At 39.1% G+C, this 72,089-nt stretch overlaps 1 protein-coding gene across 2 annotated transcripts; it reads right to left on the bottom strand.

Annotated features, from left to right (window-relative positions):
- Positions 1–22,980: 22,980 nt before the first annotated feature.
- Positions 22,981–70,341, bottom strand: LOC126295170 (zinc finger protein ZFP2-like). Of its 2 annotated transcripts, XM_049987467.1 has the most exons (6): positions 69,888–70,341; positions 69,483–69,661; positions 67,785–67,868; positions 48,392–48,484; positions 38,861–38,898; positions 22,981–24,805 (listed from the first exon to the last, which is right to left on the bottom strand). In XM_049987467.1, exons 2-6 carry the CDS (start codon positions 69,537–69,539, stop codon positions 23,266–23,268), a joined length of 1,812 nt encoding a protein of 603 aa, XP_049843424.1. In that variant the 5' UTR covers positions 69,540–69,661; positions 69,888–70,341; the 3' UTR covers positions 22,981–23,265. The 2 variants fall into 2 exon arrangements, with proteins under 2 accessions (XP_049843424.1, XP_049843423.1); XM_049987466.1 differs by having other exon boundaries at positions 69,483–70,341.
- Between the last annotated feature and the right edge of the window lie 1,748 nt (positions 70,342–72,089).

Here is a 72,089-nt window from a genome sequence, read left to right as displayed (position 1 = left end):
TTTATTTTTAAGCTAATATCACTTTGTAGTTGTTTTTCTCTACTAGTATTCATATTAATAATTTGCCACATGCTTTTGCTCTTATTTGATGACAATTTGAGGTAGTTATCGTTCTGTAGCTTTTTGGCTGCATTTACTACGTTCCTTAATATCTTTTTATATAGAGTAAAGTATGACTTAAATGCTTCACTACTGCCTAGTTTGGATTTGCTAATGTAAAAAAAGTTCTCTTTTTCTTTGTGATGATCTAATGATTCCTGATGTGATCCAGCTGGAGAGTTTCCTATCTTTGTTGATACATTTTGTTTGTAAGGGAAAAAACACACAAATACATTTGAAGCTTGCACAGCTGATATGTAAATACATAACCAAGTATGTACATTAACTGCTTTTATTACATTTTACAGGAATACAGATGTCAGTATCACATGGATTGTCGACCACTGATAGGCAGGAGAAGCTTTTGCGAGCAGAACCTTGATCGAGCTCACCTCACTACAGCATATTTGACTGTCTGGTGTAGTTAATCACTGGATTGGTGGCATATTCCATATTTTTTGCTGCATATTTTTAACATTTGTCTATTCACGATTTTCTGTAGTCATGACTGACAATCTGAGCCACTAAGCAGCTCTCCCATTACAAATACATTACCTTGGGAGTCACCGTTCTTAAAAATGCTGTAACATTTATTTGTGCATTTTAAATGTTATTCTGCATGACTTATTACGTGATTCACAATCAGTGCCAGTCTGTAGTACTTTAAAGCAGATGTGGGACTAGACTTTCAGGACAAAAGAACATAGGTGACAGTTTTGATGCACATGATATTCTGTATCCTGTATTGTGTTTCAAATTTCCACATGCCTATGTAAATTGTTGATATTCAATAAAGAAGTTATTATGGACAATGTAGGAAAAGACAGATTGCTACGTACTGTAAATAAGACACATTAAGTTGCAGACAGGCACGATTAAAAGACACTTACATAAAGCTTTTGACAACGGCCTTCATCAGTAAACGAGAGACACACAAACCATTCATATTCACAAGCGAGCACACATCTTGCACACATGACCATCATCTGCAGCATCTCAGGCTGGAATGCCAATGCTGGAGTTGGCAGTCATTTGTGCATGAGGTGAACTTGCTTGTCTATATGAATACTTTATGTGTCTCTTGTTTACTGATGAAGGCTGTCCCCAAAAGCTTTATGTAAGTGACTTGTAATTGTGCCTGTCTGCAACATAATGTGTCTTCTTTATAATAAGTAGTAATCTGTCTTTTCCGACATTTATGATATTTCTAATGGGCCTTCCATTGTCAGAAGTTGTTACGGAGTTCACATAAAAGAGGCAGTTACAGCTGACACCTCCCTTCAAACACACCTCAGTAAGACAAACGGAAATAGTTATTTCATTGCATTCATCAATACCTGATTATAGTCAGTGCATGCCTTCTCTCATCTTAGAGATTTAATGTTTGCACATTTGTTCCACTTTCACATGGTGAGCCATCAAGTAAGGTCCTTTATAGTCCATTAAATTTTGGGCATGCAGCCGCCCAAATAAAATTTCCTCCACTGATATTTAAGCCACATATCATCCAGTCATCCTCAGAGTGCGTCACAAGACTGGCAACAAGATGCCAAGCATGGCCTTATGTGCTCCACCATGGCAGCACTGCACATGCGGGTCACAGATGCTGGGCAGCAGCAAAGAAATACGCTTACACATGCGCCGCCTGTGGCGGAGGTGCACATACATTTGATTCGCTTATCAATGTATGTTTGGAGGCCGTGATACCATGATGACTTCTCTGCAGTTTAATTACCCTAAGAGCCAGATTCCATGCTTTGTCCAAATTAGAACCATTATCTCTATTTATTAAATTATTAGCTAATCTAATCTCATAGCTTCCTTGAAGACAGACTCCCAAAAGGAAGAGGTGGATGTTAAAATCTTCACATCACTGTAATTCATGGAATGCCCTGTATCAGTACAATGTTTAGCCACAGCTGACTTGTCTGGCTGTGATAAGCATGTGTGTCTTCAATGCTCCACACAGCTCTCATGAACAGTGTGTGTTGTTTGATCTGTGTATGACTTCTCACAATTTCCGCAAGGAATCTGATCCACACCCACTTTATGAAGCAGTAAATTGTCCTTTACAGAGCCAAGTGAAGCTGCAGTTATCGTGGGTAGCCAGAAGATCACCTTAACACAGCGTTTCTCAAGAATATGGGCTATCTTTGAGGAAAGAGCACCCCCATTGTGCAAAAACGCACTTGATATCCATCACATACTTACATTCTAGGTTTTGCATTAAATGCTCTATGAATTTGTTGTGGAGAAAATCCATTCACTTTAAAAATGCTCCTGAGGTATGTGAGCTCTTCTTGCAAATTATCTTTATCGGATATACAGAGCACCCCATGTGCTAAGGTCTTAAGGACACCTAAGGTCTGTGAAGGGTGATGGCAGTTACTGGCATGTAGATATAGATTTGTGTGTGTTGGTTTCTGATATACGCCATATCGTAATGTGCCATCAACTTTACTGTGAACGACAACATCCAGAAAGGGGAGCCAGCTGTCTTTTTCTATTTCCATGGTAAATTTGATACTAGCATGGATAGAATTCAAATGCTCAAGAGATCAATGTAATTCATCCATCCCATGTGGCCATACCACAAATGTGGCATCCACGTACCTCCAAGAGATGGTTGGTTTAAAACTTGCTGAGTCCAGTGCCTTGTCCTTTGAAGTTTTCCAAGAATAAATTAGCTACCAGAAGGGAGAGGGGGCTTCCCATAGCAACACCATCAATCTGCTCATAAAATTCACCATTAAACTGAATACAAGATGATAAAAGCACATGTTCAAATAAGGCCGTAATGTTCTTATCAAATGGTGGCCAATAAGAGATAAAGAGTCCTTTAAAGGTACTCATTATAGGCCTCATAGACAAGTGATCTAGGCGCTCATCCTTATCCATCTTGTGAACTTTAGGAAGCCCATAAAATCTCGGTGGTACTGCACCTCGCACTTTTAAACTTGTTACGACTTCCTTTGGTAGTGATGAAGTGTTAAGCAAGGCAGCATTTCTTATTGTCACCTTGTTGGTAGGGTCTTTGTTAATCTTTTGGTATGCAACAGAACTAAGTAGACCACCTATCTTTTCCTTGTAGACTTCCTGAGGCAAAAGGATGGTAGCATTACCTTTATCAGCATGCAGAACGACTGTGTCAGTATCTTCATGCAGCTTTCATATCACACATCTTTCTTCTTTGGAAACATTACTTCTTTGTGGACAATGTTTCGTAATTGCTTGATAGGTTTCATGTCTGATTTCTTCAGCAGAATCCTCTGATACCAGTCGGACTGTTTCTTCAATGGCGCTGATGAAAGATAATGTCGGCAAAGTCTTTGGAATAGGGGCAAAGTTTAGCCTTTTACTTAAGACAGATAACGTAGCTTCATCCAGAGCCTTACTGATCAAATTTATGAGAGGACATCGAATGACAGAGTCCACCTGTGAAAGGTGGTCCAAACGGCTGTACTTCGCAATCTGTCTTTTTGTAGCCACTTCACGAACCCATTGAGACTTAGCCCATGTTATGCTATCAATCCAGCCCCATGAGTCAGGAGATAAAACAGCTGCTACCTTCAAATGCTGATGATATAGGTATTAAGAAACAATGAGCAACTTCCAATGAGTAAAACGAATTCTTTCTCTGACAATAGCAGAACTATCCAATGTAAAATATCAGTGGAGGAAATTTTACTTGCATGGCTGCAGGCCCGAAATTTAACAGACTATCCATTATGCTGTGAAGTTGGAAATGCACAAGGACCTTTATGCTTTTTTCTAGTATACTTATTCACTACAATTACCTGTAAGTGATTAAATACAGCACGGGTTAGTTGCAGTTGGAAGACAGGGGTTTATTCAACTTCCTGCTATGAATATTCAATATCAGGAAACTCACTGTGTGCTTTAATGGAAAACCAAGAGGCTGTCTCAGTGACATAGTTTTAATTAATGAGTCAGATAATAGCAGGCAGAAGACTTTCTTCACAGTCATGACCTGAGGGTAACCTTCAATATCATGACTGATGTACATATTTCGAATATGCAATATATTCTGAAAGATGCAAGGAGCATAGTAAAGTAAACTCTTACCTCTGAGCATAGTCACTCTGTGGACTGCACTGTATATTCCAAGAAATTACAGAAAGCAATGAGCAGTGTATAATAAATACTAGACTTCATCTGCAAAAAACTCATTTTATTGCATCCTGCACAAGTACAAGGGTTGCCCAGAAAGTAATTCACTGCATTTTTCTTCAGCAATTCTTTATTGAACATAATGAGAATTACACACACAAAAGAATTGTTTTTTATCTACACACCCTGTTTTTCCACGTAATCTCCATCCTGTTATATGCATTATGTTTTACAGGTTCCAGATGTCAGTTTGTAGGATGGAGTTCCATGCCTGTTCCATTTGGTCAGTCAATGCAGGGATAGTCATTTCTATTTGTGGGTGGTGATGGGGTTGTGCTCTGATTATGTCCCACATGCAGTCAATTGGAGGTAGATCTGGTGATTGAGTGGCCCAAGGCAACATGTCGACTTCTGTAGACCATTGGGGTTGAGTTACAGCAGCAGTATGAGGGTGAGTGTTATCCTGTTGGAAAATACCCCATGGAGTGCTGTTCATGAACGGCAGGACAACTAGTCGAATCACCAGACTGATGCATAGTTTTGCAGTCATGGTGTTTGTGATAACCACGCAAGTGCTCCTGATGTCATAAGAAATCAAACCCCAAACTATAACTCTAGAGATTGATCCAGTGTGTCTAACATGCAGACAGGTTGGTTGCAGTACCTCAACTGGCCTCACTTGCCTCGAGATGACTGGATGTCTGTGTTGTCCTCATCATTTCATCATCATTAATGAAAGTCGTGAAATCGGACTGAGTGAAGGTTGGGAATTTGTACGGGCACTGATAACCGCGCAGTTGAGCACCCCACAAACCAATCATCATCATCAACTGGCCTCATTCTAGTCAACACACAGCCATCACTGGCACTGAGACAGAACCAAAATTTTATCAGCAAACACAACATCCAGTCTTCCATTGAGCACTCTCTCGACTCCAATGGAGTTCCAAATGGCGATGGTTTGTGGACAGGGCATCTGGCTTGGAACTGTCCTTGAAGTAACTGATTTGTAACAATTCCTTGCGTCACTGTGGTGCCAACTGCTGCTCAAATTGTTGCTACAGGTGTAGCACGATGTGACAGAGCCATATGTTTCACATGATGGCCTTCTCTCTCAGTAGTCCCACGTGACTCTCCATAGCATGATCTTCTTGCGACCGTACATTCTCATGACAGCTGCTGGCAGCAATTGTGTACATTGGCTGCATTCCTGCCAGGTCTTTCTGCACTACTGCAGGAGGCACGTCCAGATTCTCGTATCCCCTCGGTGAAGTATTGACAACTGTGTCTTTGTCACCTTCAAGGCCTTTTTAACTAACCTGAACTCATGACGTCCTATTTCAAAGGTAGACTTCCTGGGGCAAAAGGACAGTAGCATTACCTTTATCAGCACACAGAACGACTGTGTCAATATATTCATGCAGCTTTTGTATCACACATCTTTCTTTCTTGGAAACATTACTTCTTTGTGGACAATGTTTCATAATTGTTCGATAGGTTTCACGTCTGATTTCTTCAGCAGAATCCTCTGATAGCAGTCGGACTGCTTGATCAATGGCGCTGATGAAAAATGAATGCTCATGACCATTACAGCTTGTATTTCAAGCAAACCTGATACTTATATTCGTAGTGGTACTACTAACACTGCTCTTGTGTGTCTGGCACTAAATTTGAATAGACATCATGTCTCGGATGTAGAAACACACCTAACCACCTACGTTTATGTCGCACAACTCCTTCTTGGTGTTGCAATTTTTTTCCCCCATCAGTGTACTTGAGGTATTTATTTTCACTGAATTATGATAACCAACCGTTTGTGATTGTGAGATGTCCATCCCCTGGTAGCTGAGTGGTCAGCATGACAGAATGTCAATCCTACGTGCCTGGGTTCGATTCCCGACTGGGTCAGAGATTTTCTCCGCTCAGGGACTGGCTGTTGTGTCGTATTAATCATCATCATATCATCCCCATTGACGTTCAAGTCGCAGAAGTGGCATCAAATCGAAATACTTGCACCCGGCGAACGGTCTACCTGACGGGAGGCCCTAGTCACACGTTGTTTACATTTTACATTGTGCGATTGATCCCGAAGTGAATAAATAAACATTTCACTGCAATGTAAAAGATTCAGTCTGAAACAACCCCTAGGCTATGGACAAGACATTTCTCTGTGGTAACCTCCATCCAGGAGTGCTAGACTAGCAAGCAAGTGTGCATCACAGGAGGGAAGTTCTGAGTAGTGAATCTGTGAGGGCGGTCTGTCAGTCACAGTTGTGCACATTTGTCACAATTGTAAGGCTCTGGGTTTGTGTCCTGGTATGGCACATGGATTTAATCCATCATCAAATTTTAAAAAAGTGCACATCTTGCTCCAGAGTGTGACATTCACTCTGCTCTCTTCCTCTCACAGAAAGGATTTCCCCAGATGACCACTAGCTCTAAACTCCATGTTGCTACTGCCTCCTCACACTCTTCTTTTGATAGCTATTTACCACCTCCATCCAGACAATAGCTAATCTGTGAGCAAACAGGGCACTTCAGTCTTACTACAGTTGCTCAAATTTGTGAGAACCTATACTTCACAATCAATAAAACACATTCAGTAATTACAGTTTCAGTGGAAAAAAGACTAGACCAAATGTCAGACAGACTGCTCTTCCTCCAGTGCACATGTGTGGCAACGCACCAGCTCCTCCTAGCTGAGGGTTGCCCAGAATGTAATGCACCAGGTTTTGTTTGTCAGCCAAAAACAATGCTATGAATATGAAACATTACTTATGTATTATTTGAAGTTTCCTGAATGAGTGAGTGTACCAAGCCTCCATGACTTCCAAGAGGTAGTGTAGCTGAAGGACAGTTTCAAAATGGCATCTGTAGGTGATGTATGTTACAAGTAATGTGCTGTCATTGAATTTCTCACTGCAGAGAAAGAAACCATGGGGAATATTCACAAACACTTGTGCAAAGTCTATGGAGCATCTGCTGTCAACGGAAATACAGTTAGTGGCTGGGCACAGAGGGCAAGGCCATCAGAAGGTGATTTGGCAAAGCTTCGCGATTTGCTGAGGCCAGGGAGACCATCCATGGATGCCGATGTTGTCATTGCATGCTTGCAATGAACATCTGGTAGTTACAATGGTTATTAATGTACTGCATTTTATATGTTCAGTGGCTTATCACACATCTTAAATTAACCTGTGATCTTGCAATGTTACATAGACAAATGTATGTTGAAATTTTCATTACTCTACATTAATTATTTTTTTGGTGTTGCAATTTCTTTTCCATTAGTGTGTCCATATAAGTAGAATACTGGTGTATAAGGATTTTTTTTTTTTTTTTTTAAGTGCAGCGTAACATTTCATTGTTTGGAATGATATGTTCAACTTTTACCCTCTTAGGCTAACGAAGGATGTTCATGAGAGTTGGAAACATAATTTAAGTTAGTGTTGAGTGAAAAACATCCCACTGTGCATGCTCTCTCATCCTGTATGTGCAGATGAAATGTCAGGCACATCAGTTCCAGATATCAGCAAGGCGTGATAGTGAATAAACCTCTCCACCTGCTGGGGTGGAGCATTTGTTCTTTGGAAATCATCGCTTGGTAGTGCGTCTGAGCTCAAGGAGCAAAAAGGGCATGCACAAGAATATAAACAATCAAAACGACTAAGGAATCATTATAATATATGTCTTTCATTCAATTGCCATTGTCAAAGCAAAACAGACATATATTTTAATCTGTCATGGCTATAAAGTAGGATAGACCTATTCACCCATCAGTGTAACTGAAGCTGTACAACACATCATTTAGTGGCTTGGACAGATTGTAGCTCTATTCTGGTACCCACACATCACAAGGTGAAGTCCAAAGGCATGGCCCCGAGGCACTGCATAACAAGACAATGATAGTAATTAACCTCGAGAATGGCAGCCAAAAGTTATTCATGAAAAACTATTGATATACACATGTTGGGATGACAGATAGTACATGGAGTGTATCCACATTCCTAAAGCAACTGCAAAACACTCCACAGGAGAGGAGAGGAGAGGAGAAGAGAGGCTTAAGGTAGGAACCATGCTGGCATCTACCTGAAATAATTTACGAAAGAGATATAAAATATAGAGCATGATGTCTCCTCACATTTCTTCATTATCACTGAACACACTAGGGGAGACAGTTACTGATCTCTGGCTCACGAATATGCTGAGTTTCTTGCACGTTTCACTGATTCAACAGTTGAAGTGCACAGTCAAGACTTCCAGTCAGAATCAAACAATGGAAAGTACAGGATGGAAAGATGACAATGTCATGAAAAGGACAGATTACCACTCACTATATAGAGGTGATGTTGAGTCGCAGACAGGAACAATAAAAACGCTGCTAATCTTGAGCTTTTTGGACAAATGCTTTCTTCTAAAATAGGCAAACACACATGACCAGTGACTCTAGCCAGAGAGGCCAGACTTTTAGGCACTTTGACTGAGTCGGTTTTTTTGCCTCTGCATGCAGTATTCTAGTGTTGAATTATCATTTTCATTGCAACATTGCTTTTTGTTATTGTGTACAGTTATTTTGTTTTGGTCAGATTAGATACAGGAAACATGTACGTGTAAGCATTATTATGTTGTAATGTACTTGCATAGTCACGTATATGTTCTTCGAGTCACAGTGATTATAGTGGAAATTACAGCACTAAACATTTCCAAAATCTGGCATGAAGTGCATTTATTTAGATGAAAGTAACTTAATTTTGCATAGGCAGGCCTGAATTTGCAATGCATTTGCATTATAGCAAATGTGTATGTGTAACCAGTTTACTAGTACCAGTGCTGGAATACATATCTAAGTTATCCAGCAAAATTGTCCACAATGGAGCAGTGGCAGTATTAATTAGTAATAATTATTTTTAGCAAACAGTGAGCACTCTGAGCATTTCTGTCATATCAGGCACACATTAATTTATACATATGTATACATAAATTACAACATATGTTACCTGAAGCCTGATGGGAGAGGAGACAGTTGTGGTGCCTATGAAATAGACACCAACATCTTTGGACTTTAAGCATTATCTTTGGCTCTTCAGCCATGTTCAAGTCAGTTCTTTGTGATCCTTGTATGTGTTAAGGTTAATAAATGAACTGTTGCTAAATGGGTGTGCTTATTGGTGCAACCAACCTGGTAATCCTCCTCACTGGTGACCCCGAGTTGTGACGTCGTCTGTTTTCGCCATTTTACTGTGTTCGCGACCTCCACATTGGTTATTTTTGCGTGTATTACATCAACACATCATTCAAGCAATGACTTCAACCTAACGCCGGATTTTGTGATCGACATGCATCATGTTGCGGGTGATGTATGCCCGGCAGGACTGCAACACGATGCCTCTCACTCCATGATTCTGCCGATTTCGCCAGACGTTTTCGAGCCTGCAACAATAAGTGAGGTTAGGAGTGCGCATTTCTCTGGCTATCAAACGTCTTTGTTCCTGCCACATGTGCCCTCCCTCATCGACTGTGGAATTACCTCTTACGGATCTCCACGCAGTGCGGGACCAATGCCGATTTCTGCAAATGCTTCGTCAGACAACCTAGTACCGCCAGGACAACGATTTGCCACGCTGCAATCCATGCAGTACCACACAGATACCTGCCACATGGCTGGAACTGCTTCGTTCACAGGTCTACCTACATCCGACCATGCCCAAGCCTGCCTCAGTTCCGCATCAGCACATGCCTTCCTACTTCGATACTTTGGCCTGCAACAGGAACAATAACTTGTTATCTGTGCCTGACCTCCACCTCCGTTCCACTGCTGCGCCTCAGTGTTTTGTGCCATGACATTCACCTTATCCGCACACCGTTTTGAGTGGAGTGGCTATGAACAGTGAACATTCACACATTCTGTCCCACGTTCGACATCATTTCCCACACTGCGCTTCTGGACAGCCTGCACCTCTGCAGCCTCCCTGCAACAAAGGTGGCTCCGGCTCTGATCATACGTCAAGCTTTCCACAGACTAACACGCACCTGTCACCCCGTCCTGGCTCCAGTCGAGCTTCCATTACCGTTCTCGGCACATCTCTGTGTCTCATCCGCATCAGTCTTCCGCAAATGTGTTAATCTGAACACGCCCGCAACATGTTCAGCTTCCGCATCTGCAATTGACACATTACAGTATCTCACCCACATCGGTCTTCTGCAACGCAATGGATTGCACTCAACCACAACGTGTCACCTTCACGCTGCCACCCGAACAGCCATCGTTGCCACATCCCCTAGAGGCACACTATTTTGGAATACTACAGTAAGAACATCTCGATTCAGGCAGTGCCCCAATGAACTCAACTCAACCTGTTCTTCCGAACATTCTACAATACTTACCGATGCTGCCGCCGTTTAATCCCGAGACAGCAACAAAATTGAGAACAAATTGTTCGACCATTACAAACTCGACGAGTCAACCATATTTCTGTGCCTCATCACCCACCTGCATGACCAGGAGGACTTGATTGCTGACCTGGTCGACAGCCCGGACTCATCTACCTGGCACACTCTAGCCAAAAAGACACTTCTACATTGGCTTGCACACTCAGCTGAGGCAGCAAAAGGGCAAGTGCTCCACATCAGGCAACTAGGCAATGACAAAACTTCCCAACTCTGGAGTCGGCTATGTGCCCTGGTCAGCACTGATCCACTCTGACACAGCTCCCCTCGCCGTCTGGTCAGATAAACTATCTCCTCACATCTGCTTTGCTCTGACTCAAAGGTCTCCTGAACCCATCGAGCAAATAATGACAATTGCTGACAAGCTACACGATGCATCACTGCTCTATTTCGCCAGCCACTGCCTACCTGACCAATCTCAACCAACGCTTCGGGCCAGCGGCCATCTTCTCGTGTTGACTCCTGGCACACTTTGCAGCCTTGGCTCCTGTTGGATCCACCGAGTGGCTCCGATTACCACGACCATGCCTCGCCTGCCCTGCGCGCCACACACTGTAAACAAACCGCCTCCCGTGTCGCCGGCAACATTTCCGTCGTCACCAACGGCACGGTTCACAAACTTCGCATCGCGCCAGGTCCTCCAGTCTAGAGTGAACCACGTCGACTTTGTCCCAGGTGCCTTTCCAAACTTAAAAATCAGATTTCTGAACTACTAAGCTCCGGCATCATTGAACCCTCTGCCAGTAGCTGGTCTATGCCCATACATGACACCCAAGAAAGACAGATCCTGGCGCATGTGCGGAGACTACCGTCAACTAAACGGACAATTATGGACACCTACCCCATACCCAACATTGCCGACTTTAGCAGTTCCCTCGCAGTTGTGACGACATTCTCTGTTACTGATTGCAAATGGGCCTACCACCAGATCCCCATGGCACCTGAAGACATCAAGGAGACAGCAATTCCCCACCCCGATTGGGTTATTTCAGTTTCAATTCATGCCCTTCGGACTGAAAAACGCAACACAGACCTGGCAACGCTTAATCAACGAAGTGCTATTCGACCTAAAATTCTGCGTTGCGTATCTTGATGACATTCTTGTGTTCAGCTCCTCCTTCGAGGACAACATTTGACATGTGCAAACTGTTATGAACTCTCTCGAGGCAGCAGGAATTGAGACTAACCAGGACAAATAGAAGCTACATCAACCTGCTGTCACTTTTCTTGGTTTTCGGGTCTCTGCCGACAGCATTTCACCGCCCCCTGAGAAAGTACAAACAATACTAAACCTACCCAGACCTTCGTCATTCAAAGAGCTCCAGTGCTTTCTGGGGATGGTTAATTATTATCACCGTCATCTACCTTGGGCTGCAGAGATTCAAGCTCCACTGACAGATGCCTTGACAGACACCAACACTTCTGGATCTCGGCCTATTCCATGCACCCCTGCTATGACTGACTCTTTCGCTGCCCTCAAAAATCTTCTTGCCGAGGCCTGCACCATCTCGCATCCTCATCCCAATGCGCAGCTTTTCATCATGACAGACGCAAGCAATGCTGCCATTGGCGCTGTCCTTAGCCAGACAATCGATGGCCAAACTTCGCCTCTGCAGTTTTTCTCGCACAAGCTCACCAATGCACAACGGAAATATTGCACGTTTGACAGGGAGTTGCTCATGGTCTACAAAGCGATCAAGCATTTTAAGACTGACGTTGAGGGACGCCCTTTCTATGTTTTAACGGACCGTAAACCCCTGGCTGCGGCCATTAAAAACCTGCCAGCTGAACCGCCTCCTTGCCGCTTCAGATACATGGACTTCATATCTCGGTTCACCACTGATGTCAGACACATAAGGGCTGCTGACAATATAGTAACTGATTTCCTTTCACAAGTCCACGCTGTTCATTCGCTTTCAGACACTTTTGAACTGTCTAACCTCCAACCAGCCGACGAGGAAACACACAACCTGATTTCAGACTCTACTTCTTCACTACACTTCATCTGCACCACCTTCCCTGGCATTTCTGGTGAGATCTGGTGTGACGACAGTACGGGCACGTTATGCCCTCTCATCCCAACCACGCTCCATCAAGCTGTCTTCAACGCATTGCATAATTTAGCCCACCCCAATGTTCGTGCGTCCGTCGCCTTGTAGCAGAGCACTTTGGTTGGAGAAATGTCAACAAGGACTGCCAGCAATTGGCACGCTCCTGCATCGCGTGCCAACACTGCAACGTACATAAACACACTTCACCCACCCCCCCCCCCCCGCCCCAGCGTCTTTTCGATCCCTCCTGGGAGTTTCCAGCATATTCACATTGACATTGTCAGCCCTCTCTCCCCTGTAAAACCTTTCATTATATTCTCTCATCTATCGACTGAACAACTCACTGGGATTGAGGCTGTCCCGTCCCCAATACTGTGGCAGAAACCGTTGCTTGAGCTTTCATCAAGTCATGGGTATTGCATTTTGTATGTCCAGCTATCATCACCACTGACCCGGGCAGACAATTTGAGTCGGCCCTCTTCAATGGGATTTTTAACATTTGTGGCATCCGGTGCATCCGTACCACAGCATATCACCCGCAAAGTAACGGGCTAGTCGAGTGTTGGCACTGCACTTTCAAGGCAGCTCTTCGATGCCATGACTCTCTATGGACAGAGGTCCTTCCCTTTGTCCTACTCGGCATTCGGCCGATCTATAAGGAAGACCTCAAAGACACACTAGCCGAGTTCATATACAGCCAGAACATTGTTGTCCCTCGTGAACTTGTGAGCCCTTTCGCTTCTCTCCCTCAGCATGACTTACCTTCCTTCGTGGACCACGTCAGATGCCACTTCATATCCCTCCACCCGCCAGCCATTCCCGCCCTAAGGTTCACATCCTGAAATCTCTAGACAATTGCGAGTGCATCATGCTCCGAGATGACACTGTCCGTGCTCCCCTCCAACGTCCATATACTGGCCCGTACCACGTTCTCTGGCTCTCAGCCAACACCTGTGACAACCAGATGAAAAATTCAGCTGTTACAGTCTCTCTCAACAGACTTAAGCCTGCTCATGTCGAGCTTTCTTCTACCCCTCTTCAGGCCATGATCACGCCACGCCCTCTACTCTGGTCTCACGCATCCCGTCGAGTGACCTACGATCCTGCCCTCACTGCAGGGCCCTTCGCTGGTCCCTTCGACCTCTCCACCATCACCTGCTTCACCCTGTCGAGGGTTCTCACCCCCCCCCCCCCCTCCTTTTTGAACGTGCCCTCGCTGGAGGTGTTTGTGCCTGTCCCCCCAAACATAATCCACGACATCTCAATAATACTGCACGATTATACACTGTTCGTCGTGTGTTTCTCTTCATCCAGTGCTCATGACACAATCTCCGCCATTCCCTGCCACGTGGTGAATGGTGAAATGTGTTCCCTCCCGCCCGAAGTCAACCTGGACATGCTTTGTGTGTTCGCCACGCCCACTGGTGACATCACCGTCGTTGCTCCATTCCACCAGCAAACCGCCGGCCTACCTGTCGCCGCATGACCAGCACACCCAGTATGACGCCCAGCTCGCTTCAACGACTTCCAGGTTTGGTGGCCGAAACTTCCTTCATGACATCTACCCACACAGCTCCCTGACAATGCTGTTGAGGTGACCATGGTCCAGCTGCTGCGGACCACCCCTGCCGACACCATAGTCACTTTGTATCCTAGCATCTTGTGTTGTTTTTAGCAAATTCTTCATCAATTTTGAGGAGAGTTTTGTTTTTATGTGTCTTCTTAACCCTTTTTATATTTTCATCTACTAGTTTTCTAACTGTAATGAAATTCAATCTGCTTTCTTCTGTTTTCTGTGATTGCCAGTTCTGCCATGCCTGTTATCTTGTTTCAATGACGACATCACATTCCAGCGACCACCAGGTGTGTTTTTTACTTTTTATGTTAGGTACTATCCATTCGGCTGTAGTAATGAGGCTTTGTGTCTGAATGGTTTCTGTGGATTTTGTGAATTCATTTAATTTTAATATCTTTTCCGTGCTGTACTTCTGACCCTTAATTTGTTTCATGCTGCCATTCCTGTTTTAGATGACTGTGAACTTAATTTTAGTAAGGTAGTGGTCTGAATCCAAGTTTGCATCCCTGAGTACCCTAACATTCAGGATATCCTTGCAAGAAATCTTCTTGATTGCTACATGATCTAGTTAAAATTCCCCAAGGCTAGGATTTGGGGATATCCATGTCTTTTGTCTTTGTGGTAGTTTCTTGAAAGCTGTGGATTTAAGAATTAAATTGTGTGCTTGGCGAGGTTCTATTAGCCTCACACCATTTCTGTTTGTTCTCTTGTGTGCAGGATAGTATCCAACTATTTTCTTATATCTTTTCTCTTTACCAATCTGTGCATTAAAGTCTCCAAGAAGAATGATGATTTTTATCTGGAATTTTCTGAATAATGCCATCTAGGTGATTTCAAAAGGCCTCCACTTTTTCTTTGTTTTTCCTCTTACGTGCATTTATAATTGTGTAGATTTTGTTTGTGCTTATGAATGTAAGACTTGAGGTTGTTTCTGATTGGGAATCAAAGTCAACTATTGAGTTCAAGATTTGTTTGTTGATTATAAAGGCTGTTCCAATGTGTGGTATGTTTTTCATCACTCTCGGTCACACTTTCCTTTTTTATATCCTAAAACTTTCAGAATCAAAGATATCTGTATCCACGTATCATGTTTTGTGAATGGCTGTTATGAGTATGTTGTGGTTCTTTAGCATATCTGTTAGATGTTTTAGTTTTTTGGTTTTCAACGATGAGTTCCCACTGAAAGTAGCTAGTTCTCGATGGAGGTGGGAGCATTAGGGGTGTTTGAGGAAATGCTGCGGGAAATATGTCTGCCAACTAGATTTGGGGGATTTTACCTGCCTGTGTAGATCTTGATGAGTCCAAGAGGAAATGCCACAGAGGAAGAACAGAGAATGTGCATTATGCATTTATCTGTAGTCAAGCATTTTTGCTTGTGTTATCATTCATTAAAACTGTGCGTGATGAATGTGTGTTCAGTTTAGACTGAGAGGAGTAAGAACAGTAGAGAACGCTGTTTGAAAATGTTCTTTCATTTTCAGTGTCTTCCAGTATTTGGCCATGTCTGCGCTGCGTTAGATTAGATTACATTTGAGTTTGTGAAGATAGACAGTACTAATTCAGGAAATGTTTTCATAATGGACTGTTATGTAGTATTTTTCCAAGAATGCAGAAACTTCACAATTTGCTAAGAAGTGGCAAACGACTAAAAAGCCTCTACACAAGAAGTTAAAGATGGAAACCTGGTTGCTAATTGCTAGCAATAAGGCAACAAAATAAAATCCCACTTTCCTTCACAACCCATCATTATTTCTACCCTTCACTTGATTGCTGAGGAAGTTGAAATAAAAGGAAGAAAACATGTATGTCCAAACTAACAATTACATAGTGAAATACTTTGTTAAATGGAATGGACTGCACCAAAACCACTCAATAACTGGTCATGTGTGTGTGTGTGTGTGTGTGTGTGTGTGTGTGTGTGTGTGTGTGTGTGTGTGTGTGTGTGTGTGTGTGCAGCAGGTTAGATTATGCCTATGTTTGTGTAGATAGAAAGTAATTCCCTGCACTTAAAACAAAGTAAACAGTCTCTAAAAGATTTAGTAACTCAAGAAATATTGTTTTCATCTAAAAAACAATTACCATAGCTGAAGAAGTGGAGAAACAGGAGGCGAGTCTGCTGCAGGTAATTGAACGGACAAGTGACAGCATCATGGAACTGCAGGCAGCAGTACCTCCTACAAGATATGGGTGATCAGAGAAGGAAATAGACCAGATGAAGAAAAGGAACTCAAAGGAAGAAATATATGAATTAGGGATGCTTAAATGTTATTGAAAAAAACAGGTGACACTGTCAAGTGGCATCAAAAGTAAATGAAAACAACAGTGATGTACAAAGTGTCAGCCTGTTCAAGGTGCAGTTAGTAGTGCACAATATGAAGTTGTATTTTCAACCAGTTGAAATACTTCAGGTACAAAGTCTCCCGCACACCATCCATTTCAGACTATTTGCGTAAAGTAATATGCTTTTGCACCACGGTTTTCACTTCAGAGTTTGGTTATTCTTAGTTTACTTTGTATTTCCATTTTTAAGTAACAGCATTACAATTTGCCTCACATATAATCAAATAACGCCACAAATAGGCATCTATTATCTTATAATGTAAAACGAAGAAATAATAAACCTTATTCTCATAGGATATACCAAATAATAAATATTCACTCCCATTATCATGAAGTTCTGATGTAACTACTAAATAAATTTTTCTTGATCACACTAATGAATCAATTTTCATTCAAGCTGACAAGTAAAATTGTACTAAATGTTGAAAAATTGAAGCCTAACATACTGCAGACACCATGATCATTCTGTGATGTAGTGGCTGTCGAACAGCAATATAAATATTGAAGATTAGTATAACGAGGCAGAGTACAAATGCATTCTTTACTACATATAACAATACTTGTTTGTAGTTAGTGTCCTACATTGCATCTTTACCCTCAGTCACTGTAAGCACCTAGTAAAAGGGATCTACCAACATATGTGTAAGAATCTGAAATCAGACTGAAGAAGGCTATTTCATGAATTTTCAGAACTTTACAGCTTGTGTAAGAATCACTCCAAGTAATGAAATCCCTATTTTACTCGTGTAATTGACCTGTTTCCAATACTCATGATAATGAACTGTACCATAGAGAAGTCTATTCAACAGTAGATCATGATATTTTCTGTTTATTATCACTTCATTTTTTTAACTATATTTCTTCAAAAATTGCATATCTTACATTTATGAAGAGAGCTTTTGAGATCAGTATGCTGTTGGAGACATTTTTTTGAATTTTCTTTCATTTTTTATATTTTTTCTGAAATATTTTGGAAACCGATTTCATTCATCTTTTTACTAGTTTTCTGAAATTTAATAACTCAGAAATTTTAATACATTTTGGAATGAGACTTCAATCAAATAATTAGTATAGTGTGACCCCTCTGTTCAGAAATTAAAAACTGTGAATACATAGTGGAATGAATACTGGTATTTATCTTTTGTACTGAATTAGAAGTAATTTTTATTTTAGGTACACTGTACTGCCACACTATTCAAAATAAATGATTGAAACATATTTTATTCTTTTAATCATTGATTATTTGTTGTGTGTGATTTAAAAAAAAGTTTTTAGAAGTAAATCCTTTTCTCCTAATAATTTAAGAAAATGTGACATGCTGCAGCTTAGAATATTTAATTTGTTTCTGAATGATGTGGGTTACTGTGTAGACAAGCACTATATTACTATTCATGCAAAATTTTGTTTTTGTTACTTTAGTATTAGATGAGATAGTTACACCTAAATATGCAAAAATGTTTATATGGGAAACTGAAACGAAAGATTTATATGTTGTTTTCTTCTCAATTATAACATTTAAAAACATTCTAGCTCAATAATCTTGTTGATTCTGGATGTTCTTTTCATGTTCCCTAGTTTCTTTCTTTTCTTTTTATTCTGGCCTCCTTTGTCATGCTTCCAGCAACTTTTTCAGGTTCAGTGACACATTGCCTCACTTCGCTGCACCTTACTCACTTGACTGCAATGTAGCAATTTCTTCATTTTTACGATTTCCAACAATATGCATGTGCTGATTACCATAACATATATGATTGCTATTAAACTCAGTTTTTGGAATTTTACAATGTAATATGGTTGAAATACACAGTCACAAGAACAAGCTTTCAAAACACACATGAAAAACATAAGTAAACTTGTATCGATAGAGAGATCAATTTCAATAAATCCATGCTCTTGGTACAGTCCTTATGTTCTTTGAGGATATTACACACAAAAATTGCACACACACACATCACTGACTCTTTGGTGAATAGTAGTGAATTGTTGATTACATTGAACGTGGAAATATCCTACTATAATTTATTTTTTACAAATTAATACCTATCTGGAAATGTGCAAAACCTGAAGCTATTGAAGTACGATATTCTTGCAAAATTTAGGACAAAGAGCTGAGGCACAAATTCTGCAAGATGATTAAGATGAGTATTTTCATTGTTTTCTAGTTTGTGCAACAACTAACTTTGAAACAATTATTCTAGATTGCCATTTCCCAACATCTACCAATTTAAATTTATAGTCTGGTAGTCCAGGTGAAGAAATGTTCCTTTTAAAATTAAATAAAACAACAATCACTCTTTGATAGAACAGTGAGGGTGGACTGTTACATCATGCAACACTGAACAAGTAAGAACTTAATTAAATAAGGTATCTGTCCGTCACCAAAACAACTTATCAGAATATTATTGAGCAAAAGTTATTTAATTACATAGTTTCTGCAGTACATCTACTATGACATCATTAGACCTCATACTGAATGAAAGTACAAACATACTTCTTGCATATGATAAGTTAATATCTTGATAACATCTCAAATTCTTTCTACTAGTTCTAGCAACAATTTTACATGAAAACAAAAACAGGTCAAATTCCCCAAACTGATCAGCAGAAAGCTAAGGCTTTTTGCAGGAATGATAGTAATGAGGGGAAGTCAAATGAAAACCGAACACTCACCACAGTGAGACCATGGAATTATTCCATCGAAAATTAATCACCATGTGCATTAAAACATTTACCCCACTTGGAGGCGAGATAATCAATTCCTGTTGCATAGAATGCAGTTGACCAGTGACAGATCGAGGATCACATTCACTTTTGTACTTCCTTGCCCAACTGAAAACAATGTCCATGCATTTCTTTCTTCAGACTGCCAAACGCCATTTTTATCAAAGTGTAAGACAACCCTGAATATAAGAAGACCCCCTCCTCCCCTTTTTAAGAGGCTCCTTGAGAAAAATGTATTTTTAATATATCCTGACTAATCAGAAATACAAACTTTTGTGCATGTGAAACATCTGCCTAAAAAGTTAACTATGGATCTATTTTAAACGTACGCCATTTATTCACTGTCTACATTTTGATAATATAAGGATAAATAAAATAGCCTAAACAAAAAAAAAATTACATTAATTTTTATCTTCACTGCCTTTTTTGTTTACGGACACCTGTGTTATCACTATTTTTAATCATCATCATCATCATAATCTAAATAGGGAAGCTATGAAACTTATATCTTCATTATCATAAATATTTGGATATTTATTCAGTATATGTTGCAAGTTCTATGGTTGTGGTTATGGTGGTACCTGAGAACAACGCTGTTTTTACAATTTAAAGAAAAACAGCCCTCGGTCATTATTTTTAACAAATTAACCCGGTTTCAACACTGCCAGGAGTGTCTTCTTCAGAATTTAAAATAAAGAATGGTCTATATTCTACAACATGGTCACAGAATAATGACTAAAAACATAAGATAGGGTAGAACTACAGAATCGTAAAAGACTGACAGTAATTATATGTCATTTATAAAATAATAAATATGCCAAACGGGCATTAGTCACAAAGATATTTAAGATAAAGAAACCTGTGATGGCGAGCCACTAAGGGCTGCTCATTACTTGCGTGGTGCTGGTTGCAAAAGCTGTTTTTTACTGAACATACAGCAGATTTTGCTTCTATCCTGACTTGATAATTTTACAATTTTTCTTGCTTCCAAATATACTGTCTGCCCACAGCTCTCTCATTGGTTGTGTAGAACCAGAAGCTGACATGTCTTATCGTTCCTTCATACCTGATGGTGAGTGTTGACAACATTGCTAAACAAAACTCATAAGTACGTCGATGGCTCCAGTCTACACTTTTGCTGCCTGCTTGCAACTCCTTTGCCCACACTTAAGGTAGTTATCATCGAAGATGTCACTGTTCACCTTCCAAACCTTCCGTACTGCTGTGCTTGAAGAACAGTGAAATACGTACAGCAATATCCCCTATGGAGCAGCTCATATGCAACAGCAGCAGCTCAGGCCAATTGTCTAACTTTTGATTGTCCTGTGATTTAGTGAGGTATATTTATACTATCTCCACAATGATCTTACCACTATTCTTGCAATAACAATTGGTGTCAGTTTAATCCGATTTCTTTCTTATTTCATCTGAATGTTACCATCTTGTTCTAAAACCAGTTAACACGCTAGTGACAATATTCACCGGTATTCTAATATGTGAACAATCATCAAATTACTGACTTGCAACCCCCTTGGGAAATCGTTACAATTTCTCATAACCAAATAAAATATTGACTTTCATTCAGAATCAAATAAAGGTTTTTTGAAGGAAAGATTTTCACTCTTTAATGTTACTTTTATTTAAAAATCAATAAAAATCCATATGCTAATGAGAAAGTTTACTGCAAACCTGTTCAAATCCAACAGAAATTTTTAAGTTGATAGCATTAAATTCTACTTCCTCCTGAGTTTCACAAAACTGACAATTTTTAAACAGAGTGTTAGACTGTTGTAGAGGCTATCATAGTGCCTGCTTCATAGTTTCTCATTTATCCCTTGCACTACAGTCATGATTAAATTGTCACACAATTGTCGAGAAAGGTCAATACTGTATTGAGTGCTTCAGAATATTGGGAAACCTTGAGCTTATTCAAATGAAGTCATCACTACATCCAATCCTTCTGAATTCTTCAAAATAAGTTTGTGCGAAACCTTAATAACCAAAGTGTCATTTGTAAATGGATGACGAGCTCTATATTAATCTATCAAGTAATCTAGAAAAGTTGATCTCAGCAACAATAGTTTAGTCTGAGAATATAAACTGACCCCATGTTTTTTGAATTACAAATTTGGGAAAAAAATTTGTCTTATAGTCAGTTAAATATGGTACATGAAAATCAGATGGTGAAGCATCTGGGCTGTACAGAGGATGTTGCAGTGTTCCCAATCAAATTGCTGGAGCACAGTTTTCATCCCATTGGCAGTGTGTGTGTGTATGGGGGGAGGGGGGAGCATTACCAACAAAAAGGATGATTCCATCTGACAGCATCCTGGATGTTTTGACTTTACAGCACGTCACAGTGTCTGCAAAATGTCTCTGCAGCATTGAGCATTGATAGTGGTTCCACGCTCAAGGAACTCAATGAGCACAGGGCCCCTGTATTCGAAGGGGGATGCGATTGTATCTTACCTGAATTTGTGCCTTCCTTGGCAGGGGAGAAGTGGAATGTTTCCACTGTTGGCTTTACCATTTGCCCTCAGGCTTGAAATGGTGCCATCGCCTTTTGTCCCCTGTGACAATGTGGGTGCCCTTTCTTGTGGTACCACAGTAAATGACCTAAGACGTGACACGATTCTGTGGATATTTGTTCCTCATTCAGTGGATGTAACACCTGATGTGCCAAAAATTTTTGGTAATGCAAACGATCTTTGAGGACAGCATGCATGTAGCCATGACTAAAGCTTGCCTGAACACAAATTTCATCCTCTGTTGTTCATCAGCGTACTCAGATATGACCATCAATCTGCCCCCTCACATCAGGGTTAATAGCTCAATTGGTCTCTCCTGGACATGGATCTTGCAGTGATATGTGCCCTTCCTGGAATCTCCTCTGTCACTTGTGCACACACACCAGGGATGCAGTGTTCACCATACACAGCTGATATACGATGATGAATTTTGTGTACTCTAGCACCCTCAGCCACCAGAAAATGAACGACACCTCCCTGCTCTTCTTCACTTGCCTCCAAGTCAACAGCTGCACGAACATATCCCACCCGTACACCAACAACCAAGGCCATTAGCCAACGCCTATGTGCTCCTCTTATGTGGCACTATGCCGTTACCATTCCACAGTGGTGACAGTACCGAAACAAGAATAATGGAGCCACCTGTCACTGGGACAGGTATTATGGTGGGTCTTTGGTTTTCATTTGACTGGCTTTTATAGTTAGTCACTTTTGTATTTTATGCAATATGAGAAGCACTGAACATCATAGAAGTAATTCCTGGAACTATTTTTACACAGTCTAATGTATATCTTAACTCGCTTAACATTCCAGTATAACTGTTCCACTACACATTTTTCTCTACTCTGATATGAATAAAAGAGCTGAAATATTCATTTTAAGGATTGCTGGTAGTGTTGTCCAACGACTTACCAAGCGGGAAAGCGCTGGTAGATAGGCACAATGAATATTTTTCTCTACTCTGATATGAATAAAATAGCTGAAATATTCATTTTAAGGATTGCTGGTAGTGTTGTCCAACGACTTACCAAGCGGGAAAGCGCTGGTAGATAGGCACAACACGCGATCTAGTGTGGTGCCTATCTACCGGCGCTTTCCCGCTTGGTAAGTCTTGGAATCTTTGTTTTTGATTATATATATACATAGAACACTCTGAAACAGCAACAACAGAAATTACACTTTTTACATCCACTTTGCTTGTTTGCAATACACTTACAAAACAAAGCTAACAAAATGAAATACATATCACAAAATGAATTTTTCAGAATAAAAATATGAACTGCAGCCAATTCATTATTCACAGTAAAGCACTTCATTACCAATCTTGCACTGAAGTTCAAACACTGAATTAAGTGCAAGATTTACTGTATATCTAACTAGGATGGGAGCTTTCAATGTGTGAAGCTACATGCCCTTTCCTCTTAAAATGTGCTTGCATATGCCTCCTGAGATCAACAGCCCGTACAAAAGATTTGCTACAGCAATTGCATTTGTGTGGCTTCAAATCAGAATGCACTAACAAATGAACTTTGAGCTCACTACGTCTAGCAAACAATTTGCCACACACATCACACTGGTGTGACTTTAACCCAGAATGTACTACAGAATGGTACTTGACCTCACGAAATGTAGCAAACAATTTGCCACAAACATCACATTTGTGTGCCTTCACCCCCAAATGCAATAATGCATGGGATTTGAGATTACTGACTAAAGCAAACGATTTTTCACACACAACACATTTGTGTGCCTTCACCCCAGAATGCACTAATTCATGATTCTTGAGCTGCCCAAGCCTAGAAAAACATTTACCACAAACATTACATTTGTGCGATTTCACTGCAGAATGTAGTAGGGTATGGGCTTTGAGATTACTAGGTCTAGCAAACAATTTTCCGCAAATATCACACTCATGTGACTTCACTGCAGAATGAACTAGGCCATGAACTTTGAGTTCACCAAATCTAGCAAACAATTTGCCACAAACATCACATTTGTGTTTCTTCACACCAGAATGAACTATTGCATGGGATTTGAGCTGAGCAAGTGTAGCAAACAATTTGCCACATATAGCACATTCATGTGCCTTCACTGGAGAATGCACTAATGTATGAGCTTTGAGGTTATGAACTGTAGTATACAGTTTGCCACAGACATCACATTTGTGTTTCTCAGCTGCAGAATGCACTGATTTGTGATTTTTAAGATGATCAACGCTAACAAACATTTTTCCACAAACATCACATTTGTGCGACATTACTCCTGAATGTACTAAGGAATGGGTTCTGAGAAGAGATGCATAAGCAAAAGATTTGCTACATACATCACACTTGTGTGGCTTGGTGTGTATAGGGCATGAGGAAACTGTTTTGCCATTTTTTTGACAGAGAGACCAGCTACTGGGATCACAGTAATATCCCTGTGAAGCATAATAAATGTTTGCAAACTGTCCACATGAATCACTAACAGTGGGTGCAGTTAGAGCAACAGGCATGTGATCTTTTGCAGTGAATATATTCTCACACACATCTCTACAGCTGTGCACCTCCCTGGTATCAGGAAATGGTTGTGCAATCAAAGTCCTGCCATCCTCCTTCATACTGACATGCTTATTCAGGGCATCATTGTCAAGAAACACTTCACCACAACATTTGCAAACATGTAACGGTGGCTGTGCAATGTCAATGTGAGTGAATACATGCATTATGAGGCTGTATTTTGATGAAAATCTTTGCAGGCATGTATCACAGGTGAAGTCACAGAATTCATTGTCCATCTCACTCATGTTATCTGCATTGCAGAAGGAATTACTGTGCGTGACAGTTTCTTGTGTCACCTCATCACAGGTCACAGCTGGAGAAACAGTTTCTTTAAACGAAGAGCCATAGTTTTCATTGGACAGATGAGATGATCTGCAACATTGAGATAATCAAATAAAAATGAATAAGACAACTCAGAGTTAAGATATATAATTACTTCTAGATTACTTGTTATGAACATAAAAACAATGACTCAGTTACTTTATAAAATTTGAAACATACAACTGAAACCATGGCTGTTAAGCACAGTAAGACCTGCAGGAGAAGCACTGTAAGGAAACACACTTGAATTTACCTCAGAACATCAGAATCATAACAAAAAATCTAAATCACATCAGCTCCCCCTGAGAGAGATGGAAACTATGGTTTTACTTTCACAGTGAACATATACCAGCAACAGCTGAAATATATATCTGAACATCTTATGCTGATCATGCAGAAACAAATTGCTGGACAAAAAAGTATGTAAGAATTCACCACCAGTTCTCACTCAATAATTAAACCAGAGCTAGTTGCATAGAATAATTAATATTTATGATACTAGTGATTGTGGATAACTTAGAACAATCAACAACCAATAATTAGTTAATTTATTAGTTTCCTTACATTTCAGTCTGAAAACAATATCATCAGGGTGTGTAAAAGTCAATTTACATAAGTAATGAGAGAACACTGACCAAATCTAGTACTGTGCACCATATTAACAATTAACAATCACTAAAATACTAAATTTTATATATACTTACACAAGGCAGTGTGAATACAATGTTAGAAAAAAAGACTCTTAGTCATCATATATTAATATTGGCTACTTCTCACATTAAATCACAGATTACTTGGGGTATGGCATGAAATCTTCTGGCACACAAACACAATTCAATCAGGGCTCAACGTTCCATCTGTGTATGTCAGAATGAGTGTGTCAAATTATCAATGCACATAACAAGTAAATTTGGAGTTCATATGTTCATCACTGACCTTTTCCTGTGTCTGTAGTACATACATTTCTTTAAAAAATGTATAATGTGGTCATAACAGCAATCAAACTGTTATAAAATTTAAGATTTTGAAAAATAGTTTCTGTAAAACTAGTGTCTCATATAATCTGGCTATCATGTCTTCTAGCCACTGGGATTCTTATACAAAATCCTATTCAAGAAAACAAACTGTACAACATTACACTGATCAGCAGAACGTTACAGTCACCTATCTAATAACCAGTATGTTCACCTTCCACATGGATAAAAGTGTCAACACATCATGGCATGGAAGCAATGAGGCCTTGTTAGGTTGCTGGAAGGAGTTGGCACCAAATCTGCACACCAAAGCCACCCAATTCCCACATATTCCAGGGAAAGGGGTGATGAGCTCTGATGCAATGCTCAATCATATCTGAGATATGTTCGATCAGGTTCAGATTTGACAAGTTGGGGAGCCAGCACATCAAACAGAAATCACCACTGTGTTCTTTGAACCATTTCATCATACTCCTGGCCTTGTGACATGGCATATTATCTTATTGAAAAATGCCACTGCTGTCGGGAAATGTGATTGTCATGAAGGGATATACGTGGTCTGTAAGAATGAATGTGGTCTGCAACCAGTGTACGATAATTCCTGGCCATCATGCTGCCTTCACAAGCTGCACTGTACTTGCAGATGCCCACACGAATGTTCCCCAGAGCATAATGAAGCCATCGCCAGTTCATCTCTGTCCCACAGTGCACATATCAAGGAGCTGTTCCCCTGGAAAATGAAGGGTTTGCACCATCCCATCAGCACGATGAAGAAGGTGTCGGGGATTCATCAGACTGTGCAGTGCTCTAACACTGTGCCAGTGTCCAGTGCTAATGATAATGTGCCCAGTATAGTCGTGCCGATGTCGTGGTGTTAACATTGGCACATGCACGTGTCATAAGCTGCAGAGGCCCATCGTTAAGCATTTGGTGCACTGTGTGTCCAGATGCACTTGTAATCTGTCTAGCATTAAAGTCTGATGTTACCTCTCCCACAGCTTGCCACGTGTCCTGTTTTGCCGATCTGCCCAGCCTATTACATCCAACATCTGCAATGGGGGGTATCCACCCAACCCCACAATGTCTGGACATGGTTTCACATCACTAACCACCAGCACTCCTCAAATACCTGACAAGTCGTACAGTTTCTGAAATATTTGCGCCAAGCCTCTGGGCCATCACAACCTGCTCTGAGTCAAACTCAGATAGATTGTGCACCTTTCCCATTCTATGCAAGGATGGCACGCTCACTGATTCTACATGCACCACATGTGTGTCTGACTAGCAGTCATTTCTCAGCAGGTGTTGTTGCTATCACCTGGATGAGTTTATGTCGATAGCAGGTCAGTGGCCATTTTCACTGATCAGCAAATAGGAATAATATGGCGTCGTCTCTGAATGAAATTACCCGAAACCTTTGACAACGTGTCTGGCGGAATGGCTTCACATGCAGATGAGATGTACTGCTTCAGCTGTTCAATTGTTTCTGGATTCTGGCGGTACACCTGGTCTTTCAAGTGTCCCCACAGAAAGAAGTCACAGGGGTTCATGTCTGGCGAATAGGGAGGCCAATCCACGCTGCCTCCTGCATGTTTCGGATAGCCCAAAGCAATCACATGATCATCGAAATATTCATTCAGGAAATTAAAGTTGTCGGCCGTGTGATGTCGCCGGGCACCATCTTGCATAAACCATGAGGTGTTCGCAGTGTCGTATAAGGCAGTTTGTACCGCCACAAATTCACAAAGAATGTCCAGATAGGGTGATGCAGTAATCGTTTCAGATATGAAAAATGGGCCAATGATTCCTTTGGAAGAAATAGCGGCCCAGACCAGTACTTTTTGAGGATGCAGGGACGATGGGACTGCGACATGGGGCTTTTCGGTTCCCCATATGCACCAGTTCTGTTTATTGACGAAGCCATCCAGGTAAAAATAAGCTTCGTCAGTAAACCAAATGCTGCCCACATGCATATCACCGTCATCAATCCTGTGCACTATATCGTTAGCGAATGTCTCTCATGCAGCAATGGTAGCGGCACTGAGGGGTTGCTGCGTTTGAATTTTGTATGGATAGAGGTGTAAACTCTGGCGCATGAGACGATACGTGGACATTGGTGTCATTTGGACTGCAGCTGCAACACAGTGAACAGAAACCCGAGGCCGCTGTTGGATCACCTGCTGCACTAGCTGCGCGTTGCCCTCTGTGGTTGCCGTACGTGGTCGCCCTACCTTTCCAGCACATTCATCCGTCACGTTCCCAGTCCGTTGAAATTTTAACAGATCCTTTATTGTATCGCTTTTCGGTCCTTTGGTTACATTAAACCTCCGTTGAAAACTTCGTCTTGTTGCAACAACACTGTGTTCTAGGCGGTGGAATTCCAACACCAGAAAAATCCTCTGTTCTAAGGAATAAAGCATGTTGTCCACAGCACACTTGCACGTTGTGAACAGCACACGCTTTCAGCAGAAAGACGACGTACAGAACGGCGCACCCACAGACTGCGTTGTCTTCTATATCTTTCACATCACTTGCAGCGCCATATGTTGAAAATTGTAACTACTGTAATTTTGAAAGTTTGTGCGCCTGAAAATGTACTGTTGTCCCAAGCATATTGCAACAAACGGTGTATTTCTATCGCTGCTCGTTTAGTTTTTATTGCCGTTTCAAATATACCGGTCATTTTTGAAACACCCTGTATAAGCGAGTTGAACGGCATAGAGGTTTCCAGTGATAATAAATTTGTTTTAACTTAAATTTACCGATGATAGTGTTAAATTGGGTATTTAAATTGTTTATGCACTTATCATTTTATCTACTGCACAAGAGCCGTGCGGTCTGAGGCACCATGTCACGCCCCCTCCTGCCGGAGGTTCAAGTCCTCCCTTGGGCGTGGGTGTATGAGTTGTTCTTAGCATATGTTAGTTTTAGTAGTGTCTAAGTCTAGGGACTGGTGACCTCAGCAGTTTGCTCCCGTAGGACTTCACACACATTTGACATATTTTATGTACAATAAAATTAAGGTCAGTAATCATAAAATGGAAACAATGACAAAGAAGAAAGCAATAAGTACTCAATTAATGTCTGACAAAATACTTGAAAGAAGAAGTATCTATAAGGGGAAAAAAAGGAGCAGAAATAGAAAAAATATATAAAGATTGTAACAGGGCTTGCAGGAGAGACTTACTGAAAGGAAAGCCATGTTATGCATGTAAGTTATATGCCAGGAAAAGGCTTTTAAAGCATGGAATGAGAAAAAATTGAAACATGATGAGGAAAATGAGAGTGGACTGGAATGAAGGAAGACTCATTAAGTCATTTTAAAGTAAATGATTATGATCACAGTGAAAGGGCAAGAGTTCTGATTCACAGAACTGGGATAATATGTAACACAACACTGCTGCTAGTCAGACAGAATGATGTTAAGGATTTGCAGACACTATAGTCATCTTAACAAACAATGAAAATGAACTTTTAAGAAATGTTGAAAACATTACAGTCTTCTGTAAATGAGTTGGTGTGATAAAAGGTAAAGTACAATTAAATAATAGAAACATGTACCAAAGAGAACGTAAAATGGAGGTATGCAGCAGAAATAAAAATATAAATATCAGTGGCAAAGTTGGTATTTGCAAATAACAGGATATTTGAAACTCCCTGACAAATTAAATTTATTTGCCAGACTGGTCTCGAACCTGGGACCTCCACTTTTCACAGGCAGGCATTCTACCACTTGCCGATCAAAGGCAAAGATCCTTGGTTTGCATTCAGGTCTGGCACACAGTTTTAACCTCTCAGCAAGTTTCATATCAGTGCACACCCCGCTGCAGTGAAAATTCATCAAGGATAGAATCCCCCAGGCTGTGATTAAACCATGCCTCTGCAGTATCCTTTATTCGAGGAGTACTAGTCTGGCAAGGTATTCAGGTGAGCTTCTGTGAAGTTGGAAAGGTTAGAAATGAAGTACTTGCAGAAATAAAACTGTGAAGACGAGTCAACAGTCATGCTTGGACAGCTCAGTCAGTAGACCGCTTACCTTCAAAAGTCAAATGACCCAGGTTCGAGGCCCAGTGTGGCACACAGGTTTAATCTGCCAGGCAGTTCCTTATCAGCACACACTCCATTGCGGACTGAAAACTCATTCTTGTAGGATATTTGGCAGCAATACTGATTTCACATCAAGAGCCTATCAGTGATGTCTATTGTGTGGATCATTCTGTTATAAAGAACTCAGATTCTATGGAAAGAAAAGAGAATCCAGGGTATTTGAGAAATACGGGTGTGAAGATGAATGGGGAAGATAACATAAAAAGTTGCATGTGAATGTACTGACCACTTAGCAAAAACTTTATAAAATAGTCTGGCTGTTGATTTTTTTTCTTGGGGGAGGGGAGTGGTCTCTGTAGACAACTGGGGAACATTGTAGAGGGGGAGTTGAGATCCATCCTTTGAATCTAATAATGGATCTCTGTATTCATATCTTCAAAATGACAATGTAAAAAAATCAAGACAATTTCATAGAATGTAATGGGATAAATAAAAAATCTACTCACAAAGTGGTAGCAGGAGAACACACATACAAAAAGTATTACAGTTAACAGTTCAGAACCAGTGGTGCCTTCTTCTGGTGGAACAGTTGAAGGGGGAAGGAAGGAGCATGAAAAGATAAGGACTCGTGAGGCATATGAAAAGGGGTAGAGTTTCGAAAAGTCAACCAGAACCCCAGATCAGGGGAGACTTACCAGATGGAATGATAAGGAAAGAAAATGACTGGTGAGGTTTGGGAAAAGTGGTAGAATTAGGAAAAGTTTCACAGAAATCTGGGTCAAGGGAGACTTACCAGATGGGTCTGGGTGACAATTCCAAACACTATCCCTTTTCCTAAACCATACCAGTCCTTTTCCTTCACACCTCTTCCTTTGCCTTCAACCCTTCTGCCAGGAGGAGGAACTGGCTTTGAAAGCTTGCAAACTGTAATACTTTTTATATGTGTGTTCTCCTGCCACTGCTTGGTGAGCAGACCTTTTTAATCTATCCAATTACATTATATTTTCAATACAGTTTCATAGGAAATCTTGACCCAGAAAAAGTTTCATCAATGTAAAATAGTTCAAGGTGTATGAAAGTCTCAGAAAAATAACTCTACTCACCAACAGGAGACCACACACATAAAAGAGGTTTTCCTTCTGCATGCTCTGGGAGACAGTGGCTCCTTCTTTTTCCAGAAGAGTTGAAGGAGAAGGCAGAGGGGTGAAGGAAAAGAACCGGAGAGGTTTAGGATAAGGTGTACAGGTCAGAAAAGTCACCTAGAACCCCAGCTCATAGAAGACTTACTGGATGGGATGAGGAGGAAAAACTCATTGTTGGGGACTGTACCAGATGAGATTTGTAAACCTGAGAGCTTGAAGGTGGAAGATGGTGTAATATGCAAGACAGAGATTACTGCTGAAACATCAAGCACAAGCTAATAAGAGTGAAAAGCTAAGTGCATTTTATGTAACAAAGGTAGGAGGGGGGAAGGGAGGATAGTGAAAAATATACAGGTCAGAAAATAAAACACGTCGAAGACTAAAATGGAGTGAAGCAAGGAGTAATTACTGTGAAGAAATGCTGAGATCAAAGAAATTTTTGCAAATAAAGGCCAGGTGAGTGGCAAGAAGGTTGGACGTGTTGTAGTGCCAGTTCCCACCAGTGGGGTTCTGAGCAACCGGTGTCTGGTGGAAGAATCCAGACAGCACCTGTGGTGGAGCAGGCACCGAGGTCACAACTGTCACGTCGTAGAGCACGCTCTGCAAGAGGACGTTGCCTGTTGCCGGTATACACCCTCTGCCTGTGCCCAGTCATGCTAACTGACAATATGGTGGTAGTCGTGCTGGTGTAAAAGGCCAAACGATGATTGTATAAATAGCTGGTATATGGTATGTGTTGTTTCACAAAGGACTTGCCAGTTATAGGGCTGGTATAGGTGGTGGTAGGAGAGTGCGCAGGGCAAGTCTTGCACCAGGGACGGTCACAGGAGTGAGAGCCACAGGATAAAGAGATGGGTGCAGAAGGAGCACAGAGTGTGACAAGGATATTGCAGAGATGGGAGCATGATGAAAAGCTATTCTAGGTGTGGTAGGCAAAAACTCAGACAGAATAGATCTCATTTCAGAAGTACACTGGCACAGGAAAAGTGATCATTCCTAGCTAAAATAACTCTATTAGTGTCAGAAAACAGGACTCAATCTGAAGGAGACAGTTCTAAAAATATAAATTTTGTGCACACCGTTGTATAGTAGTGAATAAGACCATGGGAAAACCACAAGGGGATAAAAAAGTGTTTGAGGTTTGGTGTGACAGAATGATGCTTAAAATTAATAGATCAGTAAGATAAGAGAACTGAAGAAGTTCTCCGCAGAATTTGTATGGAAAGGAATTTCTGGAAAAGGCTTGCAGTAGGAAAGAACGGGATATGTTTTAAGACACCAGGGCATAACTTCTGTGGTACTAGAGGAAGCTGTAGAGGGTAAAAACTGTAGGGGAAGACAGAAATTGAAACACTTCCAATATACAATTTTGCAGTTACTCATATGTCCTCTAAAGGATTACATCTGTGTGTGTCACACTCTCAGTGAATAGATAGAGCATCTTGTTATCACCTTACCACACTGAATATGTTTTGCTGGGTGATAACTGTTTCATTAACTGATAGCCATGAAGCTGAATATGAATATTATTTAACTTGTTTTTAGTGGTATGGCATTGCACTAACAGTGATTTCAACACTAACTAATCTGATGTTAGATGAAAGGTTAAATACTGAGAACATATTTACAATGAAGTAATTAACCACAACTAGTCTCATATGGAAAATATCAATCCTTGCACCTGGAGAGAATTTAAAAAGAGCTAAGATTAGAGAAGACAACCAATTACTGGCAGTGTTGAAAGCAAAAGGACAAAATTCTGACTGGATATATTTAAAGGGGAAATGATATAATAATGGCCATTATTAAAGGATATACAGTGTGGCCCATATAAGCTTATGTTTTTTTTTTTTAATGGACACCCCGCCTATTCTGAGACATCGAGGGATCACCAATTTAGTATTGGAGGGCATCGTGGAGCGTAAAAATCGTAGAGGAAGACCAAGAGATGAATACACTAAGCATATTCAGAAGGATGTAGGCTGCAGTAGGTACTGGGAGATGAAGAAGCTTGCACAGGATAGAGTAGCATGGAGAGCTGCATCAAACCAGTCTCTGGACTGAAGACCACAACAACAACAACCCCGCATTATTTCTTACACAATCAATAACATGAAAAATTGCAAAAAGAATGGCATTTGTTACATTGCAAAATCTCAATTACATCCCAAGAAATTGCAAGGTGAAGTTTACACTTGAGATAAATTAAAGATGCCACTATTGCGCATCCTGAGATGTGAGCATGAACTTCATGTTTCTCATAATTGTAATGTGATTGATGTACTACACTGCAACAGACACTGTACTTACTGCTATTTACACTGTTATTAAAGTGGACTGGAAACAATACATATGTCCAATCACACACAATGAAAAATAAGGAAAGGGGTTACTTGTTTGTGCTTTACTGATCTTTATTACAGTACTAGAGTGGACATAATGCTAACAAAAATCTCCAAGTGTCACTGGCCAGGGTAAACATAATCAATGGCTGACTAAGCATATAACAGACAAGTAAATCCGAGTCGTATGAATTTCTGTGACCAGACATCTGTGTTGTTTCCAGTCCAGTTATTAAGTGTGTAAATAGCAGTAAGTATAGCATTTGTTGCAATGTAGGACATTAATCAAACCGCAATTACGAGCAACATGAGGTTCACACTTGCATCTCATGATGTGCAACGGTGGTGTGTTCCATTTGTTTCAAGTGTCAACTTGACTTTGAAAATTCTTGGGATGTAATTGTTATATTGTGATGCACCATACACCACTCTTTTTGCGATTTTTCATGTTATTGACTATGTATGAAATAATATGGGGTATCCACTTAAAAAAACACACATTTGCACCAGAAATAATACTAGTTAAAATTTTAGAATGTCTTATAGTATTCACTTCCAAGAAACAGCAGCACTACATTCATACCCATGAAATTAATTGTTGTTCCAAAGATATTTGAGCTGAAAAATTTGAATGGACCAACCTGTATACACTGATAGAAAAAAATCACAACACAAAAAATAATTAATGTAGACTAAAGAAATTTTGGCAGTACATTTGTCTACGTGTTGTTGTTGTTGTTGTTGTTGTGGTCTTCAGTCCTGAGACTGGTTTGATGCAGCTCTCCATGCTACTCTATCCTGTGCAAGCTCCTTCGTCTCCCAGTACCTACTGCAACCTACATCCTTCTGAATCTGCTTAGTGTATTCATCTCTTGGTCTCACTCTACGATTTTTACCCTCCACGCAGTCCTCCAATACTAATTTGGTGATCCCTTCATGCCTCAGAACATGTCCTACCAACCGATTCCTTCTTCTTGTCAAGTTGTGCCACAAACTTCTCTTCTCCCCAATTCTATTCAATACCTCCTCACTAGTTACGTGATCTACCCACCTAATCGTCAACATTCTTCTGTAGCACCACATTTCGAAATCTTCTATTCTCTTCTTGTCCAAACTATTTATTGTCCAAGTTTCACTTCCATACATAGCTACACTCCATACAAATACTTTCAGAAACGACTTCCTGACACTTAAATCTATACTCAATGTTAACAAATTTCTCTTCTTCAGAAACGCTTTCCTTGCCATTGCCAGTCTACATTTTATATCCTCTCTACTTCGACCATCATCAGTTATTTTGCTACCCAAATAGCAAAACTCCTTTACTACTTTAAGTGTCTCATTTCCTAATCTAATTCCCTCAGCATCACCCGACTTAAATTTGGCTACATTCCATTATCCTCGTTTTGCTTTTGTTGATGTTCATCTTATATCCTCCTTTCAAGACACTGTCAATTCCATTCAACTGCTCTTCCAAGTCTTTTGCTGTCTCTGACAGAATCACAATGTCATCGGCAAACCTCAAAGTTTTTATTTCTTCTCCCTGGATTTTAATACCTACTCCAAACTTTTCTTTCGTTTCCTTTAGTGCTTGCTCAATATACAGATTGAATAACATCGGGGAGAGGCTACAACCCTGTCTCACTCCATTCCCAACCACTGATTCCCTTCATGCCCCTTGACTCTTACAACTGCCATCTGGTTTCTGTACAAATTGTAAATAGCCTTTTGCTCCCTATATTTTACCCCTGCCACCTTTAGAATTTGAAAGAGAGTATTCCAGTAAACATTGTCAAAAGCTTTCTCTAAGGCTACAAATGCTAGAAAGGTAGGTTTGCCTTTCCTTAATCTTTCTTCTAAGATAAGTCGTAAGGTCATAATTGCCTCACGTGTTCCAACATATCTATGGAATCCAAACTGATCTTGCTCGAGGTCGGCTTCTACCAGTTTTTCCATTCGTCTGTAAATAATTTGCGTTTGCAGCTGTGATTTATTAAACTGATAGTTCGTTAATTTTCACATCTGTAAACACCTGCTTTCTTTGGGATTGGAATTATTATATTCTTCTTGAAGTCTGAGTGTATTTCGCCTGTCTCATACATCTTGCTCACTAGATGGTAGAATTTTGTCATGACTGGCTCTCCCAAAGCCGTCAGTAGTTCTAATGGAATGTTGTCTACTCCCGGGGCCTTTTTTCGACTCAGGTCTTTCAGTGCTCTGTCAAACTCTTCACGCAGTATCGTATCTCCCATTTCATTCAGATCCTGTCGATCTCATTCTTGAGACATTTGTATTCCTTTTTGCCTGCTCATTTACTGCATTTTTATATTTTCTCCTTTCATCAATTAAATTCAATATTTCTTCTGTTACCCAAGGATTTCTACTAGCCCTCGTCTTTTTACCTACTTGATCCTCTGCTGCCTTCACTACTTCATCCCCCAGAGCTACCCATTCATCTTCTACTGTATTTCTTTCTCCCATTCCTGTCAGTTGTTCCCTTATGGTCTCCCTGAAACTCTGTACAACCTCTGGTTTAGTCAGTTTATCCAGGTCCCATCTCCTTAAATTCCCACCTTTTTGCAATTTCTTCAGTTTTAATCTACAGCTCATAACCAATAGATTGTGGTCAGAGTCCACATCTGCCCGTGGAAATGTCCTACAATTTAAAACCTGGTTCCTAAATCTCTGTCTTACCATTATATAATCTATCTGATACCTTTTAGTATCTCCAGGATTCTTCCTTGTATACAACCTTCTTTTATGATTCTTGAGCCAAGTGTTAGCTATGATTAAGTTATGCTCTGTGCAAAATTGTACCAGACAACTTCCTCTTTCATTTCTTAGCCCCAATCCATATTCACCTACTATGTTTCCTTCTCTCCCTTTTCCTACTGTCGAATTCCAGTCACCCATGAGTATTAAATTTTCATCTCCCTTCACTACCTGAATAATTTCTTTTATCTCATCATACATTTCTTTAATTTCTTCTTCATCTGCAGAGCCGATTGGCATATAAACTTGTACTACTGTAGTAGGTGTGGGCATATCTATCTTGACCACTATAATATGTTCACTTTGCTGTTTGTAGTAGCTTACTCGCACTCCTATTTTTTTATTCATTATTAAACCTACTCCTGCATTACCCCTATTTCATTTTGTATTTATAACCCTGTATTCACCTGACCAAACGTCTTGTTCCTCCTGCCACCGAACTTCACTAATTCCCACTATATCTAACTGTAACATATCCATTTCCCTTTTTAAATTATCTAACCTACCTGCCCGATTAAGCGATCTGACATTCCACACTCCGATCTGTAGAATGCCAGTTTTCTTTCTCCTGATAACGACGTCCTCTTGAGTAGTCCCTGCCTGGAGATCCAAATGGGGGACTATTTTACCTCCGGAATATTTTACCCAAGAGGACGCCATCATCATTTAACCATACGGTAAAGCTGCAAGCTCTCGGGAAAAATTACAGCTGTAGTTTCCCCTTGCTTTCAGCCGTTCGCAGTACCACAACAGCAAGGCCGTTTTGGTTAGTGTTAGAAGGCCAGATCAGTCAATCATCCAGACTGTTGCCCCTGCAACTACTGAAAAGGCTGCTGCCCCTCTTCAGGAACCACACGTTTGTCTGGCCTCTCAACAGATACCCCACCATTGTGGTTGCACCTACGGTACGGCTATCTATATCATTGAGGCACGCAAGCCTCCCCACCAACAGCAAGGTCCATGGTTCTTGGGGGGAACATGGGGTATCCATTAAAAAAAAAAAAACATAAATTTGCACCAAAAATAATATTTGTTAACATTTTAGAATGTCTTATAGTATTTACTTTCAAGAAACACCAGCCTTACATTCATACCCACGAAAGTCATTGTTGTTCCAAAGATATGTGAGCTGAAAAATTTGATTGGAACACCCTATAAACTGATAGAAAAAAATCACAACACAAAAATAATTAATGTAGAGTAATGAAATTTTGGGAGTACATTTGTCTAGGTAACATACTTAAGTGGTTAACATTACAAGATCATAGGTTAATGTAAGTGCAAGACAAGTCATCGAAAATGTGAAATGCCGGTACATTAATAACCAGTTTAACCACCAGAATTCTGACTGCAAACGTGCAAACATGCATGCTTTGTGTTGCACAGGTGCCGGATTTCAGTTCGTGGGATATAGTTCGACACCTGTTGCACTTGGTCAGTCAATACTGGAGCAGTTAATGCTGTTTGTGGATAACACTGGAATTGCCATCCCATGATGTTCCATATGTGCTCAACTGTAAACAGACCTGGTGATCAACAAAGGCCAAGGAAACGTATCAACTCTCTTTACAGCACGTTGGGTTATAACAGTGATATGTGGGTGAGCATTATCCTGTTGAAAAACACCCCGTGGGATGCTGTTCATGAATTACTGCATAACAGGTCAAATTGCCACCAGGCTGGTGTACAAATTTGCACTCAGGGTACTTGGGGTAGCTACAAGGCTGCTCCCACTGTTATTCAAAATCACGCCCCAGACCATAATTCCATGCAGACGGGTTGGGTGCAGGTCCTCGACTGGGCTCCTCCTAACCAGCACCAAGGCAGAACCATCATCAGAAAACACAACTGACCTCCACCCTACCCTCCAACAAGCTGTCATTTGACACAACTGAAGAAAGAAATGGTGGTGGTTTGGGGTCAGTGGAATGAATGCTACAGGGCATCTGGCTCCAAGCTGCTTCAAAGTACTCAATCTGTCACTGTGGTACCAAATGCTGCTGAAATTGCTGCTTCAGATGCAGTTTGATGGGCAAGAGCCATACACCAAACACGATGGTCTTCTCTCTCTGTACTGCCACGTGGCTGTCCAGAACCTGGTCTTGCTGTGACTGTATATTCTTGTAACCACTGCTGCCAGCAATCATACACAGTGGTTGCATTCCTGTCAAGTCTACCTGCAATATCGTGGAAGGAACATCCAGTTTCTAGTAGCCCTATTGCACGACCTCGTTCAAAGTGAGGTGTTGATAATGATGTCGTTGTCGCCTTAAAGGCATTCCTGCATAGCATCAGCTCACCTTGTCCATTCTCAGAGGTAACTAATGCTCAAAACTGTTTGAAGTAAACCTTATTTGCATCCCCATAGTGACACTAATAGCACCTCTTCTGTGTGACTGGAGCAAAACTTGAATTGATATCATCTTTCACAAACACGCCTACCAACTTTTGTTTATGTCACGCTTCTTTGTGGTGTTATGACCTTTTTTTTTCACATCTGTTTATAATGGGGAGGGGAAAAGCAGAAGGAAGAGAATGTGGATCCTAATGATTGAAAGGTAAGCTTTAAACACTGAGGAGGAAATAATGGGTCACATGCTTTCCAAGTACAAAACTTTCCTTAGTTTTGATATTGACACCAACGTGAACACGAGCTATGACAGTGGAAGGATGGCCAATATAATTTTGCATGTCCTCCTCCATTCAAGTGTTTATTCCATTGTGGCACCTGGTTCAAAGATCATTTCCAAAGCAACACCTGAACAGATTTGGAAGAAAACCTGGCAGGCAGGTGAAACAAATGTGTGAAAAAAATAATGAAGGTCTTACCGTTCACTGTGCGATGCAAGTCCTCTTGTGGATGCCTCCTGGAACAGTTGGCAGCAGTATCAAATCACAAATTCAGCGAAATAAAACAATAAAGAAAGGAAACTACACTAAATCTTGTAGAAACCAAATACCCCTGCAAGATTTCTTTCAGACAACATGTAGCAAAAATTGCAGACTTCGCATTCTGAAGACTAAAGATTATTTACACTACTCAGAACATAACACATCACTTCTACTTTATTTTAAATGTCTACAACATATTTTTACTTACTTTAAACATTCTGTAAATCAGCACTACTACAAATTTTGTCAGGTGGTGAAAATTCCTTGTTACACGCATACACTACTTCATTTTATTACAGAATCATTTGGTGTTTTTAATTCATTTTGTGACACTTTTTTAACACTACATACATACTACCATACAAATGTGTGTTGCTAGTACAATACATAATTCAGTTTAGATGCACAACAAGATAAGTGAGAAGATGTCACTCCCCGCCCCCAGTCGGGTAACATCTGTTATTGCAACATGTGAGTTGTCGCCACAGGCATTCAAGTGATCTTATGATGCAATAAGTGAGATTGTTTACACTGTCTCTTACAACGAAGGCTTCAAAAATGCAGTGGACAGGTTTCAAGCAGGGATATAATATTTCACACATCCTAGGTCACACATCCAGTGTCTTGAAAGGAGGATATTAACATGAACATCAACAAAAGCAAAATGAGGATAATGGAATGTAGCCGAATTAAGTCGGGTGATGCTGAGGGAATTAGATTAGGAAATGAGACACTTAAAGTAGTAAAGGAGTTTTGCTATTTGGGGAGCAAAATAACTGATGATGGTCGAAGTAGAGAGGATATAAAATGTAGACTGGCAATGGCAAGGAAAGCGTTTCTGAAGAAGAGAAATTTGTTAACATCGAGTATAGATTTAAGTGTCAGGAAGTGATTTCTGAAAGTATTTGTATGGAGTGTAGCCATGTATGGAAGTGAAACGTGGACAATAAATAGATGGACAAGAAGAGAATAGAAGCTTTCAAAATGTGGTGCTACAGAAGAATGCTGAAGATTAGATGGGTAGATCACATAACTAATGAGGAAGTATTGAATAGGGTTGGAGAGAAGAGAAGTTTGTGGCACAACTTGACCAGAAGAAGGGATCGGTTTATAGGACATGTTCTGAGGCATCAAGGGACCACCAATTTAGTATTGGAGGGCAGTGTGGAGGGTAAAAATCGTAGAGGGAGACCAAGAGATTAATACACTAAGCAGATTCAGAAGGATGTAGGTTGCAGTAGGTACTGGGAGATGAAGAAGCTTGCACAGGATAGAGTAGCATGGAGAGCTGCATCAAACCAGTCTCTGGAGTGAAGACCACAACAACAACAACATCCTAGGAGGACATGTTTTCATTGCACACTGGTTATTGCAAAGTTCCATCATTAAATTACACCTAACATTAGCCATTAAAATTGATAAATAATCAGGATTATTAAAGGTGGTGGTTGTGGTTAGTGTTTAACGTCCCGTCGACAATGAGGTCATTACAGACAGAGCGCAAACTCGGGTTAGGGAAGGAGTCGGAAGGAAATCGGCCGTGCCCTTTCAAAGGAACCATCCCAGCATTTGCCTGAAACGATTTAGGGAAATCGCGGAAAACCTAAATCAGGATGGCCAGAGACGGGATTGAACCGCCGTCCTCCCAAATGTGAGTCCAGTGGATTATTAAAACACATCAACAATGATGGTATAGCAATAATGGCCAAAGCCAAACAAACATGAACAGGGGTATCGAATATACTTAAGCAATTAAAATTATATCTGAACCCCAACTATGAGGAATATGGAATGAAGATAAAAGTGGAGAACACTAGTACAACGACTTTTACAAGGAATTCCAGGACCATAAAAATGAAAATCAGTGAGGAGGTGGTGAAACAAGATGGCAACTTGAGGTATCTAGGATCCAAATAACCAGCAATGTGACACATAATCAAGAAATCAAAACAAAAATACCTATTTAAAAAGAAATGTTTTACACAAGTAGTGTTATCTGTGGCCCATTAAATAAACAACTAAGGAAAATATTAGTGAAGTTCTTTGTGTTTTCATGTATGGTGCCAAAATATGGACAGTAGGATGCAGAGAGGAGAAATGCTTAGAAAGCCTGTGAGACATGTGTTTGGAAAACAAGGGAAAGTGTGAAAGAGACAGACAAAATAAGATTGTTGTGATACAAAGAGTGAATGAGAAAAAAATATTGGAAACAATTGTTACTGTTGTTGTGGTCTTCAGTCCAGAAACTGGTTCAATGCAGCTCTCCATGCTACTCTATCCTGTGCAAGCTTCTTCATCTGCCAGTACCTACTGCAGCCTACATCCTTCTGAATCTGCTTAGTGTAGTCATCTCTTGGTCTTCCTCTATGATTTTTACCCTCCACGCTTCCCTCCAGTACTAAATTGGTTGATCCCTTGATGCCTCAGAATGTGTCCGAGCAACTGATCCCTTCTTCTAGTCAAGTTCTGCCACAAATTCCTCTTCTCCCCAATTCTGTTAGACCTCTTCATTAGTTACGTGCTCTACCAATCTAATCTTCAGCATTCTTCTGTAGCACCACATTTCAAAAGCTTCTATTCTCTTCTTGTCTAAACTATTTATCATCCATGTTTCACTTCCATACATGGGTACACTCCATACAAATACTTTCAGAAAAGACTTCCTAACACTTAATCAATATTCAATGTTAACAAAGTTCTATTCTCCACAAATTCTTTTCTTGCCATAGCCAGTTTGCATTTTATATCTTCTCTACTTCAAACATGATCAGTTATTTTGCTCTCCAAATAGTATTTCCTTATCTAATTCTCTCAGCATCACCTAATTTAATTTGACTACATTCCATTACCCTCATTTTGCTTTTATTGATGTTCATCTTATAACATCCTTTCAAGACACTGTCCATTCCATTCAACTGCTCTTCCAAGTCCTTTGCTATCTCTGACAGAATTACAATGTCATCGGCAACCCTCAAAGTTTTTATTCTTCTCCACGGATTTTAATTCCTACTCAAAATTTGTTTTGTTTCCTTTACTGCTCGCTCAATATACATATTAAATAATATCAGGGATAGGCTACAACCCTGTCTCACTCCCTACTCAACCACTGCTTCCCTTTCATGCCCCTTGACTCATGGCTGCCATCTGGTTTCTGTGCAAATTGTAAACAGCCATTCGCTCCCTGTATTTGATCGCTGCCACCTTCAGAATTTGAAAGCGAGTATTCCAGTCAACACTGTCAAAAGCTTTCTCTAAGTCTACAAATGCTAGAAATGTAAGTTTGCCTTTACTTAACCTCTCTTCTAAGCTAAGCCACAGCATCAGTATTGCCTCACATGTTCCAACATTTCAACAGAATCCAAACTGATCTACCTTGAGGTTGGCTTCTACCAGTTTTTCCATTCATCTGTAAAGAATTTGAGTATTTTGCAACTGGGACTTATTAAACTGATAGTTCGGTAATTTTCACACCTGACAGCACCTGATTTCTGTGGAATTGAAATTATTATACTAATCTTGAAGTCTGATGGTATTTCGCCTGTATCATACATCTTGCTCACCAGATGGAATAGTTTCGTCATGGCTGGCTCTTTCAAGGCTACCAGCAGTTCTAATGGAATATTGTCTACTACCGGGGCCATGTTTTGCTTAGACCTTTTAGTGCTCTGTCAAATTACTCATGCAGTATCATATCTTCAATTTCATCTACATCTACATCCTCTTCCATTTCCATAATATTGATCTCAAGTACATCGCCCTTGTATAGACCCTCTATATACTACTTCCACCTTCCTGCTTTCCTTTCTTTGCTTAGGATGGGTTTTCCGTCTAAGCTCTTGATATTCAAACAGGTGGTTCTCTTTTCTTCAAAGGTCTCTTAATTTTCTTGTAGACAGTATCTGTCTTACCCCTAGTGATACATACTTGTACATTCTTATATTTGTCCTCTAACTATCACTGCTTAGCCATTTTCAACTTTCTGCCAATCTCATTTTTGAGACATTTGCATTCCTTTTTGCCTGCTTCATTTACTGCAATTTTATATTTTCTCCTTTCATCAGTTAAATTCAATATCTCTTCTGGTACCCAAGGATTTCTATGAGCCCTCGTATTTTTACCTACTTGATCTTCTGCTGCCTTCACTATTTCATCTCTCAAAGCTACCCATTCTTCTGCTACTGTATTTCTTTCCCCTTTTCTTGTCAATCATTTCCAGATGCTGTCTCTGAAACTCTCTACAATCTCTGGTTCTTCAGTTTAGCCAGCTCCCATCTCCTTGAATTCCTACCTTTTTGCAATTTCCTCAGTTTTAATCTACAGCTCATAACCAATAAATTGTGGTCAGAGTCCACATCTGCCCCTGGAAATGTCTTATAATTTAAAACCTGGTTCCTAAATCTCTCTCTTACCATTATATAATCCATCTGAAACCTTCCAGTGTCTCCAGGCATTTTAAACCACCTGTTAGCAATGATTAAGTTATGCTCTGTGCAAAATTCTACCAAATGGCTTCCTCTTTCATTCCTTACCCCCATTCCATATTCACCTACTACTTTTCCTTCTATTCTTATTCCTACAATCGAATTCCAATCCCCCATGATTACTGAATTTTTTTTCCCCTTCACTGTCTGAATAATTTATTTTATCTCATCATACATTTCTTCAGTCTCTTCATCTGTCTATCTTAGCTACAATAATGTGTTCACTACGCTGTTTGTAGCAACTTATCCAGATTTCTATTTGTTTTATTCATTATTGAACCTACTCATGCATTACCATTATTTGATTTTATATTTATAGCCTTGAATTCACCTGACCAAAAGTCTTGTTCCTCCTGTCACCAAACTTCACTAATTCCCACTATATTTAATTTTAACCTATCCATCTCCCTTCTTAAATTTTGTAACCTACCTGCCCAATTAAGAGATCTGACATTCCATGCACCAATCCATAGAATGCCAATTTTGTTTCTTCTGATAATGATGTCCTTCTGAGTAGTCCCCGCCTGGAGATCTGAATGAGGGACTATTTTACCTCCAGAATATTTTACCCAAGAGGATGCCATCATCATTTCGCCATATAGTAAAGCTGCATGCCCTTGGGAAAAATTATGGCTGTAGTTTCCCCTTGCTTTCAGCCATTCACAGTACCACAACAGCAAGGCCGTTTTGGTTGATGTGACAAGGCGAGATCAGTTAATCATCTGGACGGTTGCCCCTGCAACTACTGAAAAGGCTGCTGCCCCTCTTCAGGAACCACACATTTGTCTGGCCTCTGAAAAGATACCCCTTCATTGTGGTTGCACCTACAGTACAGCTGTCTGTATCACTCAGGCACACAAGCCTCCCCAGCAATGGGGCAATGTCTATGGTTCATCGGAGGGGGGATGGGGCAGGGACAATTCAGAGGAAGAAAATAAGTAGGGTCCAATACTGTATGAGAGGAAATTGCCTACTAAAAGATGCAGCATAGAGAATGAAGACTGGAACAATGAGATGAGGGGGGGAAAAAACTAGTTAACTGACATCATCAGGATAAATGAATCACTTGCAGCTACAAAAAGGATGGCAGAAAACCAGCAGGGCTGAAGAATACTAAATGTGCAGTGCTAGACCTGCCTATTAGGCAGAACAATACATCACCACCATCTGTTAGAAGTCAGTAATTCTCACATGGCTGTGTAATGGAATGTCATTCTTTGTTCTGCATTATGAGTTAAACTTGTGTTTTCCAAGGTTACCACCTCAGCATGTACAGTGGCCCTTACTTGGAGATAAGAGTGCATTTTACTTTATTTCCAGTTTTGCTATTTCACACATATGAAGTGAGTGCATCAGTGCTGCAGTTACGTACAGAGCAAGGAGGAAGTGGTAGGTTCCCACACTGGCTGGCAGAGGCGGTTGCCTATCTGGCAGTTTCAGAGGTAGTGGGATGGTGTTCCCAATGCAGAAATCCCTCATGATCAGCAAAGAGAGATAAGTAGGAAAAGCACATTTATTCTGGCACAAATAAAGTAACTGTTACTAATAAATATTTGCTAACAAAAGTTACCTTTTACCACTCAGACATTAGAACGAGTCTATGGATTATAAATACTATCTTTCAGAAATTTTACAATGTCAGGAAACATTGATGCTAATAAATAAATGAATAACTCTGGCATAACCAAAGATGTATGATCTTACAGAAACTGTTCGGATTGTATGCTCAAGTTACAGATGACACACCATAGTCGGCAGTTGTCAATAGGATGCCATTCGATGTGTTATGTGGTAGACCGCGCTCTCTTACCATTAATAGTTAGCTTATAACCTGTGTGAACAAGTTCATTTTACAGTGTTTCTTAAACATACACACCATAATGGCATCCCATGTAAAAATTATTGGCACAACAGGTAGGTTGTATTCCTATGTGGTAGTTCACTATGTCAGTTCAAGGATGAACTGGCTTAATTATCGCAAAACTCAGGGGGACTTTGGCCAATTGCAGGAAATCAGCATCAAGATCCACTTTGATGGAAACTTTCATCAGTCCCAACATTAATCGGCATTTGCAACAGAATGCAGAATGATTCTACTGACACCAACACAAATCTCAGTTAAGGACCACAAAGACTAGATAAGAGAAATTGGGACTCACAAGGAGGCATATAAATAGCCATTTTTGCCTCACTCAATTTACGAGTCAAGAGGAAAGAGAATGATCAGAAGTGGTGCGACATACCACTTGCTGTACACCATATGGTGGTTTGGCAAATATGTATGTGGAGTTACAGACCTATACAACATGTTACGCAGAACCATAGTCATGGACACAGGTCCCAACAGGTGACCCCTTCATAATGAGAAAATTGTTGCCACAATTTTGACTCTCTGTAAACCTGTTTTCGTGGAACAGATGTGTTTTTTTTTTTTTTGTGTGTGTGTGTGTGTGTGTGTGTGTGTGTGTGTGTGTGTGTGTGTGTGTGTGTGTAGGAACTGATACATCAAGAGAAACAAATACTGTAGAGGTGGTCAAACTTTGTTAGTGATGATAAATGTATCAAAGAAGAACAAGAGAATGGCAGATATGAGTTCAGCATGCTTAAACGCACAGGAAATTTTTGTGGCTGGTGTAGACATAGGTACGGCCCCAATGCAGATAGTTAGAATCGGGACACATGGTCATTTCAGTCAAGCAGCAATGACCTCTTAGCACCAGAAGTAGACAATATTTGTCATGCACTAAATGAAGCACAGTGTGTGAAATTCCTCGCGATTTATCTGCATTCCAAGTTAAAATGGAGTCATCATGTAGCCCGCCAGTCCAAAACGCACTCAGAGATAGCGGTTTTAATGCTTTAGGCATTCTGAAGAGTCTCCTCTGCCTTGAGTACAATGCACACAACACACAAACAAATGAATGAGTGAATGAATGGCCTCCCCACCAATGGCAAGATCCATGGTTCATGGGGGGGCAGTGTACATATTGTATTAATTTAAAATAAATAACTCTGCAGGGATAAAAATTAAATATCAATTTCAGTAACTAGTTACTTTCTGCCCGCTATGTACATCCGCTCAGCACGATGGGAAATACATGTTTCCACCAAAAGCATCCCATTTCTCAATGGCATAACGGGCTGTAATATTTCTGTATTTCAAAGCAGCCCTTTATGTTGACTGGTCACACCCTCTTAATTGATCCATACTCTTGCTCATTAACTAAAATACATTTTGAAGAAAAAGAGGTGTCTCTTGCCACTACATGGCAGTGCCTTTTCTGTGGATGCTCTTAAGGGGCTATCCGACATTCTCTTCTCTGAGACAGTGTTTACTGTTGTCGGCTGGTGCAGCTATCCCATCATGCACCATACAAACTTATGGGCTAGAAAGATCTTGCCACCACCAGCCACTAAGGAAACAAGTTGTCTCAGGTGCAGTCCCCCTCATATGACTGAGCCACATACAGCTGAGGTGAGGCAGGTGTCAAATAGGTCGCGCACAAGAGTCATGCTGCCCATCTTCATGTAGAAGTCCAAATCACTTTGGACCTTAAGACAAAATCCCCACTTATTGGACACAAATTGTTCCACAGCTCTGTAGGGTTGCCACTGGAGTATGCCCAAAGCTTATCATTATAAAGGACTTTTGACTCTCTCCTGTACCCTGCTCAGCCTATTTGCATGTCTGGCATACTTCAAACTTTAAATTACCCTGTGGCATGTTTAATTGATCCAGTAGTATGCAAATGGTAAACATTACCTCCCATAACTGCAATTCTTGAAGAATTCTGACACATATGAAGGGGTGTCAAAAATAACCGGAATTATTTCTTCAACGGAAAATACTGCTCACCTTTATTTAAATTCCACTACAGACTATTAAAGTGATCTCCCTCTAACACAATACAATGATTCCAATGTTCAGAACACCCCCTGAACCCCCATTTTCATAGTCTGTTGGGTGCACCTGAAATTTAATGGTTTAGCTCTCGATCACTCAGAAAACAACAACGCCAAAGCTCTTTTTTCACTACAGGAAATGGGTGGGAGTCACACAACACTAGGTCCATTGAATAAGGTGGCTGCAGCATCATCTCAATGCCTATTCAGTGATTGTTTCTCAAGTCTTAATGGCATGATGAACCAGTACATTATCCTGATGAAGGATCCATCCCATTTTAGCAACATGTGGCGGTTTTGTTGCAATTTTCCTCCCTAACGGCGCATTCAATATGTCACAATATTAATACGCAGTAACAGTACATTCCTGATCCACCATGCAATCATACATAATGCCATGCTGATCAAAGGAAACAAGATGAACGACTTTTCCTGCACTTTGTTGCACTTTGGCCTCCTTGGGTCTTGGACTTGAAGGATGTTCCCACTGGAGGCTGTCCTGTTTTGTCTCTGGGTCATAATGATGAAACCAGCAGCCAGAGACAGAGATCATGTGTGTGAAAGTTGCATTCATTCATAATTTCTGACATCTCTGTAAATGACAAATGATGGTCTTCCTGCAACACGACACCACTTGTGTTGGCAGTGGTTTCAGTCTTCAAAGTTGAGGGCCTTCCAGGACATTGAGCAACCGCAAGGTCATTTTCACCCCCTAAAATCATTTTTGACACTCCAAAATGTGTTTTCCCCATGGCTTGCTCTCTGTAGGCTTGCTGCAACATTTCCAGTGTTTGTGACAGAGTTTTCTCAAGAAGAGCACAAAATCTAAATGTCGCATGCTGCTGCAACTTGGAATCTGTGTTGTGTACAGTAAACATGCCCGTACACTTTCCCTGCTTCCCCCCAACTGCATACTGCCAGGCAACTGACACGTTCAGTATTACATCATATCATTCAAGATCAGACCTCTCTGGTAGTGCCAACACCAATGTCAACTGCGAGCACATTAAAATGAATAAATAAATAAATATATAAAATAAAATTCCTTTTATTTTTTGACACACCCTTGCACAAGATTACTTACACCATTGTCAGTTGCATCCACTCCCAAATCTAAGTCTGGATCCTCTTTAATATAGACATATACCCTTGATGTTTCAAATGGATCTTCGACAACCTGGAAAAAGGAAAACAATCTATACTACCAAATCACTATCCTAGAACCTAGTATCAGTAGCAGTTTGCCTATCTAACAACTTCCAGGAGCAACAAAAATTTGATTTCCAATATTTTGCATAATTATTGACCAATTTCAAAAATTTATAATGCTGTCTTTGTCTGCTCATTAAGAAATGTAATCCCATGTTAAAGTTTGGCATAATAATACAAGCATTACTATTGGAAACTGTGTTTCTCTTGAGGCAGCTTATTGATGGTGCACAAATACTGAAACAATACTCATTCAGTATTTGCGAATGAGGGCACTTAGCAACTTTCAGCAAACTTTAAACATAATTTTAAACATCACCTAAAGTGGTTCTTGCTTACATGCTTAAAGTCCAATATTTATCACATTAACTTGTCTGGAAGGTAATCAGATGCTTGAAACTGTGTTACACAAACGAGTTTGATTCTTTAAAGAACTGAGATTTACTGATTTAGTTTTAACTGAAGCTGCAAGAATACATTTACATCTACTAACTTCTCATTTTACAGGAAAAGGGTAAATTAGTTAGTTAGTCAATAACTCAATAAATCAAAGTTACTAGAAATGTTATGATATCGAATGTGTTAACAGATTACTGACGAAACACTTACATACAACTTAAAAAATAATAAGTAATATTTATCTGCAAATGATTAATTATATCTATTCAAGGGTTATACTATGATATAGAAGAAGACATTAAGGAGAAACATCTTCAATACACATTTGAAAACACTTCTGTTATACATTATATTTCTATGGACAGAATGTCAAAGAGTTTTATAGCTGTGTATTTGACTATTTTCTGTGCCAAAATTATATTTATGAAAGGGTAATGCAGATGAGTTCTCCTTCTAGTTTTGTTCTTGTGAAGCTCTCTGTTACTCTCAAACTTAGATGGATTGTTGATAAAAAATTTCATACATGTATTTGTGTACCATGAAGCTGTGGTTAATATTTCCAGCTGGTTAAAGAGAAACCTGCAAGATGTATGTGTGTGTGTAATCCACAAGTAATGCTAAGTGCTTCCTTTTGTGCAATAAACGCTTTTTGCCTAAGCAAAGAGTTGCCCCAGAATGTTATCCCACAAGGCTTCAGTGATGAAATATGCAAAATGTGTTAATTTATTGACTTTTATATCCTCAATGGTGGCACTTCACTTATTTTTGTGCCAAAAATAGCTCAACCTAAATGTTTTACCATACCTACTATTCTGTTTTTCCAGATTAATTTTTCATCTATATGCACACCAAAGAATTTACAACTTTCTACCTTGTTTATCATTTCTTGGCAGTATACTAGGCTAACTGTGAGTGGAATACTTTCAATGATACAAAACTGGATGAATTACATTTTTCCTAAGCTGAAAGCTGGCCCATTTGGGCAAAACCATTCAATAAATTTTACAAAAACATCAGTTACTATGTTCTTTGTCGGTGTTTCTTTGCTCAGGTCCAGAGCAGCATTCATATCATCTGCAAACAGGGCTAATCCTGCCAGCTGGGTTAAATAAAATGGCAGATAATTAATATAAATCAAAAAAGTATTGGGGCCAATTATTGAACCCAGTGGGACAAACCACTGTGATCTCTCCCCATGCAGATCACATAGTGTTCCTGTTTATATTACTCAAATACCCTTAGGGTAACTTCCTACATTCTATATCTCAAATAAGAACTAGACCAGGCATTTGCAGCATTACATATCCCATAAAAGTTAATTTCTCTAATAGAATATTGTGACTGACACAATCAACTGCCTTCAATTTGTCACAGAAGATCTCAGTTGGCGATATATGGCCATTCAAGTATTTTATTACTTGCACAGAAAAATGTACACAAGGTATATTAAAAAAAAAATTCTAAAATTATGCCCACAAAATTTTTCTACACTTATGTTTTACTTATTGTGCATCGTCTCTTTTGAAATACTCTTCCCCACAATTGATACACTGCTCCCAACACCGTTTCCACTTCTGAAAGCAGTCTTGATATGTCTCTTGCTGGATAATGTGAAGTGCCGTCTTCTAATTTTCTTTTATCTCATCTATCATTCTTCATCCTTTCAATGGGGTTTCCAACATCGGAAATAAAGAAGGGTCCACAAGGGCCATGTCTGGAGAGTATGGAGTATGAGGCAGCACAGCAAATTCGTTTTTTGTGCAACAGTCATGCACCACCAGGGATGAATGCGCAGGTGCGTTATCGTGATGAAAGAGCCACGAATTGCCTCACCACATTTCAGGCCATTTCCTTCCCACATTTCCCAACTGAAATGTTACATCCTTATGAAATCTCTCAGACAGTCAGTCTTTGATTGAATCACACAATTTCATTGGCCTTCCTGACATGAGCATCGTCAGTAGACGTCAATTGGCGTCCTGAGTGAGGCTCATCTTTAACTTCTATCTGGCCATCTTAAAACTGTGTGAACCATTTGTAACACTAAATATGGCTTAAGCACTCGTTATTGTAGGCTTTCTTCATCATTTGGTGAGTCTCTGTAAAGGTTTTCTTGAATTTCACACAAAATTTAATGCAGACCCATTGTTCTCTCCTATCTCGAAATTTGCAAACCTGTGTGAACGACGTTCTGCTCAATACGGCACTGAACAATAAATAACTAAGAGACATACAACAATGCCAGTTACACAACAAACACAGGTGTGTGCGGTATGCAAACCACATTTCGTTCCAAGACACAACTGGTGCAAAATTACAAATGTTCCAGAATTTTTTTTGACAGACCTCATAAGTAGCTGACTCAGTAGAATGGTCCTTCCGAAATCTAAACTATGATTAACTAAGTATCTCATCACTATACAGGTGGGTAAAACCCTGGAATACATCACCTTCTCAAAAATTTTAAAACATCATGCGAGGGGTGGTGTTATGTGGTTCTTACAGATATATGTGGAGCCATCCTTTTTATAGAGAGATTTGACAATGGTATATTTCAGTCTCTATTGGAAAACATCCTGAGTTAATGATGCATTACACAGTGATGAAGACTATTAAACATTGCAGAGACAGAACTTTTTAGTCACTTCTTGGAGATATCTATCCCGCATCAAATTTTACTTTTTAGATGGAGTTGTGAGATTAATTTTTAATTCCTAAGTATAATTTGTATTGCTTCTTCAGTATACTGTTTTGCTTTCTCTTCTGAACTATCTATACCAATTTTCTCGCCTATTTTTGATTGAAAATATCTGCTACATGTGAACTTTCCTTTACAATGCCCCCACCTTTTTTTTAAACAAAAATATTGTCATCTTCTATGGCGTCTTTCCATGTCCATCTTTTAACAATATTCCATACTGATTTTATTTTAATATCCGTTTGTCGATTTCAGACATGAAATCTTAGTATGTTGCAGCACTGTTTATAATAACTTTAATGGATGGATACAAAAAATCTACTCACCAAGCAGTGCAGAACATACATATAAAAGATGGTTGAAATTGGCAAGCTTTCAGGGCCAGTGGATCCTTCTTCAGGCACAAGGGTTGAAGGGGAAGGAAGGGAAGGGGGTTGAAAGAAAAGGACTGGAGAGGTCTAGGAAAAGGGGTAGATTTCAGGAATGTCACCCAGAACTGCGGGTCAGGAGATATATAACACATGGGTTGCAACATACTAAGAAAAGTTGTAAAAAATACCCAGGAGTACACACATCATGTCTGAAATCGACAAACAGATATTAAAATAAAAGCATTATGGAATATTGTTCAAATATGGACATGGAAAGAAGCCATAGAAGATGACAATATTTTTGTTAAAAGAAATGGGAGCATTGTAGGAAAGTTCACATGTAGCAGATATTTTCAATCAAAAATAGGTGAGAAAATTGGTATAGATAGTGCAGAAGAGAAAGCAAAACAGTATACTGAAGAAGCAATACAAATTATACTTAGGAATTAAAAATTAATCTCACAACTCCGTCTAAAAATAAAATTTCATGTGGGATAGATAATATCTCCAATAAGTGACTAAAACGTTGTGACTCTGCAATGTTTAATTATTCTTCATCACTGTGTAATGCATCATTAACTCAGGATGTTTTCCAATAGAGATTGAAATATACCATTGTCAAACCTCACTATAAGAAGGATGGCTCCACATATATCAGTAACAACCACACAACACCACTCCTCGCATGATGTTTTAAAATTTTTGAGAAGGTGATGTATTCCAGGGTTTTACCAACCTGTTTAGTGATGAGATACTTAGCTAATCATAGTTTGGATTTCAAAAGGACCATTCTACTGATTCAGATACTTATGAAGTCTGTTAAAAAAAAATTCTAGAACATTCATAATTTTGCACCAATTGTGTCTTATGTGTGTGTCCTGCACTGCTTGTTGAGTAGACTTTTTTTTTCCATCCAATTAAATTATTTTGTCAGTAATTAATTGTTTCAACTGTTGATAATAAGTATTTATACATCATTACTTATTTTGGATGTTTTGTACTATAGTCCTTTTTTTTCTGTGAAGAGAGACTGATACCTATTATGCCTTGATCCTGCAGTCAGATTGTCTATGCGTTGACTAGAAGTGCCAATTAATAAAACACAGAAATATAAAACAATATATAAAGAAGTGATGTAATAAAAAAGGTTCCAATCTAACATCTGTAATTGATTTAGAGAACAGAGAATTATTTTGAATAATGTTTATTCATGAAAGTATGTCTCAACTAACCACAAAGTGGTCCTATAATATTCCACTAAAATACAGACAGAAAATAACCTTCTCATATGCAGTAAAGTTGTTCTGAGAGCACTATGAGGATGGCAGCAGAATCCCCATGCTAAACAGTCTCCAAGGCATGCAAAAACTAGGCTCATTTTGTGATCACAGTACACGAAATATTAATTAGCTCAAAATAGTTCAGTGTTCAACATGATGATTTGCAGATTAACACACATGAGGTGACAAGCATAAACTTACACTCTGTCTATTTTCTTAACTTTAATGCAATTGGAAAAAGCTCGAGTATTGTAGCAGCCACTCACGGCCCAGAATCTATCACCTACTCAATCAAAAGAAGCACTATATCACGAGCAGGTCTCCCTTCTTCAGGAATATAATATGAAGTCTCTTCTTCAAGATACAATGAAAAGTGCCTTCATAGTTGAAGTCTTGAAGCAGCTGTTAACTGCCCAGAAAGTATCACTTATATGACTGAATCATGCATGTTACCACAGGTTGGTCTGCCTTCTTCCAGAATGAACATTCTAGACTCTAGTATGACTCTCTTATATTTAAATATATAAATGTTACAAGCATTTGGTCACACCCAGGCCACTCACAATAATTACAAATGAATGTTTGTTCATAAATAAATAAGCAAGTATTCCTACACAAGAGCGTTAATGTTAAATGATAACAGACTGTCACTAAATATTGTTCAAACAATTACTTATGCCTGCTTGACAGAAGCATCTTTTGGCACTCTTTTTAATGGCAGTGCCTGTTAACATGTGCAACTGGCCACTTTTAAATTTTCAGAATGAAATTTTCACTCTGCAGTGGAGTATGCACTGATATGAAACTTCCTTGCAGATTAAAACTGTGTGCCGGACCAAGAACTTGGGACTTTTGCCTTTTGTGGGCAAGTACTCTACAATCTGAGCTACCCAAGCATGACTGATGACCCATCCTCACAGCTTTACTTCTGCCAGTGCCTCGTCTCCTACCTTCCAAACTTCACAGAAGCTCTCCTGCGAACCTTGCAGAACTAGCACTCCTGGAAGAAAGGATTATTGAGAAGACATGGCCTTGCCATAGCCTGTGGGATGTTCTAAGGATGAAATTTTCACTCTGCAGTGGAGTGTGCGCTGATATGAAACTTCCGATATGAAACTGGCAGAATAAAACTGTGTGCCAGACCAAAACTCGAACTTGAGGCTTTTACCTTTCGTCGGCAAGTGCTCTGCCATCTGAGCTGCCCGAGCATGACTCGTGACCTGTCCTCACAGCTCTCCACTCTGTAGTGGAGTGTGCGCTGATATGAAAATTCCTGGCAGATTAAAGCTGTATACTGGAAACTTTTTAATTACCAAGGTCCTTTACTAGCAGTTGTAATCAACATTAGCATAAAGTTACTGGCAAAACTGTAAAATACTCCTTAATGACTACACAAGTATGAAAGACATGAGGTATTTATTCTGTATTCATTCACTGTGTTACGGGGAAGAATACAATGTTCTGACGGACATTTCCATAGCAAAGAGGTATACAAAAAACTTGATAAATCCAAAAAATAAAATAAACACAGATATGTACTCGTAACTTTCATGGATCATAGCTATAGTTCAATGCTATTATGAGTGATATTGTTTTTAAAATCACATGAAATGTTTAAAAGTTGCTAATTCAGAGGTTCATCATGAAGATACTTAATGCTGTAGAGTATTAACTTATTTAGTTTTGAAAATATCGAAAAATTGTCGTGTAACTGGATGCATCTCATCTTTCTAATGTCACAGATGTATTCAGATTTGATTTACTATTTGTCTGTGAATTATTGTGGAATTTCAAAGAACTGTAAGAAGCCATCTTGCAGCTTGTCTGACACACTGCGACTGCTCGTGAATTGCCTGTTGTCGTGCGAGTGCTGTCCAAAACCTGAGCCTTTAAGCCCGCGCCTGGGCTCGCCAGCAGGGCTTGCGGTGGCTGGACCAGTGCGGCATTTTGGTGCCCCAAGGGCTGTCTGCCAGCTCTCAGCCTCACATTAAATTTTGCCTCAGCTTCTACCAATCCAGCTGGCTGAATAACTCACTCACATACACATGTTTCACAGTACTGAAAATGAACAAGTGCTCATAGGTCTTCAGGTATGCACTATAGAGCCCATGTTTGTTTGACATTTTTTCTTGTTTTGGTCCATACTACCTCCTCACAAAGTATGGAAAGATTACAGTAGAAGCGATTTGTTTCACAGTATTGAAGATAAAATGCTCATAGCTCTTAAAGGTATGAGGCTACGTTTACAAAGACCTTTTTGCATCTACAGTTCAATTCTTTTATCTTGGCGGCTTGCCGATGCCGGCCCAGACGAGGGAGATTGCTCCGTTGCCAGTTGTACGTACCAAGAGAAGCAGCGTCATAGTATAGTATAGTTCGCAAACTTACGTTTAAGGGGGAGCACGCAGTTTATGAAGGAAAGCCACCACGGCCGCTTAACCCTTTCGCTGCTACAGACACGTGCTCCCTGCATTCCGTACTGTACGCGATTTTGTCATCACTGCACTGCTCATCTGTGCTGACACATAGTGTTCCGACTGCTTAGACACACTTGTCAATCAATTTCACAAAAACTATTTGGCCCAAAAATTTGATTTTTACACATCTTTTTGACTGATACCTTCCCCCCATAAACGACTTAATTTTGTTTCGATGTTCAATGCAGTTATAGTGCAGCATTAAATGTACTAAACCATTGCACAAAATTTTGAAGAGTTTGCAGAGGTAAAAGTCCATATCGTACACTTTCCGTATGGTCCATTTTCGTTGCCACAATGTTGAGGATGGAATGTGCACAATATACTTAAATTTCACATAAAATTTACTGTATAACAATATCTCATTTAATTTAAGTACCAGATAGGTGTCGTATGTAATATTGAGAAATATTCTGTCTTTCGCGACTGTAATAAAAGTTTTATTTATCCCAGAGTCATTTCGCTTTTTTCTAGAAAGTTCTGATTAAAACAAAATTGGTGAAGTACACAAAACTGAGTTGTGGACGTAATAAAACAAAGAAACTACAATATATTGTCAGTGAGGCACAGTGGACAAAAAAATTGTGTTTGTCACAACGGACAGCAAATACTTGCCAAAACATAGATTAGTTACCAAAAACATTGAATATGATGACGTTGCCAAAGCTGCGAAGCAAAGAATTGCATCAGACAATCAAGTAGCTCGGCAACGTATGAGCCGAAATTCTGCTCTAAATAATACTTTTAATACTGTCACAAAAAATATACTTCAATATGATTAATAGAATAGCAACTGCAGAAGAGAAGATATACAAACAAAACCGACAATATGAATATTGCATGTATGCTTCTTCATTGTTTTTAATTGCTGTGAAAAGAAATATTGGAGGACAAAATTAGAAAAACCGGAAACTTATTATGATTATAAAGAAGAGACAAAGAACTAGAGATTTCAAAAAATGACATTCAAAGGAATAAAATTCATGAAGTAAGACACTTTGATAATGTTTTTATATAAACAAAATAGTAAGCACCGAACAAAGTTTGAACTCAGAACCTTTCGCTTAGTAGTCAACCACCTTAACCATCACACTACCGCAGCTCATCATTTAAATATTCTCCGGAAGGACTCTAAAACATCACCCACAATATCGACAAACACTGTTGGTATGACTGTGAATTATTCGTGTTTTGTCGAAGTACAACAGCAAATAAACAATTACAGCTGTTCTTTATTGCGAAAAAGCGGTTCCTGAGAATGATACAAACACCTTTCCTTGATATTGCTTGAATTTGAAGGCTTATTGCTTGTTTGGTTTAATTAATTAATAGAATATGAAGTAATTGGTATAAAGAATGCTTTTTCCAAACTTTCTATAAAAGAAAGTCTACTATCAAGACATTGCTTTTGTTCCATTACTTTATTTATGACTCAAAGTTTCTAAAACTGAAGACACTCGTCCATGCTCTGCACTGCAGCCGAGATCTGGCAACGTCGTTCTCTGTTCATTGCCTGACTGTGTTTTGTGACGTCAGATGTGCAGATCGAGCTTAAACTCAGCTGCCGTCGTAATTGATGCGCACTATATTATCATGGATTTATGTCATTAATTATGATACATTCTCTATGTGTTATATCAATGTGAATAAAGAGGTAGATGGGTGGAAAGCATAATGAAACATCAAAACAAACTTTTTGAATTCTGAAGACAGTCTTTCACACACATGTCCACATATTCCTTTATATGCATGAACTACTTGAGAGTGCATCTGCAAAAAAAAAGAAATTGTAGGACAATGAAACATTTGAAAACATTTGTAAGGACAAGAGGAAGAGAAATAATGAATAAACCATTGAAAGAAACATGTATTAATTTCCACATGAAAGGGTAACATTTCTTAATTGCATACCATATTTATATGAGCATATGTCAATTATTATCTGCAATTTTGTTATATTTTTGTTTATTTTGGTAGTAGTGTCATTTTATGTTGATGACACATGCTTTGTTTATTTGCAATTTTCAAGCTGTTAGGTTAGTTTCGTTATCGCAGCCGTGCTGTTAATCATGGCTGCTCCGCTGTCTATTTGCAGCAAAGAAGAGTCACGTTTAGTGATCCATTTTCTGTGGTCGGAAGGCGTATCAGGGGCCAAAATTCATCAAAGACTTTCAGTACAGTACAGGAACACTGTTTTGCCACAGCGGACTGTCTACAAATGGATTAATAAGTTCCAAAGTGGTCGCACAAGTTTTATGCACGATCAAGGAGCCAGACGACCATTCACTGCCACAAATGAAGAAACCATTGAAAGTTCATGTGAAATGATTCTCTTAGACAGACAATTAACTATTGATGAAGTGGCACATCATCTGGAAATTAGTCACAGTTCTGCCTACAAAACTACCCACAACAGACTTGCGTTTCATAAAGTTTGTGCAAGATGAGTCCCAAAACAATTCACACAGTTGCATAAAGAAATGCACTTGGACATATGCAAAAAACATTTGGATCGCTATGGTAGCAAAGGGGACAACTTCTTAGACAGGATCATTACCGGTGACAAAACATGGATCCATCATTATGAGCCGGAGAGTAAACAGCAGATTATGGAAAGGAAACATCCAAATTCTCCATGCAAGAAAAATTTCAAGACCCAATCATCCGCAGGAAAACTGATGCTTATGGTTTTTTGGGAGACACGGGGTCCAGTACTGGAACATTATGGGGAAAGAGGAACAACAATAAACAGTGTAAGTTACAGTGAGATGCTTACTACCAAGCTGAAGCCTGCAATTCAAAGCAAATGCCGAGGATTGCTGTCAAAAGGTGTTGTTTTGTTGCACAACAATGCCCGTCCGCATACTGCTGAAAAACTCCTCAGACGAAGCAGTGAAAGAAGCGGTGCATTCCAGGCCCACAGCTCAACTGAGAACCTTCTTTTATGAGGGCATCAGGAAGCTTGTATAGTAATGGACCAAGTGCATTGAAACACAAGGGGACTATGTCAGAAAATGATGTTCTTGTAAGTTTCCTACTTGATTACAATAAAATTTTATAACTACTTTGTGGGTAATAATTGACTTAGCCTCGTATTCAATGTTACAAATGTTCCTCAATGTGATGATCATCTGCATTCACGACAGCCTGAACCCACACTAGAGATTACATTTTACAATTGTTTGCAGAACCTTTTTGGACAGTGAACCATGGAATGTTTAGCTGTTGTGACACAGCTCGTGCACTGATTTGAGATCACACTTGGCATCCAGCAATCTCAGTCATGGCAATAGTAACTACTTCAACAATTTAAGATGCAATTGAACATCTGCATCTCCCAGAAGCAATTCACAAATCACCAGTTAACTGAAACTTCCGGGTCGTGTTCATCAATCCTGGTTTGAGAGGAGGACCTCTCCGTATTACTTTAATGCACTGATACTTGCAAAGAGCAGCTGCACTATTGCTGTTGTTTTGATAAAACAGATCTAAGAGTAAAGGCCCAATCACCTTGTCCGGACCCATGTTGACTGACTGCTACTATGGTGGACACCGATGCTTGTGTTTCAATCCTACATTACAATACCAGTACTTAACTCCAAGTCATGACACTAAAAATACTAATAACACAAATAATCCTGCAATACACTGTCTGATCATTGCACTGTCTGATCATCATTCCTATAAAGTTGAGTACCCATATGGTAAACAGTTTTCCACCTATATTGGATCAAGAAGCAAAATTTGAATTATAACCATGCTGTATGTGACACTGTTTCATCAGCTCAGTTGTGTTGCCACCATGTAATGGGACACCTTCCTCTAACATGACATTTTTTTATATAGATGTAGGTGATACCAGGATTAATCCTGAAACTTGTATAGGTTAAAATTACCTCACCTGTTTCAATAAAAGAATTTCATATGATTTTGTAAGCGATGTATTATATTTCAGGCTAAAATGTATAAAAAGAAATTAATTTGTTACACACTGTATGTATGGTTAAAATTACTCTTCTTTTAAGTGTTTGAAATTACAAAATATCTGGCATACTTAAAATTCCTATTATTAATTGCTCAGTCTGATGATATTTATTACACTTATTTCTGGACTCATTTAGAAAACAATGATACAGCTAGGTAGGGATCCTTCTTTTATCAAGAAAGTTTGTAAGCTTTTTTCCTTTTTGAACTCTTTGGAATATTGTGAGCACCGCAGAATGTTAGTAGTAGTGGGCATGCCTCTGATGGAATTGGACATATTTTTATGATTGACACTAACAATGTAATTTGTGGGGTTATACAAGTGGAAATTGTAAAGATGGTGTGACATTATTCTTGAACAAAATTCAAGAGTAAGACAGGCAAATCTTCATCAGTTATTTAGCTATCAGGAACCCGTTAAATCAATATTTCAGCCTCAAGAATGTATCCCTAGATCTGCAGTCAACAACAAGAGAAAATGAAGCTAAGTAAAAAGCTTTTCTTTTATATATCTTAGGCCTCTCAAAGCTTCCAAAACTTTTGAAGAGACAGGAAAAATTAATGTTGATGTGTGGGAGGGTAAGATTACAACCACATGTATCATTTCTTAAAATATTTCTGTCATCTACATTCCTCAAACATCAAAGCAATGAATATCAGCTGCTTACCAACAGGTCACAAGACTCCCACAATAAACTAACAAGACAGGCTTTGCTCTCTCAGGTTTCCTTAGCATGACAGATTCATGGTTTACTTCCAGCTGTCGAGTAGTCATTTCCATTTTCTGCTCAATATTTTGTTGAGCAAGCCAGTCATCTCTCTTGATTTCTCAATTTCAATGGCTGTTTCAAAGAAGCATACATGCCACAGCAGAGTGAGAGATCATTATGGAAACAACTCCGAGGTTACGGCTGAGGCATTTCTGTATGATATGTTTTCTTCCAGGTGTGCTAGTCCAGCAAGTTTGCATAGCAGAGGGGAGATGCTGGCAGTAGAAAGAATGTGGAGGTGGCCGTGAATCGTGCCCGTATAGTTCAGCAGGTCAGAGCATTGCCCACATATTGTAGGGTTCTTGGTTCGAGTCATGGTCTGGCACATGGTTTCAATCCGTCACAAAATCTTTAATGTAGAGTGAAACAGTTGCTTATTGTTCTACATCTACATCTACATTTATACTCCGCAAGCCATCCAACGGTGTGAGGCGGAGGGCACTTTATCTGCTACTGTCATTACCCCCCCTTTCCTGTTCCAGTCGTGTACGACTGCCGGAAAGCCGCCATGCGCGCTCGAATCTCTCTAAGTTTGCATTCGTAATCTCCTCAGGAGGTATAAGTAGGGGGAAGCAATATATTCGATACCTCATCCAGAAACGCACCCTCTCGAAAACCTGGACAGCAAGCTACACCGCGATGCAGGGCGCCTCTCTTGCAGAGTCTGCCACTCAAGTTTGCGAAACATCTCTGTAACACTATGATTCTTACCAAATAACCCTGTGACAAAACGCTTCACTCTTCTTTGGATCTTCTCTATCTCCTCCGACAACCCGACCTAGTACGGATCCCACACTGATGAGCAATACTCAAGTATAGGTTGAACGAGTGTTTTGTAAGCCACCTCCTTTGTTGATGGAATACATTTTCTAAGGACTCTTCCAATGAATCTCAACCTGGCACCCACCTTACCAACAATTAATTTTATATGATCATTCCACTTCAAATCGTTCCGCACGCACTCTCCCAGATATTTTACAGAAGTAACTGCTACCAGTGTTTGTTCCGCTATCATATAATCGTACAATAAAGGATCCTTCTTTCTATGTATTCGCAATACATTACATTTGTTTATGTTAAGGGTTTATTTTATCAAAGACAAAAACTATTTGCTTTTGTACATATTTTTATTCATGCCAATATGCATTTCACACTTTCACCAGATTTCAATTGGTGTAATACATACCTGAATCTTCAGTAGGTATATCGTTTAAACACTGACAGCAAACTGGAAGCTGCTATTGCCCTTAGAAGATGACAATTCATTTATTTACTACGCTTTAAGAGCTGTCCATTTGTGATACCATGCTGATTTCTTGTATTTACTTCCTATTTGGATTATTGTTATTATGATTTTCATGTTTATAGATTTTGCACAAAAAAACCACACAGTATCAGCAACATTGCTGACTGACGTCTTTATTTACCATGGACCACATTATCTGTGTCTATGTTATTTACATCCAAAAATTATATTTTAGTTACTGTTTCTAGTTTACGCTTCGGTATGACTGAAAAGACTGAAAATTGTTTAGCATGAATGTGCTGAATACTCTTTATTGTGACTGAATAAGTGCATTTGTGATTGTTAATTGGACTATATGGAATATTATTACAACAATTTTATACAAAAGAATTAATATTACACATTTTACTCAAGACCTGGAGCAATATTTACAAACAATAAAGACAGACTCAAATATTTACATGATGCAGAACTACTATATGCACTGGATAAATTCACACTGGCTTATGTCCATCAATGGCTGTATTTAGCAAGCGCCTATATGATCAAATTTCGGAAAATCCTTCAAAAGATTTTTCAAGGTTACTCCGGTCATTTAGGATGTCATTTGGAGATGCACATTTATGAGAATAAATTTCACTTTCTTCAGTTAAGTTCCTTTTTTACCATTGTTGACAGGTGGAAGAGCATCCATTTGCCCCCAAAAACATATGTTGAAATTTCTTCCTTTTTGGCCAATGGATACCAGTAAAATGATAAATTGTTGTTGAAACATTTATCCTGCTCTCTACCTCCCACAAATATGGTTCCATAGTGATTACAAAAATCTCAGAAATTACTACAGAAACTGAAGGTAACAGTTAACCAAGTGCCATCCAAAATGTTTTTGGTCCACAATGCTCCAGCTGCGTCGCCAATGGAAGAATAGTTTGAGGTAACTGAGATGGAAGAAAATAAGTGAGATATTTGGTGGTGAAAATGAAATCTTTCAGTGCTGTTTGAAGTTTGTTCATTGCATTACTCAATTTCTTGAAATACACAGAAGCCCAAAGTGTCATTAAATTATGAAATCAGAGTCAACTTTACTGTCAGTGAAACAACCTGATCTTACGGTTCTACAGTTCCTGCTGCAGGTTATTAACAAATTGCTTCAGAACAAACTGCACATACTAAATATATATTATGCTCATGGTATGGAAGATTACCTTCAGCTCATAGCTGGGAGACAAAGACTTCTATCATATCTTACCTAATTGCTTAATTAAAACTACCCATCTATGTAGGCCTCTGTTTTCCTTTATTCTTACTTTTACCACAATCTGCTCATTTGGATTTCATACAGGCCTACTTTACTGAACCTGATAGTAACTTGTCAAATAGGGTAGTATCAGTAACACATGGCAGTCTGCTACCTCAGAAATTACTAAGAGGCTCTACAGTGGACATATCCATTCAAAACATAATTCTAACTCCTCTCACATGTAACCATTCAAAAATCTCAGTCGTGAATGTGCATATTACACAAAAGCATGAACTGTTTTACTCAGTAAATCAACACGTGACATTTGGAGCAATGTGCACCCAAGATAAAGATACAGACAATGCTATAATCTATTGTTAGTCAATGTATACAACTGAAACTTGCAGACACCACTAATTATTGTTGTTTGTGCTACTGAAGTGCAGCTCATGTATTTTAAATCAGATGACAACTGCAACTGTCTATTCTGTTTCCCAGAAAAACTATTGTTTATCGATAAGAAATATTTCCAAGGAACGTGGAAATGCAAAACACAAATTAGCGTGCACAAACGTATATCGATTATGTCACCTTAGTCACACACTAGTCTCAAATTACTGCCATACTTGGTAAAATGATGAGAAAAAGATAACTGACTCTGCATTTGTAATATTCATAACAGTAAAGTTGTTCAGCGTTCCTCTTGCAGATACAGAAAACTGGTGAGTATTCAACTGTTCATAACAGAATTTAAGCTTTAATTCAAGACCTCATCGAAATGGTGGACAGGAGCAACTCTCTTAAATCCAATACAACATCTATGTTGCACACATAGTCACAATAACCATACAATAACAATAATTTCCTAATAACAAATATATTCCAAATAATTTAGAAAGCAATACGTAACTAACATGAGATCTTTGTGAAGTGGAGCAGTTTGGGTGAAGACAATTGATCAAAAAATAAATAAATAAGTAAAATTAAAAAAATAAAAGCTACAAACTTGGCTTCATTGAAAATAAATAAAAAAGCTAATTCCCTAAAATTGGTATTATCTTTTATTGATCTATACAGCCAGGTTTTAATATAGGGTACTTGCCCACAGCAGTGCAAGGAGCCAAACACAAAAATGATGACAAAAAAGATTTGTCAACTACAAATCAGTATTCCTAAGCTGTCTTCTTGACACCACAACAAAAATCCATCACAGGTACAGACAATCATAATTTTCAGTGTTTACAACAATTAACACAATTTGACAATACACAAGACTTTCCAGAAAAGATTAGATTAGATTAGATTAGTGCTTGTTCATAGATCATGAGTTCGATACTTCGTAATGATGGGGAATGTGTCAGGTTAATAAAAGGTGTCTCTACAGGATATTACATTACACAAAATATTACATGATGCTTAATATTTTTAATTTGTTTTATTTTTATTTATTTATTTATTTTTTGTGGGGGTTGGGGAAATTACTCACTTACTATATCCAAAAATTCATATAATGAGTAGAAGGAGTTGCCATTAAGAAATTCTTTTAATTTCCTTTTAAATGCTATATGGCTATCTGTCAGACTTTTGATGCTATTCGGTAAGTGACCAAAGACATTTGTGGCAGCATAATTCACTCCCTTCTGAGTCAAAGTTACATTTAACCTTGAGTAGTGAAGATCATCTTTTCTCCTAGTGTTGTAGCCATGTACACTGCTATTACTTTTGAATTCTTAAGGGCTGTCAATAACAAATTTCGTAAGTGAATATATATATTGTGAGACTACAGTGAAGATCTCTAGCTCTTTAAATAAGTGACTGCAAGATGATCTTGGATGGGCTCCAGCAATTATTCTGATTACACACCTTTGTGCAATGAACACTCTTTTACTCAGTGGTGAGTTACCCCAGAATATGATGCCATACGAAAGCAGAGAATGAAAATAGGTGTGGTAAGCTAATTTACTGCGATGTATATCGTCAAAATTTGTGAAGACTCTAATAGCATAAGTAGCTAAACTGAAATGTTTGGTAAATGTCATTGGCAAAAAGTACCTGCTTCACATCTTCATGAATATAGAATGGCAAGTCATTAATATATATTAAGAACAGCAGAGGACCCACGACCGAACCTTGCGACAACCTATTCTTGATTGTTCCACAATTTGATAAATCACCAGTTTGTTGCATATTATGTGAACTGTTTATTTCAACTTTCTGCACTCTTCCAGTTAGGTATGATTTAAAACATTTGAGCACTGTCCAACTCATGCCACAATACTTGAGCTTGTCTAGAAGTATTCCATGATTTACACAGTCAAAAGCCTTTGAGAGCTCACAAAAAATTCCAACGGGTGACTTCCGGTTACTCAGGGCATTTAATATTTCATTAGTGAAAGTATATATAGCATTTTCTGTCGAAAAGCACTTCTGGAAACCAAACGGTCTTTTTTTAAAACTTTATTTTTGCAAAGATGTGAAGCTATTCTACAATACATTACTTTTTCAAGAATTTTGGATAAGCCAGTCAAAAGAGAGATTGAGCAGTAGTTGTTGACATCAGATGTATCCCCTTTTTATGCAGTGGTTTGGCATGCTTCAGTCTATCTGGGAAAATACCCTGTTTCAGAGAGCTATTACATATATGGCTTTTATTATCCTGCTGAAAATGCCATCAATTCCATGTGAGCTTTTATCCTTGAAAGAGTTTATTATCTTTCTAATTTCAGAAGGAGAGGTGGGTGGAATTTGAATTGTATCAAATGGTGTGGGTTTGGCCTCTTCCATTAACTGCCTTGCTTCTTCTAATGAACATTTAGATCCTATTTTCTCTACGACATTTAAAAAATGATTATTCAAAATGTTTTCGACTTCGAGCTTGTTGTTTATCAAGTTTCCATTTGCTTTGATGGTGATGTCGTCATCCTGTACTCTTGGTTGGCCTGTCTCCCTTGTAATAATATTCAAAATTGTTTTGATTTTGTTATCAGAGGTATTAATCTCAGACATGATGCACATGCTTCTGGACTTTTTAATAACCTTTCTTAATGTAGCACAGTAGTTTTTATAATATTTGGCTGTTTCTGGGTCATTACTCTTTCTTGTTGTTAGATACAGTTCCCTTTTGTGGTTACAAGATATTTTTATTCCTTAGTAAGCCAAGGTTTTTTGCATGGTTTCTTATAATTAGATTTAACTACTTTCTTGGGGAAACAGTTTTCAAATTTTCTTACAAGTCTGTGATGCAATAAGTTGTATTTTAAATTAGCATCAGGTTCCTTGTACACCTCATCCCAGTCTAACTGCTGAAGATTTTCTCTGAAGTTTCTAATTGTTGAGTCATCAATTGAATGCACAACTTTGGAGGGTAATTTTGAATTACTGAATGGAGCTATGTCATATACTCTAACTAGCTGAGCATCATGATCAGAAAGGCCATTTTCAACAGGACAAGAATTTATGTTTTTAAACCTATCTTGGTCTATAAAAGTGTTATCTATCAATGTGCTGCTGTCCTTTACTACCCGAGTAGGAAAATTAATGACAGGTGTTAAATTGAAAGAAGCGAGCAAGACTTCCAGGTCATTCATCCTATTATGCTCTTTCAGTGAATCAACATTGAAGTCCTCACAAATAATAATTTGCTTTCCCCTATCTGACAGATAGCACAACAAGCCATCAAAGTTTTCCAGGAATAAATGAAAGTTTCCTGAAGGGGACCTGTATACTGTTACAATTATAAAAAAAGCCCTCCTTCAGTTTAAGTTGACAGGCACATGCTTCTATATGTTGCTCTAGACAAAACGTTTTTGTATCTAAGCTTTCTACACAGTAATAACTTTTGACACATATGGCAACTCCTCCTTTCACCTTATTCTCTCTACTCATATGTACAGCTAGTTTATAACCACTGCTATTTACCTTTTCCATATCAGAGATAATGTGATGCACAGACAGGCATAGTATATCTATTACATTATGAGATTCAGTGCCATCTAAACAAACCAGGAGCTCATCTACTTTATTCTTCAATCCCAGGATATTTTGGTAAAAAATGGTAACATTATTTTTTACTTTACTTTTGTGAGAATCTACTTTTTTCTTTAATCTACCAATATTTTGGTTAAATATGGTAACATTATTATTTACCTTCCTGTTGTGAGAATTTTGTGAGTTTTGGATCTCTTTAGCACCAGCCTGCCTGAACTTCTCACTGGACACTGATATTAGTCTAAAAAAGTGGTACATCCATGAGTACTAGTGTCCCCCCCTTATGGACTTCGCTAACAACCCTGCCAGTATACCCTTCCCTTTCCTACTGAGATGTCGGCCATGCCTTGTGAAATCCCCCACTATCAATAGCCTCGACAGGAATCAATCCAATGTCTGACATTATACATGCCTCATCACACGTCTCCTTGTTCATCATGCAACTGCTATACTTCACATATTGGAAATCCAGGAGGGAATGAGAACAACATGAACCAGGTCTTTGTCTGATAGCTTAGTCTTCTTTTAAATGAGCCTGTCTGCCACTCGCTGCCTCCTTTATATGGTGAGTATCCTGGTTCTTACTTAGCAAAGACATATGGCAAAGCTCTAGATGCAATTAAGAAATAATAAGTTACCTTTCTGACACTGTAATTTAACATAAACAACACATACTACAAAACACCCAATTCTACACTACTCATAGGCCTACCTCACATATCCAACAGCATAATTGGAACTGAGCTACCTGAACCAGCATGTTGTAGTAACTCATACAAAAACTTTATTGAGGAGTAATTCATGAAAACTGCTTACCACGGGGTTGCATTCCAGATTCATCTCTTCTTTTTTCACCCACGCATTTGTGTCATGTTCCATAGCTGCTACAATTCTAGGTACCTGAAAAAAAAGTAGTTTCATGTAGTTTCACCTAATTTCCTGTAGGCCTACTACTGTCAGATGTTAGTTTGTATATTAGGGCTATTTTTTTGCCCACACCAGAATGAGAAATGCATGGGGGATTCCAACCATCTGCTTTGACCCATGACACAATGGTGATGTGCTTCAGAGGTCACTATAGTGCAGTGCTTTTGAGATGGTTCACATTTGTGATGGCATCCTCTGGTCATGGATGGGGACACATTGAATTTAACATCTTGGTTATCACTGTGGTAATGCAAGTTTATTCGTCTCGGTAGTCAGTACTCTAATGTGAATTTGAAAGTGCTATTTTTTTTCTTTTTTGAGTTATGATGGTTTTTTTGTTTTGTATGTGCATGTGGCATCTTTGTTAGGTGTGATTAGTTTGGTGCTCATCATTGTGGTTTTTTTTAATTTTGTTTTATATATACATTTTTTTTGGGAGGGGGGGGGGGGGTGACGGCCAACACAGGTGATTTTGTCAGAGGCCTTTTTGTGGGCAAGAAAATTTTCTTTCGGTTTTATTCCATAGTAATCTGTCTGTTTTATATTTATGGTGTTTCAGTTGTGTTTTAATTGATCTTGTGAAAATGTTTTTTTTTTCTTTTTTTTTTGTTTTTTTTTTAGTTGCTGGGGTTTTGGTTTCAGTGGTGTTTTAAACAACTTATGTAGGTATGTGAAGTTTGTGGTTGTGTTTCCCTGTTTTTTAGTTTGCTGGTAGGTATCGAGAGCTGCATTCGAGTGATACTGATCACTGCAGATGTTCGATTTTTTTTCCTTTCTTTTCTTTTGTGAGCGTAGTTTGATCTACATAGGTCAATTAAAGTGTACAATCCTGCTACTTTTTCAGCTGTAGAGATATCATAAGCTGAGGGTTTTTTTTATGTGGCATTGTTTTACATTGTTACATATTTAACTTGTTCTTGCCCTAAACAACCTACATCAATACTGTGCAAGCCACTGTGCAGTGCATGGCAGGTACTAACGTGTACCACTTCTTGTCATTTCCCCTCCTGTTCCACTTGCAAGTAGAGTGAGGACAAAATGACTGACTGTATGCCTGTATATGAGCCCTAATTTCTTGTATATTATCTTCGTGATACTTAACACACAATGTATGTTGGCAGCAGTAAAATCGTTTGGCAGTCAGCTTCAAATGCTGGTTCTCTATATTTTCGCAATAGCGTTTCTCGAAATGACGTCGCCTTCCCTCCAGAATTCCCATTTGAGTCCCCAAGCTCCTATTTCCAGCAGTTGTCCTGATAGTTCCATTAGTTCTTGGAGTGAGACATTCTTAGACCGTTTTTATTTTTGCTCACTTTTGTTGGCATGTGTATGTAGTGACGATACCGTCGCCATTTTGTATACGCTGGAAGTGGGCACTTCCGCCTTATTCAGACGTCATGGGTCACAGCAGACGGATGGAATCAGACGCTTCCATAACGCCATGGCAAAACCTGCCTAACTATAAATGTTCACTTGAAATAATTAATTGCTGGATTATAAATGTTCTGTAAGTCAGAACGTTGTGCAATAACTTCTGTCAGTTATTTATGCATACAATTCAGAATTTACCCTGGAATAATTAATTACCTGCAACTTCATACAAAGCCAGTCTACACTGCTACACAAGATTGAGCTCACACACATTTTTCTTGACACTGCGGCTAGTTAGAAATGATACTGAATTATGGACGTTACATCTTAATACGCAAAATTATGGGCAGGCACATGAAATGAAATATCTAACGAAACATCTTTCGTGGAATTGCCTGAAATGGTTTAACACGTTGTTGGCAGGTAAAGCAATTATTGTATCACATATTCGGCAAAGCAAAGGCAGTTTGGTGTAATCTAGATCCTCGCTGCCCACTTACTACGCCATGCATAGAGTACAAGCATATATATTTTAAGCCACTATTGCACTAACTAATGGCGTCATAGCAAGTATAATATGTCAGAATTAAAAGAAAGCGGAAACCCATAAAAAATGCTTACATGCACAGGAAACAATTTGTCTGTAGTGGTAAAACACAACTAAACACAATCGCACGAAATAAGGTTGCTATCCTATACATCAAAACTGTCAACAGTAACCCAGCCACAATAATCGACGAATGCGATTACGTTATGGTGCGCTCAGCAACAAGATTAAAGTGATGTCTTTTCGGCGTTATTTCTGCCAAAATTTCACAACGAGAGATATTCGGTGCTAATGAGACTGGTTTGTAAATAACCACAAAATATTTCACGGGTTTATCACATTGGGATACTTGTTTATGCGTCTATCGGCGTCAGTTCGTCGTTTTATTTTTTTTTATAGTTATGGAACTGACGTATTTCTGCAAAAATCAAGACAACAGCAGTGCAAACGTCAACATTCGCATCATGACAGTTTGTCTGTGCTCTCTGGTTGATTGTCTGTTGTTCATCATGGCACTTAGAACGTCTCATCACTTTCCTTCGCTAAATGTCACGAAGAAAAAACTACCGATAAACAAAATAATACTTTATGACTAAATACACGAATGTGTGCGGCAAGAACATGTTAACTTTCCATGCTAGTAGAAGACTCCACTTACAAAATATAAATTGCTATGTCGAATAAACCTTTTTATGACCTGCTTGAAACCACGCTTCTGCTGTTCAATACATTTTTGAAATACGTGACATGAAGTAGGCGTTCTACGTACCACGACGAACAACGGCCAATCACATGTCTTGTCCCGATCCAAATATTTACGTGGCAGGTTTGAAATGTGCAACTGCTAAGAAGATAAGAACTTAACGAGTATTACTTGACTTCGACCTTGAATACTGCAAAATGATGTGCTGCTTGCCTCTAATATTTGACCCAAATAATAATAACTGATGGCAGGAATCTGTTAAATTCAAGGAATGGAAATGCCACAAAAGACATTGTTTCCGTAGGGAACCACCTTATTGTATTAAGAAATCAGTTCCATAATTCTGCGTAAATGTTCATCGAATATTGTCTCAGAGGAGGAATTTGTGGTACAGCCATGGCTTTGACCAATGTCTTAATTTTAATGGATGCGTAGTCACTTCAAGGTGAGTATTTTAAATTGAATTTCCCTATAGCGTTCCTGTGATAATCACGAAGGTTTAGAGTGATTTTTTTTTTTAATGTCTGCTGTGTGAGAGAGAGAAAACAATGTCTCTTCTGTGTCGCCAGAATTCAAAATACAAGAAGGGGAATAAAGATATACCATCAAACTATCTACTAGTTTCACTTTTTCCGCCTTTCTCAGAAATATAGATTTATTTATCATCATCCCAATGAACACATTTGTGATATAGGATTTGTCAGGATACAGTTCAACAAGTATAGGCTATAATATCTTTACAATCTTATGTTTAATACAATATACAACTAATAAGTGTTTTTATGTCATAATTTCTTATGTGCTTGACAGACCTATTCCTTGTTCTGCTTTCATTTTCTATTCACTTATACTGTAGTGACATTTGTTAAGCATGTGGTTCTTAATCTTCTTATGTGCTTGACAGACATATTGATTGATGTTATTTCATTTGTCACATTAATTTAAACATATATGCTGTAATAACATTTGTCAAACATCTGGTTCTTTATATTGTAATACAGTTGAGCATAGAAATTCACTTACACTGTAATAATATTTGGCAAGCATGTGATTCTTTATAACAGTTTTAAATTTATCCTCATTTTCCAGCTCTTTCATATGTGTTGGTAGTGCATTAAGAAGTTTGATGCCTTGATTACATACATGTTTCTGACTTCGGGTTCTTGTTACCGATTGTAAGTGGAGATCTTTACATTGGCGTGTATCGTAATTATGGTAGTTGTATTGGTTTTCATTTTGTCCTGATTTCTTTTGATCTCCAAGAGACATTTCAGAATGTATAATGATAGAATTGTTAAAATTTTCAATGCTTTAAAAAGGGGCCTACAACGTGTTTGAGGTGGGCTCCGAGTCATTATCCGAATAGTGCGTTTTTGTAATTTAAAAGTCTCATATGAAAAGGTAGTGTTCAAGCATCTCCTTCTGCATCTGACTGCAAATAATATATTGCCCAAGTCACAGCTTGGATTTATTAAGGGTTCTGATACAGAGAAAGCTATTTATACTTACAGTGAGAATAACACTTAATTCAATGGATAATAAATTAGAGGCTGCTAGCATTTTCTATAACCTG

The sequence above is a fragment of the Schistocerca gregaria genome, chromosome 11 (genome assembly GCF_023897955.1).
Source record: "Schistocerca gregaria isolate iqSchGreg1 chromosome 11, iqSchGreg1.2, whole genome shotgun sequence".
NCBI lineage: Eukaryota > Metazoa > Arthropoda > Insecta > Orthoptera > Acrididae > Schistocerca > Schistocerca gregaria.
Note: the sequence above shows the minus strand (reverse complement) of the source record. Positions and strands in the feature narration are given on the sequence as shown.

What these genes read in the sequence shown, in the direction of transcription:
- LOC126295170 (XM_049987466.1), bottom strand. Translation starts at nt 69,539, where the DNA reads ATGTGTGTGAGCTCAATCTTGTGTAGCAGTGTAGACTGGCTTTGTATG. An exon ending in ATCTGGAATGCAACCCCGTG is followed by an intron (nt 48,485 to 67,784) that starts GTAAGCAGTTTT and finishes TCCTTTTTCCAG; the next exon opens with GTTGTCGAAGATCCATTTGA. An exon ending in TGGATGCAACTGACAATGGT is followed by an intron (nt 38,899 to 48,391) that starts GTAAGTAATCTT and finishes CAACTGTTCCAG; the next exon opens with GAGGCATCCACAAGAGGACT.